We start from the raw sequence: 72,089 nt of genomic DNA, 5'->3' as shown, positions 1-72,089 counted from the left end.
TTATTGCGTGGACGTCGCTAACTAAATAAAAAAAAATAAAAAAAATTTGGCCACCACACGAAATTCCAATTTTCAGCTTGGCAATGAAAGTGTTAAACATATGCATTCCTTTTTCAACACAAAACACAACAATGCATTATGTCATATCATGGCAAGTGGGTCTTAGTTTGACACAGTTTGAACAAAGTGATGAGAAAAAACAACTGATTATCCTGCACGGAATCCTGATCCTAAGCCACTGTAACCTTCTTGGAAACTACTGGCACGTCTGGTGTGGATCTAATCAGTATATCCAACAACGGTATATGGACCAGAGGTCATAATGAAAGGGAAATGCATCAAAATACATCAAAATACAAAAAGACTCGTAATATGGCAAACTGGTGGGGAATATGACTATATGGATGGAGAATGTAATTAGTTTCACAACAGGGCCTGCACACAACTGGTGTTGTATAATTTATGTTTCTATGAAATATGGTATTATCCAAATAATTATAATGACACAGTGTCGATGTAAGTATACGAATGAAACTATATAAATATACGAATAAAATGGTGAGTTTTATATATAAAAATAATCATGATTCGTGCTACTTATAGGCTCTTAAGCAGGCCTACTCAGATGAGCTTTCGCAACCTTAATTTTAGAATAAGATTGTTAGTCATATTCCAAATAGCTATTCTTGTGTGTGTCTGGAGGGGGGGGGGGCTTCCACTACATAAGAGACCAGCTAACTTACCTTCAACTGAAAAGACCTGTTTCTTCTCATCCTATACGGAATTTGAACCCACGTCTTTCCAGCAACATGACTTTGTCGAAACCAACTGAGCAACGGAAACTCTCTGATAGGAATATCATGGTCATAAGCATAAACATAAGGATACTGTATATGGCAAAAAAAACTATTTATATTTATAATATGCATATATTTACTATTATTGATATTCATAATGTTGATATAAAATTAAAAGTTTTTCTAATATCTAAAGAATACACAAATATTGCAGATTAAAAGTAAATAGATGTTACTACTGGACTTACATAGTTTGTATCGAGTCCTTTGACATCACATTGAAATCTTTCTGTAAAAAAATATTCTATTAATTGAAGCATTTTAATATATCGTTTTAATAAGAAAACGGAACTATTTCTGTCTCTTTTTCATAAAATGACTGTATGAACGTTATTCAACATATATCAAGAAACTGCATCCATTTAAGCTGAAGATAGTCCAACGTTGAAAGTGAGCTTGACATTTTTGCTGACAAGTGAAATCATCCTCTCTTGTTCAGGCGGAAGTAGCGACATTATTTTTATTTAGTTTTCATTTCAGGAAAAAATTTCAGTAAAAATATTAATATGAAAAAATAAAGTTGTTTATATGAGCAATTTCTCTTATATATAAAAAGAGCCAAAATCGTATTGTAGGAGGGGATAATATCTGGGATTTATTCAATTCAGAGATTGGTTAAATCTCAGATTTCATGTGTCACTTGATAGAAATTGCCAGCGTTAATTAAATTTGCCTGACTTATTGAGTTATAATTTTACCTGTTCATATTTATCGACATTACACTCTATTATAGTGCTAATATATCAGCCTCAGATATTCTGATTGTGTGTGTGTGTGTGTATCAGTAATTTTTTCTGATATAAAAAGACTCGAAAATACTCGCTAAATTAATAGCTTTAACTTTCGCGACTTACACATGTAACAAAAATTACATAGAAATTTATTGAAAAAAAAACCTCCATTTTTTTCCATCCAACGTGGACATGTTTTTAGGATTTTAATTTTAATACTCGGTAAAAACTCAAGCTTTATGAATGTAGGCGAAAGTTAATTTTATTAAAGCATGTCTATGATACATAATGATCCAATTCGTGATTTTTTTACAAAAGAAGAGAATAAAAATCATAGATCTAACTACTTACTGTTGAGTAAAGGAGTTCCTATATCAATGGAAATAATAACTACGAAAAAAATTAAACACTTCCTCATCATCTTTGTAAAAAATGCTTACTTACAACCACAAGGACATAATTATTTTTTTTATCCTCCGTTAGTAACAAGACGCAAGGCTGAGAACCAACACGTGTTCTGATCTCGAAATCTTTTATCGAATTGATAAAAATTCCTTTCTTTATCATTTTACTCATAAGAAAAAGTTGCTTTAAAAGTATGTAGTTTGAGATATTATTTTTATCAAAAGGAGAGATGGGGGGAAGGATAATGAGTAATCTGGTGTCGCTTCTCAACAGTCGAATGTTTTATAATTGAAAAAATAAAAAAATAAAAAAAATTAGCTAATACATCATGAATAAACAAAGCACACACACACAATCAGAATATCTGAGGCTGATATATTAGCACTATAATAGAGTGTAATGTCGATAAATATGCGCAGGTAAAATTATAACTCAATAAGTTAGGCAAATTTAATTAACGCTGGCAATTTCTATCAAGTGACACATGAAATTTGAGATTTAACCAATCTCTGAATTGAATAAATCCCAGATATTATCCCCTCCTTCAATACGATTTTGGCTCTTTTTATATATAAGAGAAATTGCTCATATAAACAACTTTATTTTTTCATATTAATATTTTTACTGAGATTTTGGTGGAATGCTTTAAAGATGTATAGTTTTAAGTTTTTTTTTATTATTATTATCACGGTGGATCTTTATGGATTAAAACACTGAAAAGCAAAGCTTGTGTGCTGTACTACTAAGTGAACAAATCCACATATACACACGGACTGGCTTGCTGAGCATAGTTCTCCACTCTTCAACCAACCGGTGGTAGGTTCGCACCCTACTGCGTCATCGATGTTTGCAAATGCCGCGATGATGTTCAGTGCCTTGTGTGAACCCGTTCTCTTCTTCCTGTATATTGGGTGGTCTGAAATGGCTTGAAAAACTTTGATATCTTTTAGTTTTATCTTAGTCCTCCTTCCTAGTATACTAATTTGTTGCACGAGATTCATCCTTGTGGGCGGGATGAGAGAGAGAGAGAGAGAGAGACGAGTATATCAGATCTTTATCAAGAAGAATATCAAACAAAAAAACCTGAAAATATTTAAAATACTATCCAAATAATATTTAAACCAATTAACATTTTATTGATGTGCCGTCCCCTATCTAGGAGATTAACTACCATGATTTGACTCATTGTTAACTACGGGCGTAACGACATGTGATGAGGACCCCATCTCTTCCATATATTGTCGTAAGTATCCATGACTGTAATCCGTGTGTGTTCAAGGGGGTCGGTTTGCCTGTTCTGAGGGACGAAAAACCCGAGTTTCTGGGTGAAAAACCCCTCTACTTCCGTATGGCTAAGTCACCTTTAGTCGAAAGAGATAAAGGTTCTTGTCGTCATAGACGGGAATCGAACCCAGGTCTTTCCGACCAAAGAGGCTTCATCTATACCGACTGAGCTACGGAGGCTCACCTTATACGATGCTAGTTGAATTTCAACCTTAGAGCTGTTTTTATGCACTCTATCTTCAGATTTCAATTGAAGATTCTGTTAAAGTAATATATATACAACAATATCACAAGTTTGTTATTTGGCCACCGACTATGGAGAAAAACAAATTGGAAGAATTCGAACTTCATGGACTTGACGTCAAAATAAAGAACACGCTCTTGTTTCTACTTCAGTATGTGTTACTGGTTGAAGAAGAGTGGTCAAGAGGTTAATATTCCCTATTAGGATGAGACTATGTGTTGTACGGGGTTCAATGCCACCTAGCCATGATTCTAATTCATGCAGAAAGCTGAGTGGATTATTATCTGGGGGGGGGGTCTGTATATTATGTTAATTGTGTATTTGATGCTATGTTTGTCGCTATTTGTGATTTCCAAAATTAGTGTTTCCGCATGTTCGAAATGAGTTTGATATTTGGTCACACTGTATGTTTCTTTGATAAATGCCACGATGCCACCTCCTCTTTTGTTTGGTCTACATAAGTTGTAGGTTTGGTAATTATTAATGTTGTATGCGTTGATTTCTGTGTCGTTTATTGCAACTTCAGTCAGTGTTAGCACATGTATGTTTGTCAAGGTGTTGTTGAGCAGTGTTATCAATGTAAGCCAGTATTTCTCTATACTTCCTATGTTTGTGTGTATGATAGTGAAGACAGTATTGGTGGAAATGTTGTCTGTCCATTTCTTCAAAGACCTTGCAATAATATTGTCTGTCTAGATATGTTCACCTAGATTTGAGATCTCCATTATATAATTTTTAAGGTGATTTTAAATCTTGTTCTTAAGGATGCGATGAGTTAGTGTTTTATATTGGTAGACTGTGTAGGTTGGATTCTCTTGCAATTAAATAAACTCAGTGTTTTCATTCTGTCTCATAAATATCTGTGAATCCTTAATCCACAGGAACTTGTAGTTTTTCTTTGTTTTTGTTTTCCTTGTTTGATATAAAAGATTTTTAATGTATGGAGTCCAGTGTTCAGATATATAGATTATTGATGGGAGTTTCTTGTCTGTTAGGATCGATGTCGTCGGCCTTGTTTTCTTGCTTGCTGCAAGAATTCGGTCTCTCAGACCTCTGCTGGTAAAACAAGCGATGATTGGTGGCAGTCTCTCTATTTTTATTTATTTATTTATTTATATTGTGGGCCTCGCTTAATATAAGCGATGTCTGTGGTTGTGACTGAAATGCCAATTTTGGTAGCGATCAGTTGCACTATGTTGCTTAAGTCTTCTGTCTTTTCTTTTGGTATTCCCTCAATTTGAAGTTCTTTTTTTCGTTCTTTTTTTAATATGTGTTTGATTTGGCATTTCAGAGTGTTTACCTCTTTCTGCAATTCTTCATTTTCGCGCTTGAGATTTTCTTGTGTTTCTATCGCTACAGTTAATTTTGACTTTGTGTCTCACACAGTTCCTAATATTTCTTCAACGTCACGTTATTGTACTGTATGTAATGCTCATCCTCCTCTAATTTTTTGTTAATTTGTTTCATGTGTGTACTTAGCAAGTCTTTAATCATGAGTTTGAATGAATCAAAGTTATCTGTAATTTTAGGATCAGGAAGGGACTTACTTTGATGTGCGTCGTTGCTTTTCTTTGATGTCTATTCTTTGTTCTTCATTTTCTCACGGCATTGTAGTAATACTTTTATTTCATTGTAATAATAATAATAGTAGTATTTTTTTATTGTTCTTTCAAATATTTACATGTGTACAATGATCATCTATTCAGTATATTATTTTACAAGGGTCAGCACTTTGTGCTACATATAATGAGATTTAAATAGTAATGATGATAACAGTTTTTTTTGATATAACAATCATAATAATATTTACACTTATATTGTTCAGAGTTACATAAGTTGTATAATATTACATGTTGTGGTTTAGTATTTTTTTTTCAAGTTTGAAAAGGTGTGATTATACAACAGTATTTACACATATGCAATCTAAATATTATATTTCCTTATTCTCACAAACATACAGTGTAAACTCATGATTTACATTTAAAAGAATTTTTTTTCATTGCATACATTTGTTACTGTTATTATATACATTACTTACATTTGTTTACATGTGATATTAACATTACATACATTGGTTTACATATAATACATACATTACTTACATTGGTTTTCATGTGATACGAACATTACATGCATTTGATTACATATGATACATCTTGGATGAAAACTGATTTCTTTGCTTTCATCCTCGAAGCTTATATGTAAACTTATCTGAGGATGACACCAGTTGGTTATTATGTATTGGATTTTTTTTTTTTTTTCTGTGTTGGGAAGCTACGAATTCTATGATTGAGAAATTCGCGCGCGCGCACTCACACGCACGCACGCACGCACGCACGCACGCACACACACACGCACGCACGCACACGCACGCACGCACGCACGCACGCACGCACGCGCGCACACACACACACACACACGCACGCACGCACGCACGCACGCGCGCACACACACACACACACACACACACACACACACACACACACACACACACACACACACACACACACACACACACACACACACACACACACACACACACACACACACACACACACACACACACACACACACACAATAACTTGGAATGTATTGATGCGTCGCTGAACTGGAAGCCTGAACGAACATAATATCTTTCATTAAGTTTGTATGGTGTTTTGGGTGCATGTTTCTTGTTCATAGTATGTCCTTAGAGCTCTTTTCAGGCTATTGTAGTTTGTAAGGTTTCTGCATTCAAAACGTAATTTGTTTATCATGTCTGGGATGTAGAAGTTTCGTCGCGTGGCCTTTCCGTAGTGATTATTGTATTTATATGCGATATAATTAGTTGTCTGAGGTCTTGTTATACGGTATGTTTCTAACTGTCCTGTAGTTGGCATCGAAATAATGTTTTAGCAAGGCTGCATAGTGACATAAATGTTTTGTTGTCAGTATTTCGTGTTCTGACATTGCAATGTTTATAAGGTAGTGATTTTCTCGTTGTTCCCAAAAGATCAGTTTTGTCATTTTGTACTGTAGCGACATTAATCTATTTAATTTGTAGGGTGCACAGAAAGCATACGTTGTTATAGTGTATCTTAGTATATTTTGGCATAGTGCTTTGTATATTAGTGTTTTTAGGCGTATGGGAACTATGTCTTTTAACCTGTAGAGTTTGTAGTTTTCATATCTGCATCGAAGTAAATTCCAAGGTATCGTATCGTTTCAACCTGAGTGATTGTACTGGTTTTGCTGTTCTGTGTGTTTTTTATGTTGGAAATGGATGTTGGATGGTTATATATTTGTTATAAACTGGTCGAGTCAGTGGATTTCTGAATATCATTATTTTTATCTTTTCTAAGTTTAGGTGTATGGAGTTTTTCGTGAGCCAGTTTATGATCAGAATTATATCATGTTGCATATTTGTTTGGGCTATGCTTGCGTTATTATGGATGGATATTATTGCTGTATCGAATGCGTATTGGAATATCTTACCTTTGAGTGGTAACTGATTAATATCGTGCGTGTAAATGTTGAATAGAGTTGGGGAGAGTACAGCTCCCTGTGGCACTCCACTGGTTACTGGTAGCTCTCTGCTTCGGTTTGACCCAATACGTGTTATATGCTTTCTATTTTGGAGGTAGTTTGTAAACGACCTGAGAAGAGGCCCGTCTATTCCAGCATGCCTCAACTTTTCTAACAAGGTTTGATGTGTAAGTATATCGAAGGTTTTAGTTAGATCGATAAAGACTACCATGGCAATTTTGTTTTTGTCTAAGGCGGTATTATTTACGTCTGTAAAGTCTTCCAAGAGCGATGTTGTTCCCTTATTTTTCTGAAAACCATATTGTGCTTTAGTGATAATATGGAAGATATCAGTATATGCTGTGAGTTTCTTCAGTATGATCCGCTCCATAGTTTGATTGATAATTGGTAATGTTGCTATGGGTCTGTAATTGCTGATTAAATTTCTTTTTCCTTGTTTGTATATGGGTATGATTATGGCAGTCTTTAGCATACTTGGTATCTGTCCTGTTTTTAATATTTTATTTATTAGTTTTAGTAGGATAGGACTTAAACTTGTTGCATGTTGCTTTATATCTTTAGGTCTGATACCATCTATTCCTGGGCCTATGTTTGGTTTGATTTGATGTACTGCTGAGAGAAGTTCTGCTTCTTTTATCGTTGGGAACCATAATGTCTGTTTTCATTGTGGTCCAAGTGGAGAGTCTCGTTTTGTGATTGGGAGAATATTTCTGTGCAGTTCTTGGACGGAGTCTGCAAAGTATTCGTTAAAGTCATTTGCTAGTTGTTGGATAGGTTTTACCTCTTTCATGAAGCTGTGTTTTATGGTTTCTGAGGCGGTGGTGTTGGGAACAAAATCTAGCATCTCATTGATCAGATGCCAGGTTTGTTTCATGTTGTTTTGTGCGGAGGTTAGTTTGACTCTGTAGTAGCTTCTTTTTGCATTTCTGATTTGTGTTGCAAGGCGATTCCTTATTATCTTATATTCAGTTTTTGAAGCTGTATTATTTGAATATCGCTTTAATTCTTTCCATAAAGCGTGCTTTCTGCGTATTTCTAGGATTAAGTTTTGTGTTATCCAAGGATTTTGTGTTGTTTTTGAACGAATTCTGACTTTCTTTGCAGCTTTCTTATATATTTCCTCCATTGTGAGTTTAATGTTGTTGTTGTATAAGATATCTGCTGAATCTGATGCCATTTGTTCCCATTCGGTTTTTCTTATTTCGTGGTTGAATATTTCTTCGTCTATTATTGTTTTCTGTAGCTTTTCTTCTGTGGGACATTGCGTGGATATTGTCTTGGTGTGCAGGTTTAGAGCAGTAAAGTAATGGTCTGCTACTTTGCACTTCATGACTGATGCAGTGTGACTGTTTGGTGGTGCTCGGACGTTTATATGATCTAGACAGGAGGCAGTGATAGTATTTCCGAATATTTCTTCTCTAGTACATGATGTTATTGTTGGTATTAGATTATACATGGATAGTGTGTCTAGGTATTGTACAGTGTTGTTCTGGTTTTCATTTGCAATATTTATGTTTATGTCGCCAATTATCATTAGGTGTTCGGTTGAGCATATTTCTTGGCTTGAAAGCCAGCAATTGAGTTCGTGCAAGAATTTTATCATGTTTTGGTTTGGTGGCCTGTAAATAGCATTTAGTATTATGGGATTCTGTGTATTCGCGGAATAAATGATTTCGAGGCAGAGGGTTTGAACATGCTGAAACTGATAGACCGTTTCTTTTGCTATTAATTTTTGTTTGATAAATATTAATATTCCACCCCCTCTTTTTGTTTGGCGGCATGATTTATGTTGTTGGAAGCCTGGAATTTGGAAAGCAGTCGCTTCGTCATTAGTTATGGATACTTCTGTAAGAATTAATATATCAATAATATCAGTGTAATTCCTCAGATAAGCCTGTAATAATAACCAATGTTTTCGGATGCTTCTGATGTTAATATGCAAGATTGAGAGACCTCTCGTTTGTACTGTGCGTTGTTTCCATGCATCAAGCGATTCGAAAGTACAATTACGGATGTATTCTGGTGTAATTACATCTATCTGATGGTTCACATTCATTTTTGTTGTGTTGAGATCTTCTTATTGAACTAAGTTGGAGTCTTTTGTTTCACTCTGGAAACCTGTCTATATCTTCCGAGCATTTTATTTGTATAGACTTTGAAGTCTGTGATTTTCCCAAGAATATTTTGCCGTCTTTGATCCATAAAAATGGATTCCTTTGTTCTGTTTTTTTTCTTTTCTTGCTTGGTACAAAAGATTCTGATTGAAAGGTGTTAAATACTCAGATAGAAAGATTGGCGTATTGTCTTGTGATGCATTTAAATCCTTGACTGTTGGTTTTTTCAGTCTGCTGGCTTTTATGAGATTGTCTTTTGTAGCCTTGCTTGTCAGACGAACTATGATTGGTGCGGGTCGTGGCGAGCCTTGTTTTCTGTTCTTCCTGGGAAACCGATTTATGGTCTGAATATCATTATGCTGTAGGGGGATGTCAATTGCATGGCCTAACTTTAAAACTACGTCTCTGAGATTTTCTGTGGATTCGGTTTCTGGAAGACTGTTTATGACAAGGTCTTCTTTATGTTGTTGTTGTTGGTTTAAAACTTCGTATTGTAGTTTCAGGGAATTAAATTCTTGACGGAGTTCCGATGTTTCTTTTATCAATTTGTGCTGCCTGTCAGTTAATGCGTTAATGCTGGTTTTAATGTCTTTTACCGTTTGTAACACTTCTTCGACTTTTGAGTTATTAAATTGAACAAACTCTTCATATTCGCTAATTTTTTTTGTTATTTCTTTATTCTGTTTAACAAATAGTTCTTGGACAAGATCTACCAAGCTGGCTTTTATATTTTCTAAACCTTTTTCTAGTAATAAATTTACGGAACTCAAATTATAAGACTACCGGTATTTTGTTGTCTGTTCAGTTCATCGTCCGATTCTGCCTCGGGCGTAATCAGTTGCGTCCTGTTCTCTCTACAGTTTAGGCACTTCCATTCTTCTCGTTTGGCATTGGATTTGCGTTGCCAGGTTGTTTCTGAAAGTCTGGAACATGTAAAGTGAAGATTCCTATGGCATTTCCTGCAAGTTATATAACATCCTTCGGACGCTAATTCCTTCTGACACTTGTTGCACTTCATGACTCACCTTTCTTCCTTTGGACAGCTGCAAAGATGGCGACGTCCTTTGTTCTGTACTCGTTAGCAACCGCGGTGTACGCTTCAATTTTTAGCACACTCAGATTTTGGATTCCACTTGGCTGATTTCGATGAATTATATGTCACTGTCTTCAGCGTGACAGGTAGAGTTACTTTATGACACTTTTAATTTAAAAACAGGAGTTAGAACCACATTAAACTATAAAAACGGGACCAGCGATACAACCATGCAACCGTTCGTGTGCCAAGGAACACGGCCTTGTCGTGTGTATATATATATATATATATATATATATATATATAGCAATTTGTAGTATTAACTCGGTACTAGGATATGTTCATATTTATATATACTGACTATAACCGAGACTAGAATAACAATTAAATTTATTCAAAACGCAACATGTTTCATCGGATTGTCCGACTTCTTAAGGCGTGGGAACATAGACTATTAGAAACATCGTATCACCATAAAACGACTATTGTCGTAAACATCGTATCACTATAAAACGACTATTGTAGTTTTATAGTGATACGATGTTTCTTATAGTGTTTACTTGCTTTCTATGTTCACACCTGAAGAAGTCGGACAATCCGATGAAACATGTTGCGTTTTGAATAAATTTAATTGTTATTCTAGTCTCGGTTATAGTCAGTATATATAAATATGAATATATATATATATTATTATTTATTAAAATTAAAATGAATATATATATTCATTTTAATTTTTAATATAAACTGACTAAAAATCTGAGAGTTATAACAAATTGAGATTATTTGAAAACGCAACATGTTTCGTCCGGATTGACTTCATCAGGCGTTAAGAACTTAGAAAGCTATTAAAAGACACTGAAAAAAAATTGAGACACTCTAAAGTTATACAATTATAAAGCTATAATATTCGACTGTGAATTACAGTTATTATGAACTTGAGCTATAGTCCGTGTTGAAGTTCTATTGTTGTACACTTGTGCGTGTTTGGAACTACGCCATCTCCAGTATCTGATAGTAGAGCTGAAAGAGTCAGGCAAATTATAGCTGAGATTATTGTTCATATGAAGAGGGTTCAAGGTGATTTCTTTTGACTCGACAATGTCGCGTTCTACCTCATCCTGGCAAATGTGTAGGTTTGATAGGTTTCAAGTTGTTGTCCAATTTACTTCATGTTGGCGGCTTTCGTTGTTCGTGTTTATTGAAAACAGGACATGGCCTGATAGGGCAGTAGCTCTGGTTCTCTTGTAAGAAATGTCTCTCTGGTGTTCCTCTAGACGTAGGAGGATAGATTTCTCCGTTTGACCATAGTAAGGTTTTCCGCACTCATATGTGACTTTCTATTCACTTGGGAATTGTAGAAGGTTGTGAAATTGTTTGTAGTTGCTGAAACATGATCGTATTTTTGGAAGAGTCGAGAAGCATGTTTGTATGTTAAATTTCTTTAAGATTCTACTCAGTTTTTTGGATAGTGTGCTGATATATGGCAAGGAGATATAATCCTTGGAGTCGTTCTGTGTCTCTACGTTGACGGTGGGATAATTGTTTGTTGATACTTTTTAAAGAGTAGCCATTTCTTTTAAAGGTTTTTAAAGGTCCATTTCAAATGTTGTAGTTCTTTTTTTAGGTTCTTCTTCTTCTTCATCTGAAGAAGTACACATCTTGCACGATTCGCAAGAGTTGATATAATACCCAACTTTTGCGCTGGATGGTGATGTGAGGACACATGCAAATATCTGTCTGTGTGTGTTGGCTTTCTAAATATAGAGACTTTTATTGATTCAGGCGTCTTGGTGAGTGTAACATCTAGAAAACAGAGGGAACTATTTTCTTGAATCTCCATGGTCAATTTGATATCCTGATGGAGGTTGTTTAAGTGGTTGAGAAACCTGTGAAGATTCTCAATAATATGCTCCCGTATGAGGAATATATCGTCCACATATCTAAGCCAAATTCTAGGTTTTAAACTAAAAGAGGAGATCGCCTTTTGTTCAAAATCCTCGAAAAAAAATGTTGGCTAATATAGGAGAGAGGGGCTTCCCATAGCTAATCCTTTGACCTATTTATAAAGTTTACGTTCGAATTCAAAATAGCCAGAGTTTACACAGCAAGATAGTAGAGAGAATAATTTATTTGAAATCTTGTTCTTTAAAATAAAATATGGAGAACCTCCTGTGTCAGAATATTGGTAAAGAGTGCTACCACGTCAAAGCTCACCATGATGTCAGAAGAATTTGAGTTTTAAATCGTTGATTTTAGAGACAAAATCTGTTGAGTTTTTAATATAAGAAGAAGATTTTCCCGCATAAGCTTTTAACGATGATGCCATATATTTGGATAACCTGTATGTGGGTGAGTCAATGCTGTCTACTATAGGTCTCCGTGGATAGTTTTCTTTGTGTACCTTAGGGAGACCTATATATATATATACATGTAGAAAGTATTTTACCTTGGGTATAATAAATGTTAAAGATACCAAGCAATTTTAAACCTGGTTTTTTCTCCATTTTCCCAAGTAATCAAACAGACAAACAAGTCAAGTTTGCGCCTGCCCATAATGGAAGTCTAGCTGACCCTTAAAGTAGTGTAAGTCAAGGCAACTCGTGGTAAAGGTGGAATAAGCTCTGATCACTTTACCCTTAATGCACAGCCTATCTCCTTGAGGAGATGTATGATGCTATGTATTAAAGGCAAGGGTCCACCACCCAGACCGGTTTCGACCTTTATTCAGGTCTCATCAGTGGAAGCCAGGCTTGAAATACCAGTTACCATAATGCGTTTTAACCTTATTAAATAAAAACCCAAGGAAAAATACTTTCTACATTTATATCGCATACAGAGATTTTTATTTAATAAGGTTAAAACACCTTATGTGTTTTAACCTTAATAAGTTTATCCTTATAAGGACTGGCTTAAAGGGGCGAAGCAAGAATGCTTTTCATCTTCCCCGTTATCTGTAGAGGACAGTGTAGGGATAAGGTGTTATTGAGCTATTAAAGCTCTGATCATGGCAGGAGGGTAACAGCAATAGCCGAGCCTCAGTTAGAACTTCATTAGCTACAGCATTGCCATCCATTACCCTCCAAGGGTACTGGCGCCGGTCGATCCTTAATAAGTTTATCCTTATAGTCCTTATAAGGACTGGCTTAAAGGGGCGAAGCAAGAATGCTTTTCATCTTCCCCGTTATCTGTAGAGGGCAGTGTAGGGATAAGGTGTTATTGAGCTATTAAAGCTCTGATCATGGCAGGAGGGTAACAGCAATAGCCGAGCCTCAGTTAGAACTTCATTAGCTACAGCATTGCCATCCATTACCCACCAAGGGTATTGAATTGAATGAATCAATCACCGCATCTCACGGTCGATTAGAAATCCTGATTCTCCCTCCTTAATAAGTTTCAGTCATACGGAGCCTTATCAACTTTACCTATAGAAGTTGCTGCAAGGTGTTTTTATTTTTAATAAGAATCTCTGGGGAAGATATAGGTGTAATTCATTTTTTAACTTGGGGATATTGTATATTAGGGTTACCAAATAATTTTATAAGCTTGGTTATTTAACTCCTAATCCCAAGTATGCAAACAATTAAGTTTGCGCCTGAAACATAGTTCAAGGCTGAAGATGGTACAACACCAGGGCAACTCATTGTAAAGGTGGGTAAAGCTCTGATCATATTCTTAATATTTTCCCATAATGTAAAGCACATCTCACTAAAAGATGTATATTGCATTGCAATATACATCTTTTAGTAATACAGAGGTTTTATGCAAACAATTAAGTTTGGGTCTGAAATATAGTTCAAGTCTAAAGATTGTACAACACCAGGGCAACTCATTGTAAAGGTGGATAAAGCTCTGGTCACTATTCTTAATATGCAAACTTAATTGTTTGCAAACTTGGGATTAGGAGTTAAATAACCAAGCTTATAAATTACTTGGTAACCCTAATATACAATATTCCCAAGTTAAAAAATGAATTATATATATATATATATATATAGTTAAGCAGTTTTATTTTCTCTTAGAGAAATAATATTAGTGTTCCATAAAAAAAATAATAAAAAAAGTTTAAATAATAAAATCTATTTTGTCTTTTCTCACTGCTCTTCGTAAAAGATTACAAAGCCCTGTTTAAACAATCCACAGTACAATGAAACTCTGTGATTGTTATTACAGTTGGAACAATCATATCACATTGCATTGTTTCATTGCCATCAATAAGCAGACCTTCAAGCGACACTCCAAGACTTTTACCTCATGTGCAAGACTCATATCTATCTAGACCAAAGAAAACAGAGATTCATAAGAATTCTTTCTTGCTAACTTATCTACGGTACGTTAAACGTCAATATTTTATTTCTGAAGTCTTTGTTGACGATAACGAATTTGTTTGAATTAGTAATTTGAGAGTGGATAATCTGAAGTTATTATTGCATCAGTGCTGAAGGCTGTGAACATTACGGGAAAAACAAACAATTAATTTTGCAATAATGCAGCTAGTCACTTAATTGGAACAGTTGAAGTAATGTTTGATCTATAAAAATAAATGTTAATCTTAAATCTATTATAAAATAATGACGACATTATAATAGATTTAAGAAAATTAATTTTATATAATAGGATGTTATTGTACTAATTATACTGTAATAATCATGCTTATAGTTTGCATTTCTATTTCCATCACTAACTAAAATAACTCGGCGATTTCCGTGTTTTCTCGTCGCTAGATGGCGAGACTGTAAATCGTTACTGCAATTTGTGATTGTCCACAGCTCTGCAAAAACAATAGACTTTTAATTTTCTTTTTATAATTAAATCACTTCCTGCACTATTTCGGGCATGGCAGCACTTTTTTGCCAATCGGTTGCCGTTTAAAATTACTTCCAGTATTGAGACAGCTATATCTGATTAGCTTTCCGAAATGCATAAATGCAATTATATTTTATTTTATATTTTTATATAATGTAATTTTATTTTATTTTGAATGTATATGTAGTGGTGCAGTTATATTTTGTTTTATATATCCTATCCGGATATATAAAACAAAATTTCACAGTGAGTGCATTCGGAACCGAAATCTTACCGAATAGGTTGGTTACTTCTTATTCCTGGAGATGTCCTCTATCCGTAGAAGGGTGTGTTCACGGGGCCGGGTTGTCTGTTCTGGGAACGAAAAAAAATAAATATATTATTGAAAAGTAGAATGAGTTTAGGTCTTTTGTGTTTGTAGGGGATCATGTTCGTTGTAGTCTGCAGCTTGTTGGATCAGCTGATTAGGGTGCGTAGCCGCTGCTAGAGAGCGAAGGGATGAGGAGATACATGGAGTATTGGTATCACGATGGACCTGTTCGTTTCCGATTCAACCACGGAGCATCTAGTATCATCCGTAAGTACTTGTTTTGCACTCATTGTAATTTTGGTATGTTGACTTGATCGGTGTGGCTCCAAGCTGGAGAGGCGTAAGTAATTATGGGCTCAATGGGCCAAATCACCATCTGGTAGAGTAATAGTCAAATCACCATCTGGTAGAGTAATAGTTTGTTCCTTGTGTTTAGTTTCCTCTGTGGATTAATCAAGGGATAGAGTTGAGCGAGAGTTTTGGGTACTTTCACACAGATTTCCCTAATACGGTTGTCGAAGCACAATCTTTTGTCTAGTAGTAACCGGAGATATTTTGGTTTCTATTTGCCATGGAACCAAATAGAATAATGTCCCCTTTCGGAGATGCTATTCTTCTGATGAAGAGTATGGTTACGCTTTTTTGAGGGTTTACTTGCAGTCTCCAGTCTAAGAACCAGTTTTTTATTTAGATTCTGTCTTGAAGTTTGCAAGCTGTCTTTTGGTTACAAGGTGAGGACGGAGTGATCTAGCTAGTTCTGCAGTGACGTTTGCATATAACGCAGAGATTGACGCCCTGGTGGGTCTGTGGGATGTCTACCATCTAGATTACAAACAGAAGCGGGCCAGAAAGTATCCTTGTGGAACTCCAACCAAACCTCTACGTTGGGTAGAGCTTGTTCCATTAATTTGACTTGCAATGTTTTCTCGCAGTAAGCTATTACTTGATTAAAGGAATCATATTCATAGAACTGTTGGCGGTGATAGGTTTGTAAAGCAAATCATAGTGCCAGATTTATATCAAAAACCTTGTCAAGGAATACAGAACCGGTATGTTGCTTCCAATTATAACTCGTAGTAATATACTCTACTAGAATCTAATGTACTCTACTAGCGGCAATTAGAAAGGAGTTTGGCAGAAATTATTTCTAATAATAAGTGAGTGCTTTTAGGATAGAGTAAATTTCTTGAAGGCATATTTTTGTAGAAGTTAGTGTTGAGTTTGATTTACTGAAATCTTGAAGCATGGTAGCGAGAGAGGCGGTAATGACCGCAGTCAGTTTAGGATGTGTTTTATCCTGGCATGTTGCTTCCATGGGGCGCGCCGCTTCGGCGTACGTTTTGTTCATTTGATGTATGTCTTCTTGATTTTTTCCTTAAGATGCGTGCGAGGTTGAGAGAATGTTTCATTATTATTTTTTTTTTTTACTGGCAGTATGCTTTTTGGACAGCAGGTGTACTCTTTGTAATTTGGAGGATAAGGGTCATTGTATAATAGTTGGTACATCTGGCCAGTGTGGTTCTAGGCTTGGTACAGGCGTTAGTGGGGGTTGTTCTCTCCACATTTCAAACACCTTTAATCAGCTCTACATAATTTCTGCCATCTGTGACATTGCCCTTCCGATGTTCTTATTCTTAAAGGTTCAGGCGTTATCCTGAATCCACAGATCGATGTTAAGTCATAAATATTTCTGGGAGTTTTCAATATCTTCGGTAACACCTCTCAAAACTACTTTTAGATTTTTTTTCCCTTGCTGAGGGAGAATGTGTGTGGTATTGAACGTTGAGGTTGTCCATTACTTTGGTTAGATGACGATAGTCTCCTACTGTGGTAGGCTGAATCTATATGCCCTCGTCTGAATTTTTAGCCCATGAGTAGGCAATATTTTGATCCTTCATGATAGATTTGAGCATTGTCCATTTGCTTTTGACTCAAATTTTATTACCTTCTGGGTCACTATTTGTCACTGAATATAGATTTAAGTATCCCAGCTACTCGACTTCAAATTTCTTTAATAGTTTTTTAAGGAAATCGAGTGCTAGGGTTTTGTCCAACGTTCGGATTAAGTCATCAGTATCGACATTTTCCATAGTTTAAGTAAGCTACTTATCTGCCGAACAACTACTACGCACTCGTACTTCCCACAAACACTAGAGTAAATAAATATGACCCGAATAATTCCAGACTGACGATACAATACAATTCGGTAAGTTCACACCATAATCACAATTCATCGCGTACAAGCATCCCTGAAATCCACTCTCCATCCTTCGGTCCTTTCGGAAGTTCTTAAAAGAACTGGGAGATGGACTGAGTCCTTGACTCTTTATCCCGTCATCTGAATGGAGAAAATCTGTGTGGATGGAGTGTTATTGAGCTAAAAAGCTCTAGTCATGGCTGGGTAACGGCAATAGCCGAGCCTCAGTTAAAACTTCATGAGCTACAGCATTGCAATTTGTTACCCTGGATAGTTATAAAATATCTATTGACTTTCTAAATAGGTGTATTATATCTATGACTAAATTTTAATAAAAATTTCAATTATTAAAATTATTTAAATTTAAAAAAAATCTTATTTTAAATTTATTCACGATTTGGTTTAAAATTTCTTGAAAAATATTTAAAAAGAAGTTTGTTTTGTGCAAAATGGAAGCTGAAGTGCTGCTAGCCAATGACGTCAACTATCAAATACAATCAGAAAATATAGGAGCCGGAACATGCGCATTACGTTTGTGATTATGTCATTATAGTTGCTATTAAAACTGTTATTCTCTTGAAAATTTCGCTTTACATCATTGGCGTTACATTATTCGTATATAGTGTTTCGCCATATTTCTTTCTCTAAATATGTCAATGACTTAGGTTTTTTCATTATTATTATTTTATTATTATTATGAGTAAGAAATTAATAACCTAAGTATTATTATTATTGTTATTTTTTTTTATCCTGTACATTTTCTCCGAAGTGTATTTATATTTTCTCTCTTTATATGTGAAATTTCACTCTTCTGTATTTCCCAACTCTGTTCAGTCAAAACGGGCTCTTTTAAGAACGCATTTTATTCTTTAACAGACTTCTGATATTTCGCCTTCCTGAATGGTTCCAATCACCTTAAAGAAGTTCTAGAAAATGCAAGCCATCCACCTTATCGAAATCCTTCCATCAAATTCACTTACTCAGATTATATTTTCAAAAAAGAAAATTGAATATTTTACTTTTATACGTTTCAGACAATACTTTTGTTTTTTTTACACAAAGTTTACACCATTTCTCATACACAATCTGCCGTCTAGTTTAGCCTCTATCATACCATATCAACAGACGCACAATTTCTTCACCCTCTCCTCAAACACTCCTTTTATTAATCAATCGCTATACAAAATCCGATCCTAACTCTCGCACTTTTCACTCATTCACTATATATATCGAAATTTGTAGTATTAACTCGGTACTGGGATATGTTCATATTTATATATACTGACTATAACCGAGACTAGAATAACAATTAAATTTATTCAAAACGCAACATGTTTCGTCGGATTGTCCGACTTCTTCAGGCGTGGGAACATAGAAAGCAAGTAAACACTATAAGAAACATCGTATCACTATAAAACGACTATTATAAAATCAGTTAGCTTTGAACTGTAGCTACAGTCCGTGTTGAAGTTCTATTGTTAAGTAGATGCGTGCGTCTGATTTCACGCGTGTGCCAATATCGGATAGCAGAGCTGAAAGAGTCCGGTAGATTATAGCTGAGGTTATTATTTATGTGATGAGGGTCCATAACAATTTCCTTAGACTCGACTATGCGTCGTTCCACCTCGTCACGGCATATATGAAGATTTGAGGTTGTTGTCCAGTTTATCTCATGTTGACGGCCTTCATCATTTGTGTTTACTGAAAACAGTACATGGCTTGACAGGGCACTGTTTATATATATATATATTTATATATATATATAAACTGTTTATATATATATATATATATATATATATATATATATATATATATATATATATATATATATATATATATATATATATATATATATATATATATATATATATATATATATATATATATATATATATATATGTTAAAGATATCAAGCTATTTTAAACCTGGTTTTACTCCATTTCCCAAGTAAACAGACAAACAAGTCAAATTTGCGCCTGCAAGTGTTGCAAATGCAGGGTCAGCTAGACTTGCAACACTTGCAGGCGCAAACTAAACTTGTTTGTCTGTTTGCTTACTTGGGAAATGGAGTAAAACCAGGTTTAAAATTGCTTGGTATCTTTAACATATATATATATTTTCAAAATTCATTTTTACTCGGTTGGAATATTATAAAAAAAGGTTTAATGACTGTTACCGAGAGATAAAAAGATGACAAGATATATTTAAAAAAGATACTACTAGTTTACTAGTTTCGTTACATGAACATCCTCAGGTATCACAATCAAAGAAGTATATAAAAAATTACAGAGACTTAAAATTGTACTAACAGAACAAGTATAAAAAGACAGTAGCGTGTTTGAAAAAAATGCAAGTATGAGTTCCAAAAAAAAAAAAATATATATATATATATATATATATATATGTTAAAGATACACACACACACACACACACACACACACACACACACACACATATATATATATATTTGATCTCAAATCCATTCAAATGCAAACCGCCCACTTTTTCGAAATCCTTCCTTCCATCAAATTCTTTCCACATATCCACAAAGTACAGACCATTCTTCATGCCTATGACTTTCAAAGTGAGGTCGACTCCACAAATTTAAAACAACTTCTTCCTGATTAAAAAAAATGTTGTCTGAACATATAACAGTAAAACACTTATTTTGTTGAAAATATATAATCTGAGCATAGCCTAGATATTGCTAGACATATTTGGTTAAGAAACAATCACCAATCACTAGTCCTTATAAGGACTGGCTTCAAGGGGCGAAGCAAGAATGCTTTTCATCTTCTCCGTTATCTGTAGAGGACAGTGCAGGGATAAGGTGTTATTGAGCTATTAAAGCTCTGATCATGGCAGGAGAGTAACAGCAATAGCCGAGCCTCAGTTAGAACTTCATTGGCTACAGCATTGCCATCCATTACCCTCCCAGGGTTTCATCCTTCTCGCGTTCCACCAATCACTATTAAATTAACATTTCTGGCTAGATGGGTGAAGCAAAATTGCTTTTCAAATTCCCCTTTGTCTTGTAATGAAAGAACTTTGAATGGAGTGTTTATGAGCTATATGCTCGCCCATTGAGGGCAGTGAGGTTAACTGTGTTCAGCTGAACTTAAGATACACTTTGGTCTTTTATATTTGAATCTTTCTGCTTCATTATATTCCGAAGCTTCGTTGATTAACGGGTTTGGATGGTTACTTGTCTTGGTAAAGAACTTTTCAGCTAGATTTAGGAGAAGGGAAGAGATATAGGGGATATTAATTTCTCTATGGATCTGGGTGTTTCTTATAAACCAAGGGGCATTCCGAATCATCCTCAGGCACTTATTCTGTAATCTCGGAAGTTTTAGAATGTTTGAATTCGCGGTGTGGCTCCACGCTGGAGATGCGTAAGTGATGACCGGTCGAATTACCATCTTGTAAATTGTTAATTTTGCTTGCGTGTCCATTTTACTTTGTCTGTTGATCATAGGGTAGAGCCGTGCTAAGACTTTGGATGTCTTTGAGGTAATGTAACTAATATGTTTGCTGAATAGGAGTTTACTATCAAGAATCACTCCAAGATATTTAACTTCAGTCTGCCATGGAATTTTTACTCCCAATAAATAAATGTCCTCCATGGTATGGATTTTCTTTCTAGTAAACAATATAGCTAAGCTTTTCTGGGGGTTAACTTCGATCCTCCAGTCTACCATCCACTTTTCTAAAATGTGTATGCTGGTTTGGAGTCTTTTATTTGCCAGTTTTGGGCTCAGTGATCTTTCCATCAGTGCGATATCATCTGCATATAATGCAGTGAATGTTGTTCTTGGGTTCAGAGGGATGACCGCTACGTAGATTGAGAACAGGAGAGGTGCCAGAAGAGATCCCTGTGGTACGCCTGCCGAGATCCTGCGTCTGGTCTAAACCGTTTCACCGACCCTGACCTGCATATATCTGTCTTTCAGGTAAGAATGTATTATTTTTATTAACTTGACTGGCAAGTTAAATTTTATCAGTTTGTAGAGAATGCCTTGATACCATACTTTGTCAAATGCCTTCTCTGCGTCGATGAAGATGGCAGCTGTATTGAGTTTCCAGTTAAAACCTTTAGTAATGATTTCTACCAGCCGGTGCACTTGTTGAGCTGTACTATGGGCCTTACGGAAACCGAGTTGTTCATTATGCAAAATTCCTAACTTATCTGTTTCTGCTTGGAATCTTGAGAGGATTACTTTCTCTGTCACCTTTCCGAGGCTGGACAATAGGCTTATGGGTCTGTAGCTTTCGGGAAGGTGAGGATATTTTCCTGGCTCCTTCAATGGCATGATGGTGGCTGTTTTCCATGTAGTAGGGAAATGCTGGAATCTAAAGATGGCATTTGTAATGTTGACGAGATGGACTATAGCCTTTCTTGGAAGTAGGTTTATTATTCTGTTAGTTATGCCATCCGGTCATGGAGCTTTTTTACTGTTTAGATGGGAGAAGATATTTATCATTTCTGCCGGATTTGTAGGAGTGATATGTTCGGAGTTAACAGTATTCTGTCTTAAGGTTGTCCTAACATGACGATGAATCTTGTACATGAGGTTGATATTTAGATTTGTATAAGATGGATTGCACTGAGATTCTAACTAATCACTATCCTTATAAGGACTGGCTTAAAGGGGCGAAGCAAGAATGCTCTTCCCCATTATTTGTAGAGGACAGTGTAGGGATGAGGTTTTATCGAGCTATTAAAGCTCTGATCATGGCATGAGGGTAACAGCAATAGCCGAGCCTCAGACTTCATTCGCTACAGCATTGCCATTCATTACCCTCCAAGGGTATTAAATACCGATGTTTAACTAAAGGCGAACTCTAAAAATTCGGACGATTCCTAGACCAGTCCATAGTGGCCAAAAGACCATCCGTATCTCAGCGTTTGTTCCACTCAGTGACGGGCTTCCCCACCACCGAGCCGAACCGCTCATATTCCGAAGAAAAACATTCACCGACAAAGCCTCTCACCAGACCGTGCCAGAAAACATCTACCCCGGAGACTCAAATTGCTCCCTTAAGGCAAAAACCTTAAGAGAGCGAACTCAAACTCTCGAATTTTTGCATCCCAGGGTGGGCAACAGCAACAGCCGAGCCTCAGTTAAACTTCATTGGCTACAGCATTGCCATCCATTACCCTCCAAGGGTATTAATCACCGCATCTTACCGTCGATGTCTGATAACCTAACCAATCACTAGTTCTTATAAGGACTGGCTTAAAGGGGTGAAGCAAGAATACTTTTCATCTTCCCCGTTATCTGTAGAGGACAGTGTAGGGATAAGGTGTTATTGAGCGATTTAGGCTCTGATCATGGCAAGAGGGTAACAGCAATAGCCGATCCTCAGTTAGAACTTCATTGGCTACAGCACTGCCATCCATTACCCTCCAAGAGTCTGACCAATCACTAATTTCAACTTTCAACTTTACTGACATAGGGGTGAAGCAAAAGCTTTTCATATTCCCACCTATCCTTGAGAGAAACTGTGAGTGTAGAAAGTTTATGAGCTAACTGTTCGCCCTGAGTGGGCTAGGAGATTAGTATTCAGTGTTGAAGTTTAGGATGGCTTTAGGTCTTTTATGTTTGAAATAATCCATTGCGTCATAGTCTGCAGCCAGTTGGATCAGTTTGTTAGGGTGCACAGATGCTTTTGAGAAGAATTTGATTGCTATAGTCTGCATGAAAGTATAAACATAGGGGACCTCCGTGTCCCGGTGCAGCTGGACAGTTCGGATGAACCATGGGGCGCCCAGGATCATTCTGAGACATTTATTCTGGATACGTTGCAATTTGAGAATATTAGAATTTAAAGTATGACTCCAGGCCGGTGAAGCATAGGTGTGTATTGGACGAATGATCAGTTTGTATATGAGCAGTTTGATTCTGGTGCTCTGCTTACTGTTTCTGTTAATTAGCGGATAGATCTGGGCTATGGATTTTGATGTGTTTGCACAAAGAGTCTTGATATGGGAGCTGAAAGTCAGTTTTCTGTCCAGCACCACACCAAGATATTTGATCTCATTTTTCCACGGAATCTTAGTGTTGAAAAGGAGAATATCTTCTTTAGGAAGCAGTGATCTTCTGGAGAATAGGACGGCTACGCAGTTCAGGGGATTCACTTGAAGTCGCGATTTGGAAAAATATTGTTCGATTAGTAGTAGGTTTTCTTGCAGTTTCTTGCTGGCTAGGTGAGGCTTTAAAGATCTGGCTAATATTGCACTGTCATCAGCGTATAGGGCTTTAATTGAAGATAATGGGTTGTGTGGTATATCATACAAGTATAAGGAGAATAGGATTAGTGCTAGTAGGGATCCTTGTAGAACTCCAGCTAAGATGCGTTTTTGTGTCGAGACTACCCAACACATCCTGACTTGCATGCGCCTATCGTAGAGGTATGCCTTTATAAGATGAATGATTCCGATTGGTACACCAGATGATATCAGTTTGTATAGCAAACCATAATGCCAAACCTTGTCAAATGCACTGGCTATGTCAAGGAAAACAGCCCCAGTGCATTGACGCCAGTTAAAACCCGTGATGATGTGTTCCACCAATCTGTATATTTGCTGCGTGGTGCTATGCGACTGTCGGAAGCCAAACTGTTCCTCAGGCAGGATATTTAATCGGAGTACTGAATCTCTGAATCTTGAAGTCTGGAAAGAATTACCTTCTCGGCAATTTTGCCGAGATTTGAGACGAGGCTGATTGGTCTGTAATTTTGAGGCAATCTGGGATCATTACCAGGTTTATGGATCGGTATTATGTCCGCCAGTTTCCAGTAGGAAGGGAAATATTTGTAGTGAAGGATGGAGTTAATTATATTTGTAAGATGGACAATAGCTCTAGGTGGGAGAAGCTTTATGACTTTGTTAGAGATACCATCAGGTCCAGGAGCCTTTTTGTTCTTAAACTTCTTAATAATAGCATATATTTCAGCAGGTGAGGTGGGTGCAATTTGAGTGGAATATGTGACAGCAGAATTGAGTGAATATCTGACATTAGGGTGGATGTTGTATATATGGTTAAAATCGAGGTGATCGTATGCAGGTTTACATTGTTTTTCAAGATGATTTGCTGTTGCTTCAGCTTTATCAGCATCCGTGTGGATGAGACCTGAATCTGTTTGGAGGGGGGGGGGGGTAAGAGGTTTATTTCTGTTTTTAATCTTTCGGATGAGATCCATATGGAGTGATTATCAGTAGAGATGGAGGTTAGTTTTTCTTCCTAGAGTTGAGTTCTATAGGCTGCAAGGGCATCTCTCACTGCAGAGTTGAACCTGTTCAAGATCTGTTTGTCTTGTGGCGCCCTGGTATTGTGATATCTTTTTCTTGCCTTATTTTTTTCTCTAATTAGATTCATAATATCTTCTGGCAAGTGGTTCGACTTGCGGGTAGTTACAGGGGTAGTAACTGCTGCACAGGCTGCTTTAATCTGTTCTGTTAAATTTTTAACAGCTGTTTCAATTTACTCTTTTGATTTAATGATGGGAACAGGAATTTTAACTGTATTGGGTTATGGTCTGAAGACAGATCATTAATCATTAAATTGTATTGGCGTCTGACGTGCTGCAATATGGCTATGTCCAACACATCAGCCCGACCATAAGTGTTGTGATGGGTGGGGTCAGCAGGACCTATTACATGAAGGTTGTTGAAACCAGCATAGTTTTGTAATATCTGTCCTTTTTTGTTGGTGGAACGGCTATTCCAGGTTGAATTCCTGGCATTTAAATCACCTGCCACAATGATAGGCTCTCTGGTATCAAATAAGGCGTTCAAATCCGAGCACAATAATGATTTTTGTGGAGGATGATATGCTACAAAGATTTTTAATTTGCCGACAGAACTCGTGAGAATCTCAATGCCGGCGACCTCAAGGTTGGTGGTAGGAGGGATGTTTATGGAGTGATGAGAGATGAAATTTTTAATGAAAATTGCTGTGCCTCCACCTCTATGGGATAGTCTATCAGCTCCGTACAATTGGTATCCACAAATTTTGGGATTGTCTGAAGATCTTAGGTACGTTTCATTTATTAAAAGGACATCTGTCTGATGTCTTTGGACAAAATTTTGAAGTTCTAGAATCTTACTCCTCAGGCCGTTCGCATTCCACGCAATGATCTCTAGAGATTCTGGTTTTAGTTTGTTACTGTTCATTAGTGAGCGCTGAAATGATGGCTTGGGTATCCTTTAGAAATCTGTTAGTAGAACTTTGTGAAGGGTTGGATCTGCTAAAATCCAACAGCATATTTGCCAAGGAAGAGGTAATGATAGCTGTCAGATTTGAATGTGATGTTGACTGTTCCAGAGATGTCTGTTTAGGGCGAGTTACATCCGCATATGTCCTAGACTGTTGTTTTTGGGTTGTTCTTTTAGGGCACTCAGATTTCAGCAGATGGGTTTCTAATTTTTCGTGTTGAACTATAGGAAGCTGTGAAGTAGTCTCTGATGTAAGTGTGCTAAGAGAGGAAGAGTATGTTCCTTCTTCTGGTTTTCAATTTCGTGGATTGTGCACGCATCCTCTATAGTTGGCAGTGTGAGGACCGCCACAGTTGGCACATTTAGCCGGGGTGGATTTTGGCTTAGAGCATGTGTTTGTTGGGTGACCGACCCCACACTTCAAGCATTTAAACTCAGCCCTACACATTTTTTGGGCATGACCAAACTTCTGACATCTATGGCATTGCCCTGTTGAAGCCCTTTTTCTTAATGGTTCTATAGTGATTTTCAGTCCACAGATGGTCGTCAGATCATATATGTGCTTGTAGGTTTGACTGATCTCAATTAACATCAGTGGCATTGGAGTCTTGTCTCTCCTGATCATTCTGCTGACCTTTACGGGTGGTAAGTCTTTCTGGTGTAGATCTGCAGTGATTTCTTCTGTGGAAACATCTTCAGATACACCTCTAATCACTACCTTGAGATTTTTTTCTGATTCGAGTGAGAAAGTGTGATACTGAATACCTTTGGTATTCAATTCAGAGGTTAATCGACGATAGTCCATGACTGACCTGGGTTGGATTTTGATACCGTCTGTGACATTCTTTGTTTGGCTGTATGAGATCTGTAAGTACTGCATCGTAGTCCTTAGCGACATCCATTTATTCTTTTCACGCAGAATAATCGGGGGTATCGTTTTCCTTGAAGAGGTAGGAGAGTCTGGGACAGGGCCATCTTCTTCCATTTCATCTGAATTTGGTAGTACAGAGGCTGAGTTTTTCGTTTTTTGCGAGCGCGAACCTCCTGATAATCAGAGTGGTCTGTTAGGGGATTATCATCAGCAGTTGTTGCTGTTTCGCTAGCGCTGTCTTGAAGAAGTTCTAAGTGTTGAGAGTCATCTGTATCGACTTCCTTTATTTCATGAACTACAATCTTTCCTGGCCATTTCGTGCGAAGCAAATTGCCTACATGTTTGAATATTGCCAGAAGCTGCTTAAAATTAAGTTATTCATACGGTGCATCCATGGTTAGACTTAAGCCTTGTTCTGTAGCGCAGGACATGACTTTTCCTTTCCGCAATAATGAGTAGATAGTTTCTAATGAAGTAAATGAAGCAACGAAACAATGGCGATACTAATGGCAGTAGGCCTAGCGTATCGCCCTTGTTTTGAAAATTTGTTGACTTACCTACTTAGCTGATTATTTGGACCTGTTTGAAAACCAAACCGATTGACTACACCAGTAAAACTATTTACTGCTAGTAAATATACTCGTTAAAATTCCTTGAATCACATTTTATATCAAATGTCGAAATCACGGATCATATATATAAACACTTGACAACCGCCATTTCAAACTCTCACCAATCACTACGCAAGACGCAAGACGTTGCTGACTATAAGGGTGAAGCAAAATGCTTTTATAATCCCTGCTATTTGATAAGGTTGCTGTGTGAGGAAAAGTTTATGAGCTAAGTGCTCTGCCTGAGTGGGTGCGATTTAAAGATCTTCATTTGGAAGTAGGATGGCCTTGGGTTCCCTATATTTTGAGAAGTCTGTTTCATCATAATTTGCTACTTGTTGCACTAATTCATTTAGATGTGAAGAGGGTGCTGAGAAGAGCTTTATTGCTGAAGACTGCAGGAAAGAGTAGATGTAGGAGATATTTGTATCCCGGTGGAGTGGAACATTTCTGATATACCATGGTGCGTTTAAGATCATGCGGAGACATTTGTTTTGCACTCTCTGTAATTTGAGGATATTTGTACTTGAGGTGTGGCTCCAGGCTGGGGACGCATAAGTAATAATGGGTCGAATCATCAAGTGATAAAGGAGCAGTTTTATTTTGGTATCCAGCTTGCTATTCTTATTGATAGGAGGGTAAAGCGTGCAATGACTCTTGATGCTTTTGTACATGAGGCTTTTATATATGAACTGAAGGTTAGTTTTCTGTCCAGCAGTACACCCAGATATTTGGCTTCTGCTTTCCAGGGAATCTTGGTATTAAATAGGAAGATGTCATCTTTGGGAGATATTGAGTTTTTAATGAAGAGCATGGCGATACTCTTCTGAGGGTTTACTTGCAATCTCCATTCCGAGAACCAGTGCTCTAATCTCTGCAGGTTTTCTTGCAGTTTCTTGGTGACAAGGTGCGGGCAATGATGGATGACATTGGATTGTGAGGAATGTTCCCATGTAAATCGTGAAACGTATCGGTGCCAGTAGGGACCCTTGAGGAACTCCTGCCAAGATGCGTCGCTGGGTAGATAATATATCATTTAGTTTGACTTGCATTCGTCTGTTACTAAGAAATGGCTTTATAATTTGGACTAGATCTAATGGAATGCCAGCTAAAATCAACTTGTATAGTAGTCCAAAGTGCCACAATTTGTCGAACGCCTTTTCTAAGTTAAGAAAAACTGCTCCGGTGTATTGGTGCCAATTGTAGCTTGTGATAATGAATTCTATTAGTCTATGAATTTGTTGGGTGGTACTGTGAAATTGGCGAAAACCAAACTGCTCTGAATGAAGGGTGTTTAATTTTTTTACTGAAAGTTGAATTCTGGAAAGGATAGCTTTTTCTGCTATTTTGCCCAAATTAGAAATCAGACTTATGAGACGATAACTTTGAGGTTGCTGAGGATCCTTGCCAGGCTTGAATATAGGAACTACGTCTGCCAACTTCCATGCAGAGGGAAAGTACTTAAACATGAACATAGCATTTATTATTGTTGTAAGATATACGATGGCCTTTCGGGATAGCAGTTTAATAACTTTGTTGGATATGCCGTCAGGCCCTGGAGCTTTTTTATTCTTTAAGTTCTTTATAATGTCATAAATTTCAGCTAGGGAAGAAGTAGGTGTGAATTGGCTGGTACAGGTATCAGGCCGTTTTAACACGTCTCTAACGTGGCGGTGGACTTTGTAAATATGATTGAAATTTAGATTATTGTATGAAGGGCTACACTGTTTTTCTAAATTTTTAGCTATAGTTTCAGCTTTTTCTGCATCTGTGTAAACAATGTTCAGGTCAGATTTGAGAGGAGGAAGAGATTTGTTTTGTTTTTGATGTTTCTCAGGAACTTCCAAACGGTTTGATCACCAGGTGATATGGAGGCTAATTTGTCTTCCTATAGTTTGTTTCTGTGGACTTTAAGTGCATCTCTCACTGCACTGTTCATTTTGTTGAGATATTTTTTGTCTTGGGGTGCTCTGGTGTATCTTTATCTTGCTTTATATTTTTCCCTGATTAAGTTCATTATGTCATCTGGTAGTCGTTTAAGCTTGAAAGCAATTGAATTTGAGGTGATAGATGCTATGGCTGTGTTGATTTGATCAGTAAGTTTATTGACTGCAGAATCAAGTTCTTCCTTAGAATTAATATGGGGGATGGGATCAATGTAGTTTGGAAGCATTTTGGATAGTTTTTCCCAGGGAATGAAGATGTGAGGCGAAGGGTGAAGTCCCCTCTGATAACCCAGTTGGAGCAGACTAGGATCGTGGTCTGATGATAATTCATTCAATGATTCCAGGGTGTACTGTAGGTTGACATTCTGAAGGACAGCTATATCCAAGACGTCGGATGAGCCAATGGGACTGTGGTGAGTTGGCACTGAGGGGCCAGCCACAGTTGTGCAATTTGAACTTGTGTAGTTAAAGAGGATACGGCCATTCCTATTTATAGACCTACTGCTCCAGGCGTGATGTTTTGTGTTAAAATCTCCAGCAATAATAACTGGCAGTTTAACGCCGAGGATAGCATCCAGATGGTCAGCAATGTTTTTGATGGTGGGATATAAGCAGCATAGATTTTGTATGTTTCCGACAGAGTTTGTGATGACATTGATACCTGTGACTTCGAGATTAGTAGTTGTAGGAATGGCTACAGTGATGGTTGATGTGATTTTTGATGAGGATGGCAGTACTACCTCTGTATCACCTCTGTAATCCAGTCTATCATTCCTATGGAGTTGATATCCTTTGAATTTAGGATTGTCAGCAGGTCTCAGATGAGTCTCATTAATTAATAATATATCCGGATTATATCTGTCATTGAATTCCTGCACTTCTAGTATTTTATTTTTAAGGCCGTTGGTATTCCATGCAATAATCATTAGAGAATATGGGATAAAATTTTTCCTATGCATTGGAGAGTGCAGATAAAATGGACTGTGTTTGCTGCAATAAACTTTTTGTAGTGCTTAGTGATGGATTTGCGTTACTGAAATCCTGTAACATATTTACAAGAGAAGAGGTGATGATGGCTGTTATATTTGAATGTGCATTTGGCATATTCTGGTCATGGATTGCTTTTTTGTGGGGGCGGGCCACGTCAGCATATGTTCTTGTTTGGTGTTGAAGATTTGTTTTCTTGGGGGACTCAGTCGATGGTGGGTGAACACCTGCCATCTTGTTCAAACTAATAGGAGCCTGATGAACTTGAGCTTCTGGGGCTCTCGTTTCTGACAGTGAGGTAGATTGACTGATTAACTCAGTTTGCCTGTTTTTTGGGTGGCAAATGCACCCTCTGTAATTTGCAGGGTGGGGGCCATCACAATTAGCGCACTTAGCAGGGGTGGTTTTTGGCTTGGAGCAGGTATGTGTGGAGTGGGTGTCACCACATTTTAAACATCTGTATTGAGCTTTGCACAATTTCTGGGCATGACCAAATTTTTGGCATCTATGGCACTGCCCAGAAGAGGCCCTCTTCCTAAGTGGTTCCAGTGAGACCTTAAGCCCACAGATTGTCTTCAAGTTATAAATATTTTTATAGATATTGTGTAAATCCACCAATACCAGAGGCATAGGGGTCTTGTTTGATCTGTACATTCTGCTGACTTTTATGGGAGGCAGATCTTGCATGTTGAAGTTAGCAGCTATTTCAGCTGTTTCAATGTCTTCAGATACTCCTCGGAGTACCACTTTTAAATATTCCTCCGATGTAAGTGTGAAGGTATGGTATTGTATACCTCTTACATCCAACTCCTTGGTTAAATTTCTATAGTCAGTCACTGTAGTGGGCTGAATTTTGATGCCCTCCTCTGTGTTCTTGGCAGTGGAGTAATTTATCTGCAGGTTGGCCATGGTGGTTCTTAAGGCTGTCCATCTCTGCTTTTCCCTAAGAATAACTGGAGGCACCTTTTCATTGGTGGAGGCAGAGGAATCTGTGTTGGGGACATCGTCATCCATGCCATTTTCGTTTGCTGACTCCGAGACGAGAGTTTTGCTTTTTTTGCGCGCGTACCTCTCTTCTTGATCTGAATGAGTAGAGTCAGAGATTACTAGATTTAATTTTTCCTCCATTTGAGGAGCGTCTTCATTTTGATCTTCATCAGTCTCGGGTAAAGAGTAAAAATTTAGAAAGCCGGGCCATTCAAGCTCGAACTTCTTAAGGAATTTCTTTATGAAGCTGAAAGCCAGTCCTTTATCTAGAGAGTCTATAATGATGTCAGGATCTATCATGTTTGATGGCCATTTGAGCTTAAGCTTCCTTTGAAGTTTATTTACAAGAATAAGCGCTGGCTCTTCATCCAGAGAATCTGTGAGGGCGTCCAAATCTAACTCATTCATCATTAATGATTTGCGTATAAACGCAAGTAAATCCTGCAAGTATATGGATCTGAAATAGATATGCTAACAATGGCTATTCTAACGGCTGTTAGGCCTAACGAATCTCCCTCGTTGCAATTACAGTCCACTTACCTTTGCTGCTGTTCTTAAATACAGTATGATCCGTAATTTAATAACTTTCATCACGTCTCTGCTAGTTAATCTAGCTGCTACACTACAAAACCAAAGTTTCTCATATTAGATTAGCACTTTCTACTGAGAAGAACATCCACAACCGTATAAACGTAAACTCCAGTCAACCTCCAATACATAATGAGAAGGGTGTTACGTCTATAAGTAGCTACCAATCACTAGTCCTTATAAGGACTGGCTTAAAGGGGCGAAGCAAGAATGCTTTTCATATTCCCCGTTATCTGTAGAGGACAGTGCAGGGATAAGGCGTTATTGAGCTATTAAAGCTCTGATCATGGCAGGAGGGTAACAGCAATAGTCGAGCCTCAGTTAGAACTTCACTGGCTACAGCATTGCCATCCATTACCCTCCAAGAGTATTGGATTAAATGAATCAATCACCGCATCTCACGGTCGATTGATTCTTCCCCTCCACCCTAAAATAAAATCCTAATCCTACCAATCACTACTCTTCTAGGAAATTATTTCAAGAAAGGTTTTGTAAAACTAAAACTGGTGTGAAGTAAGTATTATTATTTTTTATAAAACTTTTTAAAGAAATTTCTAAATATCTAAAATAGTTTAGTCCTACAAATAATTTAATAATAGTTTTATAAACAGTTTTTTTAAGAAAATTGAATTTAGACTTTTATCTCATTAAAGTACTTACATAAACGAAAATACCCTAAAAGTTTAACGATAGTAAGCAATAATAGAAAAGGAGAAATATTATAAAAACATAGAATATAAAAAGTATAAAATTATAAAAACCAGTACAACGAAAAATAAAAATCTGTAAACGCTAATACACGAATAAAAGAATAAAAACAAGGAAACAAATCTGGACTAGACTGTTATCGAAGCTTCCTACAGGAGAGACTGCATACACAGCGCACTTAAAGTGATTTTAGCTAAAGGAGAAAAAAAATGGAAGATTTCATTTGGATACTATTTGGGATGGTATAATGGAGCGAATATATCCACAAACTCCACCTCAGAGACGAAAGGAGTCAAAGGTGTGTGGATGACTAGTGTTTTGAGAGTGTTAAGATATAAGTTTCTGTAAAGAAATAAGGAGCATACCGGATGCGGAAGTGAACATCTTTAGAACTGAAACTGCGTATATTCTCAATGCGCAGTCTCAGTACGTCTACGTGTAATTCTGGTATGAGTAAACACTTTGTCTAATGATAAATACGGTATGAGCGATGATATGAAATGACTACTCGAAGAAACGAGAGTGAAATTAGTTAATATAATACTTAGATATGATAACACGGAATTAAGATGAAGAGTTGTTATTTATAACAAACGATTCGTTGGTCGATTGGTAGAGCCTCTGCTACTAATGGCTCACGCAAAAGGTTAAGCAAGTTTGAGCGCGGTTAGTAGTTGGAAGAGAATCAATCGTTCGATGCTGTTGGCACACTCTCCCTCGATGAGTCCTTGGAATCCCTGGAGGCGTAACATAATAATAATAATAATAATAATAATAATAATAATAATAATAATAATAATAATAATAATAATAATAATAATAATTTATGTAGGAAAAAGGGTTGCGAGTTGGATGTGTGGAGTGAGTTTAAAGGAAGAAGGGATTTATATAAGAGGGATGGTCTGTACATGTGCATTTGGTATCAGGAACTTCAGGAAAATATTTATTGCAATAAGACCAGAGAGATAGAGAGAGGTGAAACCAGATTATGTGATGAGGAAATGGAAAGAATCTATATGTAAGAATGACTAAGATGCGCACCTCTATTAATGATATAAATATGATCAACGACTGAGGTTATTATGATGAAAAGATGAATGCGTATTGGTCAGGTTCGGACTTGACAAATATATTCAAGAATATTTGAGAAAAGAAGTATTATATATGAACAGGAATATGAAAGGTGCCTTACTTGGTCATACAGACTACAGAAGGAAAGTACACAAAAAAGAAAGAAAAAAACGTGGATGTTCCATGTTTATTATCTTATCATAGCCACGCACAAATGCCTGGAGTATCAGGAACAAAAGGATAGAGGTTGTTACCTAATACGGTGGGCTTAACATTGTTAGCATTAATCAGACATGGCTGACAAATGCAGATATATTAACTGGTATTGAGTGTAAATGGATACAACATCTTATTAAGGGAGAAATTCTTGGGAAATAAAGATATTGTGGAAACAATACCCTAGGCATAGGATGATGTCAGCTGTGAAAATTATAAGGCTCAGACCTAAAGAGTGACAACTATTGAAATTTTATTTATGAAATAAAACTGGCTCTGCAAGCTTAAACACTCCAAAAGAATTCTATCCTTAAGTTACAAGTAATAAAAAATGAATGTGAAAGAATAACTTCCCTCAATTCGAATGGTGCGCAGATGTTGAATACAGAAAAAATTGCTCAGCTAACGAGTGTAATTTTGATAAATGGTTTCAAGCTGGTGTGTGCAATATTGACCTCACAGCTAGCTCTACACTGAAGGAAGTACTTCAGATACACGAGGAGGACGTACTTGAGCTTTTGTATAAATGGAATACGAATTCGGCAATAGGGATTGATGGAATATATGAGCACCTTGCTGCATAATTTGAATCTCAGCACAAGGGAATATATCATAATCCCGTTGTGTCAGGGATTGAAAGAATGTATATAATAATGTAGGATTCTTTATATGGACTTTTACAATTGAAGATGAGTTGGCCGATCGGATAAGGAAGTTGCATGGTTTTATTTTCTCAGAAATAGTTTTTGATCGCGCGTACAGGCAAATCGACCATGAAGACACGCAATTTGCTAGGAAAAATACTGTTGTTGTTTGTGGTGGTGATGGACGGTAGATGTGGTGATGGTGGTAGGAGTGTCGTTGTGTTTAGTTGGAGAATTACGCAGTAAGGAAGATGGTGAGATGCGCGGGTAGCACAGTAGAGTGCCCTCATCGCGTGAGTCCTTTGACTCCTTGGAGGTATCCCGTAATAATAATAATGACAATCCAATTGCACAAGACATGTTTCATGGCAAAGAGAAAAAAAAAAGAAAGGCCACACTGTCCAAAGCTGAAAAGGACATTTACCGATTTTGACAAATTTCTCCCAGGCGAATGAAGATGCGAACTCAAACCCCCGAAGTTTGAGTTCGCACCCATCTTCATTCTGCATCTGATAAAAGAACTGTGACAACCATCAGGAAAACTTCTACTAAAACTATAACTAAATCTACTACTCAAATGTATACATTAAAAATCGCTTCATTGAATGACCGTACATTACAGAGGACAGATTACTAGAAGTAAAAGAAACCCTGACGAAAATCAACTGGGTCATCATTGGACTTTCAGAGGTGAGACATGACACCGAAAAAATTATCGAAAGAGACAATGGCTTTCTATTTTACCATATAAAAGGCGAAAACTGACTTAATGGAGGCAATTTCATAATTAAGAGCAAATGGAAAAAGCATATCGTAGAATTTAAATGTTATACAAGCAGAATTGTCTCCTTAAAATTAGAATTAGGAAAAAACAAATCACTAACAATAATACAGGTTTATGCTCCAATCACAACTGTGATTAGGGAAAAAAAAATAGAGGAGTTCTATGATGAACTTACACTAGCAATAACACTCCATAACTCCCAGGTCGTTATAATGGGAAATTTTAATGCCCAAGTAGGCACTAAGCAACAAAAGGCAGAACATTTAGTTGTTGGAAACCAAGGCAGCCAGAAAAGGAACGACAGAGGAAGGCGACTCCTACAGTTCGCCTTTAACCACCAGCTGAAAATTGGAAATTCCTTCTTTAGTAAAAGAAAAAAAAGAAAAAACTATGTATTATTAAAAGATTCACTTCATCTATATAACTATGAAGTTCTCAACAAGTTCAACTTTGATTCATATCATAGATTAATAAGAGGAACCTTCTGGTTCCGAAACAACCAAAAACTGGAATAATTTTCAAAAACGGACAACCAGGAGTTCAAGATCTATAAAGAAACCATAAGAAATTTAGAGATGACTTAAGGCAAATATTAACAACTAAAAAATCAACCAGGTTAAATAATACTCAGAAGCTTTGCGATATTATAGAAGAAGTAATGAAGCAAGCATACCAACCGGCGAGTAGCAACAAGACAACTAAAGAGCAAAAATAACTAATAACAACGAAAACGTAAAAAAAACAAAGATAACTGCTGAAGAAAAAAAGGGGTCAATCAATACAAAACAAAATAGAGTTTGTTGAACTAAACAAATCAGTCAAAAGAGAAATTAGAAAAATGGCAAATTATGGATTGGTCATAAAACAAATAACAGATAGAAATTCTCAAAATAGCAACAAAATTCTACCAAGAATTATGTTCGAGTAATCAAGCAAATATTCTACCAGACAGCCAGACAAATACATGTGATGATCCTGTCTTGGAAATCACCTAAGAAGAAATAGAAAAAACAGTCAAACAAATGAAAAATGGTAAAGCACAGAACGGTGATCAAATTCCAAATTTTTCAAAATAGGACTCGTGGAACTATTACCTGAACTTCTCAAACTATTCGATGGCATCCTACATACAGAAACAGTACCAAAGCACTGGCTAAATTCAGAAATAATACTACTTCATAAGAAGGGTGATAGATCAAACATAAGCAACTACAGACCCATAAGTCTCATTTCAAATAATTATAAAATATTTATTTGAATAAAATATTGGATAAAAGAATGCCTCTGTGACAGATATCAAAAAGAGGTGCAGGGGGAATGTGAGTCTCCAAGATTTAAGGTGACCACCGGGTATTCCAGGGATCTGTCCTGATTATTTTTTCTTGATGTGAAAAATGATATTCAACTCTTTTCTCCCAATTTTATATTTATCAAGTCGTGGATTAGGCCTAATGGGGATACCACGTTAAAAAAAGCGCGCCTGGTACTCTACCCCTGAGGTGGCGTGGAAAAGAGTACGCTTTTTCACGAGTTTTCTGTTTTGTCAATATATGTCAGTATAGCCTAGTGGAAATGACTTTTTTTTTTTTTTTGCAACCAGAATTTTAATTCTACACCTCAAAGGAAAAAAAATACAATAACAATTTCAAAGGTTTGAAATTCATTCACACGTGGCACCATCAATAAAACATGTATTCAAAATTATCATCTTCCTATTAGAGAATTGAGCTTCCACATCAGAAGAGAATATTCTTCCGTGTTGTGAAGCTATAGGAATTCGAACGCTTTACACATGAAGTGCATCAATTCAATAACAGTCGAACACTTGAACATTTTTATTTTCAAATTCCAATACTGTAATGATAGAAAGTGTATTAATAAAAGTAACCTTACAGTTCTTAAAAGAACTGGGCGATGGGCTGAGTCCTTGACTCTTTATCCCGTCATCTGAATGAAGAAAATCTGTGTGGATGGAGTGTTATTGAGCTAAAAAAGCTCTAGTCATGGCTGGGTAACGGCAATAGCCGAGCCTCAGTTAAAACTTCATTAGCCACAGCAATGCCATTTGTTACCCCTGGAAGTCCTAAAAGGACTTTTGGCTTGTCTTCAGTCTCCTTAAATATATATATATTATATATATATTATATTAAATATATATTTATATATTTAAGGAGACTTAAATATATGTTTAACATTTTATAAATATATATATAAATATATATATATATATTTATTAAATATTAAATATATTAAATATATATTTATTAAATATTAAATATATATATATATATATATAATAAATCAAGAAAAATGATCTCATCTTTGCAACATTGCTTTTAACTAAATTTATGTTAATTTTTAAAAGGTGTATTAAATATTTTTGCAATTGCTTAAAGTTTTTTAAATATTTCTATTATTTTTATACACTTTTGAAATTATACTAATTAATTATAATTTTTTTTAAGATTTAAGAAATTTCAAACATAAATCTGAAAGTTCATCCGAATGGCAATTTGAAATCGATATTCAAAACAGAACCGGAAGCGTGAATTTGCTAGGATCCGACCAAGTAATAATAAACGTGGCGCTGCCTTAAACACTGAGGTTCGCATATACCTGTATTACAGATATTAAGATATATATATATATACTTTTTTTTTACTTTTTTATATATACTTTTTTAAAGTATATATATATATATAACATACTTTTTTGTTGATTTCTGAAATATTTACACAATTACAATAATCGTCTATAGTGACATTCCAAGTTGTAATTTTTAGAAAATTCAGCAATAAGTGCTGCATATGTGATTAATTTTCTACTTGCATTTCAATTAAAATTTTGATATAATACTTTTTTGCATCTATATTTACAACATGTATTCTTCTAATATTAACAATTAAGATTACACAGAATATTTGAATTTTTTATTATTATTGAGCTCTCAAATGTTTACATATATACAATAATCATCTTGAGTAACATTCAGTATATTATTTCACAAGGTTCAGCACTGAGTGCTACATATAATGAGATTTCAATAATAATGATGATAAAATAGATTTTTTTGCTATTTTTAAAATAACAATCACAGTAATAATTTACAGTTATATAGTTTAGAGTTACACAAGTTATATAACATTACATGTTGTAGTCTACTATTTTTTTTTTCAAAGTTTGAGAAAGTGTGATTAAATGCAATTAAAATGTTATATGTCCTAATTCTCGAAAACATACAATGTAAGCTCATTATTTACATAACTTTTTTAATAATAAGAATAATTTATTACATTAGTTTTTCATGTTACATACATACATAAATACATCTTCAAGGCCCACCTTTCCTAATTGGTTTGTGGAGGCAACAGCTGTAAGAGGAACTTCCAATGGTCACGATCCTCTGCCACCAAGCTCAGGTGTATTTTTTCATGTTACATAGTAATATTATATTAATGATATTATCACATAATATTCATTATCTTCAGTATCTTCTTTATTGTTATATATATTTACTGATTGTTTTGTTACACAATCTGCATTCTTAGATTATAAGGATTACGTGTAGATGAGTGAGGTATTTTAATCCCACTTACTTCGAAGCTTGTGTTAGCTTTTATGAAGAGAGTGGGATTTAGCCTTCACTATTTATGTTATTCTTACTGTTTATGCATGGGATGTAGGCATTGGATGCTAATGATTTGTGATGTGTATATTAGAGAGTTGTAGGTTGTGTTATACGATATGTGTCTGTTGTTTCGATAGGTGATGTTGAAGTAATTCCTTGTTAAAGCTATGTAGTGTTTCAGGTTTTTAATGCTCAGGATTCTGCATGCCGCCATGTGCTGGTCGGATATTAGTTGTTGAGTGTAAGGTGTCCAAATCACTTTTGACACAATTTTCTGTGTAATGTTTCTAATTTTGTTAGGTGGCTGATATATGCAGCACTTAGTTCTGAATTTTTTTAAAAATTTGTTTTAATAGTAATAGTAATTTATTGATTGCTAAAATATTTACACATACAATAGATATCTTTAGTGACATTGCAACTTATAATTTTACAGAATTCAGCTCTAAGTGCTGTTTTCTACATTGATTTTGTATAATAATTTTTTTTTCTTTATATAATAATTTGATTATAAGAATAATTTATTACATTATTTTTTCATGTTACATAAGAATATTATATTAATGATATTATCACATAATAATCAGTATCTTCAGTATCTTCTTTATTGTTGTATACTTTACTGTTTTATTATATGATCTGCTTTTTGGTTAAGGATTACGTGATTGAGGCGAGTTAATCTCACCTGCTTCGAAGCTTGGGTTAGTTTTTATGAAAAGAGTGGGATTTAGGCTTCACTATTTATGTGTGCTACTGTTTATTAATGGGATGTAGGCATTGGATGCTAGTGATTTATGATGTGTATATTAGTGTTAATGGTATATTAACTTTGTTGGTATATTTTCCAGAGTTCGTGTTTTAATGTTCTATAGTTATCTATGTGTTTTAAATTTCTTGGTAGGTTGTTGAATTGCGTAAGTATCTGATGTGATCTCACAAAAGAATCGTATGAATTGTTGAAGGGTGTAGGGATGTAGAGAGTTGTTGTGGGTCGTGTTATACGATGTGTGTCTCTGTTGTTTCGATAGGTGATGTTGAAGTAATTCCTTGTTAATATCATGTAGTGTTTCAGGTTTTTAATGCTCAGAATTCTGTGTATCGCCATGTGGTTGTCGGATATTGGTTGTTGCGTGTAAGGTGTCCAGATCACTGTTGACACGATTTTCCTGTGTAATGTTTCCAATTTTGTTAGGTGGCTGTTTGATGTATTTGCATAGACTGTTATTCCGTATCTGAGTAGGGATTCGCAGATACCGTGATATAGGAGTTTTTTTTTATGTTGGATGGAATAATGTCTTTAACTTGGAAGAGTTTTGCTGCGATGATCTGGAGTTTGGTGTGTAGGTATTCTATATGTTTTGTCCATTTAAGGTGGGAATCTATATAGAGACCGAGGTATTTTATATGTGTTACAGGTTTGATTTCGGAACATTGATAGATATTTTTGTTGTTAAAGCAGCGGTATGTGCGACAGTGTATCGACAGTGATGCGGGGCGTATGATTTTTGGGTAGTTTATTATCAACATCTGTGTTTCGATGCCATTGATTAGAATTGCGTTTTAGTGGAAGTATGTTGTGATTTCATTTAAGCCTTGTTGTGCTGTGCAGAGAGCCGTGTTGATGTCTGTATGGATTGCTAATAGTGCAGTGTGATCTGCGTACTGAAATATCTGACTTCTTATGGATATGTTATGAACATCGTTAATGTATATGTTAAATAGCGTGGGTGATAATATGGCACCTTGAGATACACCGTGTTTTATTTGTATACCCCGACTGTGACATGTACCTATTTTTGTTACTTGTGTTCTGTTTGAGAGGTAGTTCTTGAACCATGTATGCAGTGCTCCTCTTATACCTATTGAGTATAGTTTGGTGAGTAGTATGTCGTGTTCAAGTGTGAAATGCTTTGGTTAGGTCCAGCAGTATAAGGACGGCGTACTTGTTTTTGTGGAGAGCTTTGTTTATTGTGTCGGCGATGTCTTCTAATAAAGTGATGGTGCTTTTTATTTTCTGAAAGCCGTATTGGTTTTGTGAGATGATGTTGTGCTTCTGTAAATAGTTCTGTAGTCTGGTGTGTGTTATTTTTTCTAGAATTTTTGAGATGACTGGTAAGGTAGCTATTGGTCTGTAGTTCTGAGTATCGTTTCTTTTGCCGTGTTTGTATATTGGCGTAATTACTGCAGTTTTTAGTTGTCGTGGAATAATGCCTGTGTCGAATATTATGTTCACGAGTTTCAAACGTTTTGGATTTATTTGTTCAAAGTATGTTATAAGGTCTGTGAGTCTTATTTTGTCTATTCCTGGAGTGGTCTTTAGTTTTAGTTTTAGGAGTGCTTCTTTCAGTTCCTGTTTTGTTATGGGTGGAAAATACATCGTTTGTTGTTGTTGACTTTGTGTTGGTAGTTTGTCTTTTTTGAATTGTGTGATGTTGTTTGTGAAAGCATGGTTGAATGAGTCTGCAAGTTCCTCTTGGTTTGTGTCCTGACCGAAGCTTTTTGCAATAAAATCTTGTGATGAAGTTTTCTTTTTTTCGGGTTACTAATTCTTTGAGTGTAGCCCATGTTTGCTTAATGTTGTCGTTATATTCCATGAATTTTTGGAAGTAGTAGGGTCTTTTTGCCCTACGAATTTTTGTTGTTAGTTTATTTCTTGTGTTTTTGTATAAGGTTTGTAAATGTGTGTTACTGGGTGACTTTTTAAGTTTTTTCCATAGATTTTTTTTCCAGTAATAGTATTTAGTATGTCGTCATTTATCCATGATTGTTGTCTGTTTGTCGCCTCGTTTGTGTAGGTTTTGTTGCATTTTTGTATATTTCTGTGACCTTTAGTTGAAAATTCTCGTATAATGTTACAGGATCGTTTATTTTAAGTAGGGAATTCCAGTCTGTATTTTTTTCTTGGTTATCGACAATACTCTTTAGTATGATCGAGTTTTGTCGACTTTTGTGGTGGTGGGAGGGGGGATAGGAAACGTAATAAAACGAAGTTGAGACAAAGTAGTGATCGGCAATTTTTACTTTAATTACTGATGATGTATATTTATGGATGGGAGCCCGTATATTAATATGATCAATGCATGATTGTGTTAGTGAGTTATTGAGTATTTCTTCTCTTGTTGGGGAGTTAATGGTAGGGTTTATGTTGTACTGACTTAGAATATCAAGATATGTGTTAGTGGTTGAAGAAGCGTGGTCAAGAGTATTTATGTTAATGTCTCCTATTAGGATGAGCCTGTGTGTTGTACGCGGTTCGATGCCACTTAGCCATGTTTCTAACTCGTGAAGAAAACTGAGTGGATTATTATCTGGGGGTCTGTATATTGTGTTTATTGTGTATTTGATATTATTGTAGCTATTTGTGAGTTCCAAAATGAGTGTTTCCGCATGTTCGAAGTGAGTTTGTTTTTCTGTCACATTGTATTTTTCTTTGATAAATGCCACAATGCCACCTCCTCTTTTGTTTGGTCTGCATAAGTTGTAGGTTTGATAATTATTTATGTTGTATGCGTAAATTTCTGTGTCGTTTATTGCAACTCCTGTCAGTGTTAGCACATGTATGTTTGTCAAGGTGTTGTTGAGCAGTGTTATCAATGTAAGCCAGTGTTTTTTTATACTTCTTATGTTTGTGTGTATGATTGTGAAATTGGTGTTGGTGGAAATGTTGTCTGACTATTTCTTCGAAGAGTCAAAGACCTTGAAGTTTATGTTGTCTGACCATTTCTTCGAATAGTCAAAGACCTTGAAATTTATGTTGTCTGACTGGATATGTTCCCCTATGTTTGAGATCTCCATTATATAGTTTTAAAATGAGTTCTAATCTTATTCTTAAGGATGTAAAGAGTTAGTGTTTTATATTGGTAGGCTGTGTAAGTCGGATTCACTTGTAATTATGTATACTCGAGTGTTTTCATTCTTTCTCAAAAATATCTGGGAATTCTTTGTACACAGGAACTTGTAGTTTTTCTCTGTTTTTGTCTTCCTTGCCTGGTATAGAAGATTTTTGAAGTATGGAATCCAGTGTTCCGTTATATAGATTGGTGTTGGGAGTTTCTTATCAGTTAGGATCGTTGTTGTCGGCCTTGTTTTCTTGCTTGCTGTAAGAATGGAGTCTCTCAGATGTCTGTTGGTAAAACGAGAGATGATTGGTGGCGGTCTCTCTTTATTTTTTTGTGGGCCTCGGTTGATATAGGTGATATCTGTGGTTGCGATTTGAATTCCAATTTTGCTGCCGATCAGTTGCATTATGTTGCTTAAGTCGTCAGTATTTTCTTTCGTTATTCCCTCAATTTGAAGTTCTTTTTTTCTTTCTTATTGTAGCATGTTCCATTTGACTCTTGAGTGTGTTTACTTCTTTCCGCAATTCTTGATTTTCGCGTTGGAGTGTTTCTTGCGTTTCTATCGCTACCGTTAATTTCGTCTTTATTTCTCGCACGGTTCCTAACATTTCTTCAGAGGTCTCGTTATTGAACTGTATGTAATGTTCGTACTCCTCGAATTTTTTGTTAATTTGTTCCATGTGTGCATTTAATAAGTCTTTCACCATGAGTTTAAATGAATCAAAGTTATCTATAATTTTAGGATCCGGAAGCGGTTTACCTTGATGTGCGTCGTTATTTTTCTTTGGTGTCTGGTCTTTGTTCTTCGTTTTCTCACGGCACTGCTGACATCGCCATTCGGTCCGTTTCACAGCTCCTTTTGCTTTCCACGTGCTTTCTGAGATCCCTGAACAGTGGAAGTGTTGTTTTTTGTTACATCCGGAACACTGCGGCCCGTTCCCTTCATCGCTTAATCGCTTATTGCATTTGTTGCAGCTCATTTTGCTTGAACTTTGCTGTCTCGGTGACCTTTAGCCTTTCCTCCCGTTAGCGACTATACTGCGACTTTTAAAATGGCGACGTCCTTTGTTCTTCGTTGGCTGGTGCCGGCAGTACACTCTATGAACTTCCAACACTGAAAATTTGAATCTCACTTATCCGAATTTGGTAATTTGAACGTCCCTGTCTTCAGCGTGACTGTTATTGGTAAGCCGTAATGTTCGATTTTCATTTCCCGTATTCAATGAAGGTGATGTAAAGATCTTGCAGGATGACTTAAATATGCTGGCATGTGGGCAAAGTAGTTTTATGTAGCTAAGTGTAAGATGATGCACATTGTGAGAATGATATCGCATGCTGTGTATTATATTGATCAGGGGCGGCTCTTGCACAGACACTGCGGAACTGCAGTACCCCTAATTTTTAGTGTGTATGTATATTTCGAAAGTTGTAACACCTCCACGATTTCAAGCCACTGTGTGCTTATTTGTGCACACAAATAATAATTTGTGTGCTGAATAATAATAATAATATTTTTTTAAATAATAATAATAATAATTTATTACATATGATACATATTCTACATAGTTTTGATTACGTATGATACAACATTACATACATTTGTTTACATATGAAACAACATTATATTCATTTCTTTACATTTGATAGATTCATGTATTCTGATAATAATAATAATATTTTTTTCGCAATAATAATTATAATAATTTATGACGTATGATACATACATTACATACTTATCATTACATATGATACAACATTACATACATTTGTTTACATGTGATACGTACATTTCATGCATTTGATTAAATATCATACATTTATTATTTTTATTTATTTATTCATGTATTTTTTATCTTGGATGAGATGAGATGTAATTTCTCAGCTTTCATCCCCGAAGCTTATTTGTGACCTTATCTGAGGATGACACCAGTTATTATTTATTGGTTTATTTGCTGTATTGGGAAGCTATGAAATCAAATCTATGTTAAATTGGCTTGATTTCCACTGCAGCCGTTGATTGAGAAATTCTCACGCGCACGCACACACCCCTACACACGACAACTTGGAATGTATTGATGCGTCGCTGAACTGGAAGCCTGAACGAATATATTGTGTTTCATTAAGTTTGTATATTATTTCGGGTGCGTGTTTCCTGTTCATAGTATGTCCTTAGAGCTCTTTTCAGGCTATTGTAGTTTGTAAGGTTTCTGTATTCAAAAGGTAATTTGTTTATCATGTCTGGGATGTAGAAGTTTCGCGTGGCCTTTCCGTAGTGATTATTGTATTTATATGTGATATAATTAGTAGACTGAGGTCTTGTTATACGGTAAGTATTTCTAACTGTCCTGTAGTTGGCATCGAAATAATGTTTTAGCAAGGCTGCATAGTGACATAAATGTTTTGCTGTCACTATTTTTTGTTCTGACATTGCAATGTTTATATGGTCGTGATTTTCTCTTTGTTCCAAACAGATCAGTTTTATCATTTTTTACTGTAGCGACATTAATCTATTTAGTTTGTAGGGTGCACAGAAAGCATACGTTGTTATAGCGTATCTTAGTATATTTTGGCATAGTGCTTTGTATATTAGTGTTTTCAGGCTTATGGAACTATGTTTTTTAACCTGTAGAGTTTGCCACTTATTGTTCGGAGTTTGTTGTGTAGATGGTTTATGTGGCTATTCCAGTTCATATCTGCATCGAAGTAAATTCCAATGCATCGTATCGTTTCAACCTGAGTGATTGTAGTGGTTTTGCTGTTCTGTGTGATTTTTATGTTGTAAAGTGGATGTTGGATGGTTATATATTTGCTATCAACTGGTCGATTCAGTGGGATTTCTGAATATCATTAATTTTGTCTTTTCTGAGTTTAGGTGTATGAAGTTTTTCGTGAGCCAGTCTATGATCAGATTTATGTCATGTTGCATATTTGTTTGGACTATGCTTGCGTTATTATGGATGGATATTATTGCTGTATCATCTGCGTATTGGAATATCTTACCTTTGGATGGTAGCTGATTAATATCGTGTGTGTAAATGTTGAACAGAGTTGGGGAAGAGTACAGCTCCCTGTGGTACTCTACAGGTTACTGGTAGCTCTCTGCTTCGGTTTGACCCGATACGTGTGATATGCTTTCTATTTTGAAGGTAGTTTGTAAACCACCTGTTAAGAGGCCCGTCTATTCCAACATACCTCAGCTTTTCTAACAAGGTATGATGCTGTGAGTGTATCGAATGCTTTAGTTAGATGAATAAAGACTACCATGGCAGTTTTGTTTTTGTCTAAGGCGGTATTAATTACGTCTGTAAAGTCTTCCAAGAGAGATGTTGTTCCCTTATTTTTCTGAAAACCATATTGCGTTTTGAGGATAATATGAAAGGTCTCTGTGTATGCTGCGAGTTTCTTCGGTATGAACCGCTCCATAATTTGATTGATAATTGGTAATGTTGCTATGGGTCTGTAATTGCTGATTAAATTTCTTTTTCCTTGTTTGTATATGGGTATGATTATGGCGGTCTTTAGCATACTTGGTATCTGTCCTGTTTTTAATATTTTATTTATTAGTTTTAGTAGAATAGAACCTAAGCTAATTGCTGTTGCTTGATATCCTTAGGTCTTATACCATCAATTCCTGGGCCTTTATTTGATTTGATTTGATGTATTGCAGAGAGAAGTTCTGCTTCTTTTATGGTTGGGAACCATAATGTCTGTTTTGATTGTGGTCCAAGTGGAGAGTCTCGTTTTGTGATTGGGGGAATATTTCTGTGCAGTTCTTAGATAGAGTCTGCAAAGTATTGGTTAAACTCATTTGCTAGTTGATGGTTTCGGAGGCGGTGGTGTTGGGGACACAATCTAGCATATCATTGATCAGATGCCAGGTTTATTTCATGTGGTTTTATGCAAAGGTTAGTTTGTCTCTGTAGTAGCTTCTTTTTGCATTTCTGATTTGTGTTGTAAGGCGATTCCTTGTTATCTTATATTCAGTTTTTAAAGCTGTGTTATTTGGATATCGCTTTAATTTTTTCCATAAAGCGTCCTTTCTGTGTATTTCTAGGATTACGTTTTGTGTTATCCAAGGATTTTGTGTTGTTTTTGAACGAATTCTGACTTTCTTTGCAGCTTTCTTATATATTTCCTCCAGTGTGATTTTAATGTTGTTAAATAAGATATTTGCTGAATCTGATGCCAGTGTTCCCAGTCTGCTTTTCTTATTTCGTGGTTGACTGGTTCTTCGTCTATTATTATTTTATGTCTCTTTTCTTCTGTGGGACATTTCATGGTTATTGTCTTGGTGTGCAGGTTTAGAGCGGTGAAGTAATGGTCTGCTACTTTGCACTTTATGACTGATGCAGTGTAACTGTTTGGTGGTGCTCGGACGTTTATATGATCTAGACAGGAGGCAGTGATAGTATTTCTGAATATTTCTTCTCTAGTACATTATGTTATTGTTGGTATTAGATTATACATGGATAGTGTGTCTAGATATTGTATAGTGTTGTTCTGGTTTTCATTTGCAATATTTATGTTTATGTCGCTAATTATCATTAGGTATTCGGTTGAGCATACTTCTTGGCATGAAAGCCAGCAATTGAGTTCGTGCAAGAATTTTATCATGTTTAGGTTTGGTGGCCTGTAAATAGCATTTAGTATTATGGGATGCAGTCTATTGGTGGTATTGGTGATTTCGAGGCAAAGGGTTTCAGCATGCTCAAACTGATAGGCAGTTTCTTTTGCTATTAATTTTTGTTCGATAAATATTAATATTCCACCCCCTCTTTTGTTTGGCGGCATGATCTATGTTGTTGGAAGCCTGGAATTTGGAAAGTAGTCGCTTCGTCATTAGTTATGGATACTTCTGTTAGAATCAATATATCAGTAATATCAGTGTAATTCCTCAGATAAGCCTGTAATAATAACCAATGCTTTCGGATGTTTCTGATGTTAATATGCAAGATTGAGAGACCTCTCGCTTGTACTGTGTGTTGTTTCCATGCATCAAGCGATTCGAAAGTACAATTACTAATGTATTCCGGTGTAATTACATCCATCTGATGGTTCGTATTCATTTTTGTTGTGTTGGTAATAATAATAATAATAATAATAATAATAATAATAATAATAATAATAATAATAATAATAATAATAATAATAATAATAATAATAATAATAGATAGATAGATAGATATAGATAGATAGATGGATATTTATTTTTATTTTTATTTTTTTATTTAACTTGTTAAAATAAACATTACACGATAGGTAACAAGGACTATTTACATATTATATATTATAAGTTTTTAAGTATATATATTTCAGAGAAAGAAAACATTTTCCTTTCGGGTGTACAATACAGAATGCAACAAATGAATTAAAAATTTACAGTTCAGTTTCAGTCTGAGTTATCTTTCAGATGAAGCACATTGTCGTCGTCAATCTAGAAGAGGGTACCAGTCGGATTCCACGCCTCTATGAATTTCGCGACAGTTCTTGTTTCTTTGAAGTGCTCAAGTTCCAATATCAGCCTACTTTTTAGTTTCCGACGGAGGATATACATGAGGGTTTGTGCAGTTTCAGTGATGGATGGGTGCTGGTTACTTCTTGTCTGTTTTAGGTAGAAGCTGTAGATGTCGGCCTTAGCGCAGATGAAGATGAAATTGCATGTTCTGTGTCTGTTTTCTTCTGTGTGGACTAAATTCCAGTAGTCTTCTTGGCTGTGTGCGTAGTTACAGGTGCTCGAGGCAGTATTCAGGGCATAGGTGATTATCATTTTGTTTGCGGGACAGGTCAGATATGTGTGTTCCAAGGTACCTGAAACGTCACAGAATAGACACAGATCCGTTTCTCTTAGCTGAAATTTGTAGAGCTTAGAAGGAGTTGGCAAGATGTTGTGCCATAGTCTCCACTGTATATCGGAATCTGGTTTGGCACATTTTGATTTATATGGCAGATCCCAATGAAAACTGTGGTATATGCAGCCTTGTAGATGAGAGTGTTAAGGCTGAGTATAAGAAGGGCGAGGATGGGGACACTGACATGAGGAAGTGGTATATTTTCTTGTAGTTGGAGGGAAGAATTGGAAGTGAGGCTTCAGTTGTACAAGATGAGATTCTTCCTATTAACACGAGTAAATAAATGATTCCAGATAACTTTAATCTCTTTGAAAAAAAGAGTACTTTTTATTTATTTGTTTAGTTTGAATATCTTTGCAAAGTATCAAGGAAAAAAATGTGTTTTCCTTGATGAATGAGAACAGATTTTTCCGCAGGCTAAGGAATCCAAACCTTACAGGCGAACATTAGCTCGGAATGAATTATTTACTTTATTTTTTGAGGTAAATTAAATCGTAGATAGATGGATAGATATTTTTTTTTTATTGTGAACATAACAATCTTATTTACAGGATTAACCGGTTTTTGGTTCTCTGCAGTCAGGCAGAGAGGTTACATGCTCATATTCTTGTTGAGGTATGTTACATCGAAGTCACTTAAAAGACAAATTACATTTTTTTTTTTTTTTAGATTAAAGCCACTAAGAGTTACTCTAACATGATACTGTATAAGATCATAAAAGTGGAAGAACATAGGAGTTTCTATTGCACAAAATTGCCTATTTACATGAGAGTGCCAGCTGATTAATTTTCGCACTGTTAAGCACAACAATCTTTCTTTTTTCCCCTTTCTATGGGGGGGGATGGTGTCACTTCTATGCTGGAAAGTGAATTATAATGCAGTCGCCCTGCTCAGCCAGGAGTTGATTCCGTGGATTCCAGTCTTGGTGGAAAAGATCTAAGGTGTTGTATTGCCTATGGTGGTGATACTCGTGTAGAATCCGACTTCTCACCTTTTGTTGGAAGGCTGCAGTGAGTTGGTCAGTTGCCTCTCTCTGTGAAGTTGCTGTGCTGTCTGGTCTTGTATGTCTGAGGTAGAAGTTGTATATTACCGCTTTCGCGGTGATGAAAAGGTAGTTGCAGAATGAATGGTTATTTGACCCCGCATGGACGAGATTGAAATATTCCTCTTCTGTATGAAGACTACCACAGGTGAGAGCTGCCGTTTCCCGAGACAAACTGATTAATTTAGTGTTGACTGGGCATTCCAAGTAGATATGCCGGACTGTTCCTAATTGGTAGCAGAACAGACAGTTATCTGAGACGTTTGAGTTAAATTTTCGTAATATAGTAGGAGTGGGTAATATATTGTGCCACATTCTCCACTGAATATCTGCGTCAGGTTTGATGGCTCTTGTGCGATATGGTAGATCCCATTGAAATAGTGTTTGATCCGATGATGCAGGATTTTCCAATAAAGTGCTTTGGTTCGGCTGTTGTGTTAGAGTGCTGTAGATCTTGTTGGTGTTGCTGGGTGTAAGTTTCTCCCATGAGTTATTGGTTTTTATCAGAAAGATAGGCGCCAGATCTTCTGAGTTGGGAGGGCTAAGCCCCTCTTCTGTTACTACCAGGCATAGCGGCTTGAAAAGCGGCCTTTACGTTGTCTATCTGCTCAGACTGATTCACATATTCCAGGTTTTCGAGAGAATTTGGAAAGCGCCAGGTGAGGCTTGGAGAAAGAATGTCACCCAAGATCCTCACGCTTCGCCAGCTCCATGGAGGAAAGAAAAACTCTTTCTGAGTGATCGGGCTTTTTACCATCGTGTTGTGAAAGATGGGTTCCATGAGGATTTCAGGTAGGGATGCTGTCTTCACTGTGTGCTGGAGGTTTAGCTTCTTCCATCGTCGAAGGGCATCTTTGTAGAAGTTTGTTAAATTTACTGGCGCTTGAGCTGTTGTCATTCTTAAGGTTGTGGAGAGAGAGAGACCTCTGGTGGCAGAAGTGAAAATATATTCAGTGGTGCATTTGTGTGATATGTCCTTTGGTTGTATGGTATTCAGGAGAAATCGAGCGCGGAACGTTGTTATCCTATTGTCAATGGAGACCTACTTTTGTCCTCCATCTTTGAGAGAAGTACATAGCTTGGAGTATGAAAGCCAGTTTGTTTTGTTCCATATGAATCGATATATGGTTGACTTTATTTGTTTGATGAATTGCTCTGGTGGCGTAAGAATCTTTAGTGTATGCCAAAGGACACTGGTGGCTATTTGGTTAACGATTATTGCTCTCCCTCTTGTGGAGGCAGAGGTTCGTATTGCTGCCCACTTTCCTAGTACTTGCTTGAAACGCTTGTTCAGTGCATCCCAGTTCTTATCCATATAAGAGGGTGTGTTTCCGAGGTAAATCCCCAGGTATTTGTTTCCCTCTGTGGACCAGGATAGATAGATAGATATCGATAGCATATTAAATACTAAAATAAGTATCGAAAGCCACTTGAATGACTACTGGTTTTAATATTAATGAAGTCACTATAAAAATATATTTCATTGATTCTTCCTATTAACACGAGTAAATAAATGATTCCAGATAACTTTAATCTCTTTGAAAAAAAGAGTACTACTTTTTATTTATTTGTTTAGTTTGAATATCTTTGCAAAGTATCAAGGAAAAAAATGTGTTTTCCTTGATGAATGAGAACAGATTTTTCCACAGGCTAAGGAATCCAAACCTTACAGGCGAACATTAGCTCGGAATGAATTATTTACTTTATTTTATGAGGTAAATTAAATCGTAGAGTACTTTAAATAGCACACTTAGCCATGTATTGAACAAAAAGCATAATAATATGGCAGATAAAGGTGATGTTAATAAATGTCTCAAGAGACTGAAGGCGTATCCTTAATGTTAGGAAATGAAAAGCCAGGCACAAAGTGGACTGTTAAAAACCTCGTTATTATATCTTCCCATTGCGATCTAACAAGACCTCGACATTGCAGAGATAATAACCTCCAACCATAACTGGTCTTGCGTATTAGACCAGTTTAATTCACCATTTGATTGAAAACACCTAATGAATGTTCCTCACCTCATAGACGGGATTGTTTCTAACCAAAGAGCTCGTCTATACCAACTGAGCTACGGAAGCTCATTAGTGCAATACCATACTGCAAAACTATCTATTCATAAGTAACCGTATGAATAATATTTAATGTATTCTCATCATTGACAAGTTAGACTCAATTTCTTGCCATGGCCAAATAACCTGAATTAATAAAATTAAATTAATGTTAGGAAAGAGCGATTAATCCTATCTATGTAGTCTTTTATATGTGCAAATCGCCAGTTTTCTTGATGGTTTATGTGTTTTTTTGGATGGAACAACAAAAAAAAGTTTCAGGGAAGAAAAATCCTGCTGCATTTTAGTATACGTCATGCTTTCAACACCTGTTTTGTTTGCTTTTTTACTAATATTCTTTAATATATCGTGTGAATATCTCCAAATGTTCTTGTTATGACAAAAACAGAATGATAATCTAATCCATGTTCGTACGTATATCGAAATGTTCACTTTCGCATATTTTTCTGTAACCATCTGTTTGCCATTATCTCTATGGGAAATGAGGAGTGGATAAAAAATGGTTCTGGTGAGCTCATTTTACTAAATAGAAATACAAAAGAGTAAACCAACATTTTCAGAATCTAACGGTAACCAATGGAAACAGATTGCATGAGATTCTGCATATTTTAGTATTCAGTTCACTTCCGTGGCACTAATATTAAATCAAAGGAAATCATGTTATTATTATTATTACGGACAACCCCAAGGAGGTCCTTAGACTCATTGAAGGAGAGCCTGAACATCATGTCAAGAACTATCCAACATTTTCGCAGTAACTCTCATACTTTGCTTTGAACTCATTCACAGTCATGGCAACCCATTCCACTCATTCACTGCTCTCCAAGCAAAAACCTAGTTCTAACACCCTTGCTATCAGTTTCCATGGATGGTCCCTAGTTCTCTCACTACCAAACCTGTTCTGAAAAATTTCCTCTGAATTAATCTTGTAAAAACCCTTCAGTAATTTATATGTCACAATCACATCACCCCTTTTCCGCCTACCAGCCAGTGTCTGTAACCTCCAAATCTTCAACCTGTACTCGTAAGGTTCATTCCGTAGACCTGCTACCATCTTGGTCACTCTCCTCTGGATCTTCTCTACCTCCTCCTCATTACCCCTGGCTTTCAGAGTTGCACGCATCAGTCAAGATCAGGTCTTATCAAGACTCGATAAAGAGGAACAATAACTTGCTTGTCACTGCTGATCAAAGTATTCTTCAGTAACCAAATGATCTAATGAGCTGCTTTAGCCACTTTTGCTATGTGACCCCTAAACTTTAACTCCCTATACACTAACACTCCCAAATCTCTGGCTTCATAAATTTCCTGGAGTACAGTTGCATCAATGTGATATACTGCTGCTAATCTTTTCACCCCAAAATGCATAACCTTACACTTCGCTACATTAAACTGATATCCATTCTCCTTAGCCCAGTCTGCCAATCTATCCAAATCATCCTGCAAAAAAATGATGACATCATCTGTTTAATTTGTATATTAACGATATAGAAAAGGATCTGAGAGGAACTATTCAGTTATTTGCCTATGATGCAAAGTTCGGAAGAGCAATACAGATGATGTCATAATTTTGTTGCAGGATGATTTAATCTATATTCTGTAAACCCACTGTAAACCCATTAATTTTATCCAACTCAGCTGTCACTGTATTATAAAACGTGAGCAAATTACTGAGATATGACATACCTTTCACAAAACCATGATGCCCCCCCCATACAGTATATCATTTCCATCTATCCATTCCTGTATTTTGCATTTGACCAACTTCTCCAATACTTTGACAACAGCTCCTGATATGCCGATCGTTCGGTAATTTGCTACACCAGTCTTGGAGCCTCCTTTATGCAATGGATATATTTCCCTCTTTCCCCCTTGGGACTAAACCAGAGCTCAGACTTAGATTAAACAATATGGTCAAGGGCACTGACAATTGTCTGGCCGCTTCACGTAAAACGCTATCTGGTATACCATCCAATCACCCAGCTGTATTCACATTAAGGCTCTGTAATATGGATGCACTTCCATTTCATTTACCTCGTTTCCCGTATAAGCTTCAGGCTCTCTCGTTCCTGCAATATTGGCACCTGGATGATATACTCTTGCAAAGTATTGCTTAGTAATTCTGCTGTTTAGACTGATTCAGTTACCTCCGTACCATCGGTTTTCATTAAAATCATTCTGCTTTATACATTCTTTCTTTTACTTACAGCATGTCGAAAGAACTGTTTGGAATTCTTCTTAGCCTGCATTGCAAACTTCCTTTCATAATCTACTTTTGCCTTTCTTATCACATTAGTTACCTTTCTGGCTTCTGCCTTGGACTGTTCACGTGCCTGCATTCCTTCGCAGACCCTGCAGTTTTACATGGTATGGCACAGATCCAAGCAATCTACTAAGCTTGTCATACTTACCAGCCCTGTAATTCTACATATACCCCATCTTAACTGAAAATTCCACTTATTTAGCCACTTCTCTGGTCAAGACCATATGATCACCCTCCAATTGGTGGCAGCGTGGTCATATTCGTTATTGACAAATTCTCAGATGCAAGTACTAGATCGAGCACTCTCAAACCCCTAGTATACTGTATTTCATCACATGCTGTTTCAGATAATTATTCCTTAGTAACTGCATAAATAAAATTTCCTCCTTCCTCCCATGCGTCCTCTCATCCTTCCAATCTGTTCCCATAGTTAAAATCCCCCATAATAATTACCTGACCTGCACTCATTGAGTCTGTTTGCTGATGCATACTATCTCCATCATTTTTTCCATCCCTTGGCCCATAGCAGCATCCAACTGTTTATTAAGCAATACAAATTTTAACTTGCCTGAAAAATTGTTAAAAGTTAAAAAAAGAAAAAAGAAAAGAAGAATAAATAAAGGTTATATATGAAAAATTTCTCCTTCTCAGATGTACTTTACACACACCACTTTTATCTACCTCCCTTCTTTCTTTTTCTTCTACTTCTATTAATATTTTTATTCTATTATAAACTTCTCTTTTTTTTATCCATTCTTTTATGGGTCATGACTGACACCCATAAATCTTTTCATTTTTTTATTCTATCAAATTTTGTTTTGTTCGCTATTTTTCTTAATGTTTTCATTTCATATGTAGCATTTATCTGTTGTATTTTTGATGTTTCTATTGTTGTTTCACATGCATAGATTAACATCCATTGGACTACCCATTTATATATTTTCACTTTTACTTCTTTTGTTAGATCTTTACTTTTCCATATAGTTGAACCTAAACATGTTAGTATTTTATTAGCCTTTTAAGGATTGTTCTTTTACTTCATCTTGCGTTATATTTCTCCCCCTGCATGTTTGACATAATGGCTGTTACGATAACAGAGACTCTTTGTCTCTCTTCGAACATCAATTACGTCAGTTATGTCAGACTTAAATTACCTAATAGAAATTCATCTATTCGTTCGCTATCAATAGTTCACATTCCGTAAATTACACAGCCTTGATATTTTCTCCTTAATTTTGTAAAATTAATTCTCTTTCTCTCTCTCTCTCTCTTTCTCTATCTCTCCATTTTGAGACTTTATTCAGTTCAACCTTCGTCTGTCATCCTAATGAAGTTTGATGTTCACAACAACAGGCAGAAATTCCGAAAAATTTCTCTCACCATTGATTGCACAGAAATTTGGACATGACTATCTGAATTTCAAATAATTAATCTTTCCACCCCTTGATGTTGTTTGTATATTTTAGATATTTCATAACAATAACTTGTATTTGGTGTCTTCACTGATCTTAAAGTCAGTCCATTTCGCTAGCATTTTAAGTATGCAAAAGGTGATTTTCTCTGCGTTTTCTACTTTGGATTCTTATTTTGAATCTTCTGGTCCAAGAATACGAGCTGTGTGGATTTGAACATTCCTACAGAATTGAAATCAGAATTGGTTCTTATAGGTAAGGAAATACTTGCAGGTCTTGGAGAACCAAATCGAAGAAACGTATAATGCTGGAATAGATAAGAATTACTTATATTATACCTGGATTTCTTCAAAGAAAACTCTTCAACTCCTTTTGTGTTTGGACCAAAGCTCATAATATTTACAAAAATAAATAAATAAAATAAAATACATAAAAAACTGTTTTTTGAAATGACAATCGCGCTAATCCTATACATATATCATCAGAGTCGAATAATGCATAGAAGTGATTGAGTCAAATAAGAGAAGACATTGCAGAGCATGTCAGCAAACGTGCTGGCCAATCCTGAGAATGAGTGTTCACTATTTGAGATGAAATAATATAATATAATCACCTTAATGTAAATGAATCTAACTCTATTAAAACATAATTGTTGTGTTAACTAAATTACTTGAGGTTCAAGGTTCAAAGAATTGAATGAAGAAGATATGAAGCAATGAACACAAAAGAGACAGATTGTAGAGAAGGTATCCAAAAAAAAGTAGTTCTGAACATTGACTAAGGTTCACCTTATCAATAATAATTACAGTCTTAATTTCTAATAACACCTTATCATACCCGAAAAATAAATGAGCGGTATCGAAAGAAATAATAATAAGTCATCATAATTTATAATGAAATAGGCAAACTATTTATTGCCTATTGAAACTTGTAAAGTTTCCAAAGTGATAATCTGCTCTTGTAAGCTCAAATGGGCAGCCTGATATTTAATTACTTAAAACATAAATACGCGAACTACATCCAAAAGTCTTTATATTCGTCTTTTCATTAAGGGTTAACAATTGGGATAGTCTTTTGAAGATAAAGACTCAATGTTCAAAGTCTCTATTAGCGTCAGAAAAACCCTAGTAGACAGGGTCGACATTACTTGAACCTCAAGCCTCCTTAGTGCAGTGGTGATGACTTGCAACATTTGTACTTCTATTAGAAAGAAAACTGAATTATAGTTCCTTCTGAGATGCTAAGAAACCTTAAACCGTTTTAAGCGAAGGTGAGCTATCCGGTGTGTTACGAAGATACCAGGATTTTTTATCGCAGAGGAGTTTTCATCATTGCGCGATGCAAAATCCCTACCGATAGCAAAACACAATGCAGTTAACTGACATATTATATTGGCTTCATTATATTGGCTTCATTATATTGGCTTCATTGTCATTGTTCTTCTGCAATTCCACGGACCCGCAAACTCATACCCAGTAAAGTTTTTCAAGTAAGATCAGGAAAACCTAAAGGAGTTGAACTCATATTGGAAAGATATAGTTTTTCTACATTTAATGGTGGAAAAAAGAGCGAATATCGTTGTGACGTGAAACTAAACGTCATTGGAAGGACATATAATAAATAACAGTTATTATTTACGTGATGACATGCTAGTCAGAATACAATCTTCGGTATGGATTGAATATACATTGAGTAAAAATGAGTATGCAGGATTGTGAGAAGAGACTGTATCCCACTTAAGGACACAACCTAGATTGTTATTATTATTTTTAAATTATTAATGCTATTAAATAAGAATTAACTGACTGGTCTGATAATGTAGTAATGTTTTTTTTATCATTTTTAAAACAATTTTTAATATGAAATTGGGACCTTTTGGGCTCATTTGTTATTAATTAAAAACGCGGCAATTTTGATTTAAATTTAAATGGTGGAGTGGGAATTCATTAATAAGATGACTTAGCAGTATTATGAGCTTTCTGAAAAGAAATCTTTTGCTTTTTGGTTTGAATATGATGTGTCAACATTTTCATTAAAAATTATTCTCAGTATACAGACAAACAACTTCAAAATTTGTCCCATACTAAGTAGAAATTTGTTTCTTAGTTTCAGCGAATATATTGTCGAAAGAAGTGTAGTTTCTTCTCCTTCATTTTGCTTAAAATGGCAAAATGCGTTTTAAATATTACCAGTAATCATTTATAAAATCGGGTTAGAAATTTTATACTAATTTGATGTTTTCTTAATTATTAGCATACTAAGAAACCAATACTTCAATGAGCCTCGGTATACGATGCACCTTGAAGAAAAACTATCAGTGATATTTCCCATAAAAGATTCCGGATGTTTGAAGAGTACTGAATGCTGTTTATTTTCCGAATAGTTTAACATATTCTGGAAGAAGTTTAAAATTCCTCGTGTTTTTAACTTATACGAGGAATTAACATGCATTTATTTTTAGTTCCTAAAATATGCTGAACATGCTGCAAAGTATACTGTAATGTAGTTTTTCTTTCCAGTGTTTCTCGACGTTTTTTGGATCATTCCCCACCTCAACGTCTCAAAGATTTTGATGCTCCCCATCTAGCATAATAGTCAGCCAAGTTCTGAAAAAGTATAATATAAATATGTATAAATATGGACATGTATATTTTCTAATTGCTCCCCAAAATATTCAAATTGTCTCCCTGTGAGGCGTACGGCCCACGTTGAAAAACACTTCAGTTTTGGTTGGCATTTTAGGTCATTTTGAGTGAAAAAAAAAAAAAAAACAGCAAAACGATTCTTAGAATTGATAATAAATGAATTTGCACAATATTAGCGGAGAACAGTTCTATATTTAACTGATATTACATAACTTTAAAAAATAGTGTTGTAAGTATATTTTTTATGTCTCAAATCCTTCCCATACTTGTTTTTAAACACTATATTAATTAGTATAAAATATGGTTCAATAGCCCTCATTTCAAGATACAACGAACTCGTACTCCTATTCAAAATCGTTATTCTTATTTGCATTTTTCACAGTGCAAAAACGAACGTTGAAGTTATTCTTTACAAAAAAAAAAAAAAAAGGAAACGAAAGGATATACATGACGCACTGTGCTGAGAATACCGCTTGTCTGCTGCACTCATTTATAGAAGTTGATACTCAAGTGCATTCTTCTGTCTGCTTCGTAGTTCTTTGGATCACCACTTGTATGTAGTAGCGCCACTTGTGTCATATCCTCGATCTCTTATATGACACAGAAATAGTGAAACTCGCTTTCGAGGTTTTATTCTTTTTAAAAATATTCCGTTTTACATAATTGTATCAAAATTGACGATAAGAATGATGCATAGAACAAATTTTGTTTTATTATGACCAGAAAATGAGAATTTTCTGGCAAATTGTGACTTTAGTGTACTTTCATCATAATTTTGTAGAATGGAGAGCCAAAACGGAATCGAAGGCCAACAATGTATATGCGCAGTGCCGTAGATTACACAATGCTGCACCGGAAGTGCCTTTTTTTTGTTTAAGCATGAATTAATTTAGTAGTAACATCAAGGGCTAACTTTTTTTTAAATTATTTTCTTGATATAATAAAATTATAAATAAATAAATAAAGTTATTCCAGTATAGTTTATTTTTCATTTACAATCATTGCTTAACAACTTAAAAAAAAAAAAATTCGAGTCGCAAATTAGTGATCGGAAGTTTTTCTGGAAATGATTTCTGAAGCACAAGAAAATCCACAAATCTCGATTTTTATATTCATTAGTAATATATTTGCAATCGGGAGCTACAAAGCATGATATTCAGCATTGCTCCATTTGAATTCATGTAAGTAATGAAACTATCATGCGATTATTTACAAAGCAGATTTGGTTCTGCACATTTCGTTGGGTATTTATAAATTTCTCTTGTTTTGACTTTTCATTACTCCAACATCGAATGTTATTCTTTGGATTTTTTCGCTGTCTTTGGAGTAAGATCCGGATTCCTTTTAACATGCGTTTGGTTTCAGCGTGAAGTCATCAATAGCTACTTCTCCTGATCCTGGACCGGTTACAGATGCAGATACAGCAAACTGTAAGGGAAACAAAATAAAGAATACAATTATTTGGGTGATCTAGATAATGAAATTTAAATGCGTAGTTAAATGTAAATTAAATTTCCATAACTTAAATTCAATCTGTCTGTTATCCATTCTACAAATTTCAGGATATTCCGTGAACTCAAGAGTTATATTACAAAAAGTGCTCCTCTGTTTTTTTTTTTTTTTTTTAATTTTTATTTTGAAAGATACCGCACTTCTTGATACCTTCAAAAACTTCCAGTTTTAATAGGAGCCTGTCAAAAATACTTTTCACTTATAAACACACGCACACACACAAATATAAAAGACTAATATTCCAGCAGATGCAGCCGCGCGCGTGCGCGCGCGCGCGTGTGTGTGTTAAATAATCGTAACATTTCACTTTGATAATACACCTTGGGCAAACATTCTTCAATGACTCTCCGATAATCAGAGAAGAACAATCTAGAAATATCAGGCGTGCCGATGTTATCCCCATTTAGAATACTGACATCATTAGTTTGTTTAAAATTGTTTGTCTGATCTTTAAAAACTCACTTTAAATCAGAATAACCACATTGATCCCTTTATCCCTGCATTTTTTAATTAATTGCTCTCTCTCTCTCTCTCTCTCTCTCATCCAATTAACAACAGCGGAGCCCTTTCTTCTTTCATTAATTCTCACATCTATCAGAACTACATAGCAAAAGGATTCCGTAACATTGATTGATAATTAAGAAGTTGAGTTCGAAAATTCGAACTTAAGTTCGAATTATGACCACACATTGAGGGTGTTCGATTGCAGAAGTTGGATGATAGGAGAAAAAGAGGGGATATGATTAAAAACAGTTAAGTTGCTTAAAGGATTTCATAGGATAGATGCATGGAAATGTTTCAGCACTCGTCTAGAGGGACCAGAACAACGGGACATCCCTGGAAGTTCAATAAAGGTGTAGTTAGTAAGGGTGTGAGGACTAGATTTTCTTTGCTTGGAGAGTGGTGAATCAGTGGAATGGGTTGCAGAGTCAGTTGTGAATGCTCTGTCTGTTAATGGATTCAAAGAAATGTATAATTTTAGCATTTTCACCTAATATAACTTATTCCCTTATCCTAAATCTCTCTCTCTCTCTCGCTCTAAAAAAACATCTTGTTTGCTATCATCCAATTTCGCCATCCAGTATTATGAGCCATTCATTCCCTATTAAGTCTGCTACGCTTAGATAGCCAATCTAGCTTTTCAACCAATAGAATTTGAGTTTGAATTTCACTGATCCTAAGATTTTGACGAGGAATGTTTGTAATAGTCTTTTAGGTAGTAGATTATTTTCCTTGCACGGTGTGAGATCGCCATCCTACATGTTTAAGATCAAAAGTGGCTTAAAAAATTCAATGCCCAAGCACTAACTTAGGGCTAGGACTTATAACTCTAAAATAATAAGCAATGCTATTATATTTACGGCTATATTGGCTGTTTCTGTTTAGGAGTGCCCCTCCTAAACAGAAACAGGCAAAATAGCTGTAAATATAATAGTTTGTTAAGAGGAGTAACATGGGAGTTTTCCCAGAAATAATATCCATAAGCAATACTTACTTTAAAGAAATAATTTTCGTTAATAACAGAAATATCTCCATCCGATCCATCTTTCTTTGAGTGTTAAGCTCAATGGCCTGTCACAGCCAAGTATCTTGGCTTAATTTGAACCTAATTAATGCTCTGATGTTAACGCGAGGAATGAAAAAACCTTCCCCCTTCGTATGAGACTGCTAAGTCGAAAATCCCTGCTAAAAGTTCTTAGCATGCAGGACGGGATTCGAACCTAGGTCATTCAAACCTAGGTTCGAAAAGGGCATCGTAGAAACTGACTAAGCTACGAAGACTCTCTGTAGGCTCAATTACAGAACTTAACAGAAATATACTTACGCTTATCTCATCGAATCTAGCATCGAATGGTGCTTGAACAGTCTTCCAAGTTCCTCCTGTTTGCTGCGTTGGGATAATTTCGCGACCATCCCTGTCGTAAACGTGGACAGAAATATTCCATGGGTCAGTTGTGTATATTCGAAGAGATACGCACATCTTCCTTGGCTTTTGTATTTTGAATGTGGGACTCCACAACCATCCTCGACCGTTACGAGCGGACCAGCTACGCAGAGACATAAAGTATCCTGGAAGGAAAAAACAACAACAACAACAACAACAAAAAAGGTTACATTCAAAAGTTGGGTACTAGTAAAAACAGCTTACTTCTATTTTGCATAATCAAGTTACGGTAAAACACTCACAGAACACACATCTGCATAATACTATTTAGGATTAGGAACACGAGATTGCAGCAGTTGTCTGCAATACACCGACTTCCAAATTCTTTGTATATTTCCAAATCTTTGCGAATTTGGAAAGATTAAAAAATACTCGTGGCAGAACACTGCGTCACAAGGTTTCAAAATGCCTATTAAATTGTCCTCAAGTTGTCGCTTATGGTGTGACTGCAATGCCACGTGCTACAGACAGACGTAAATATCTATGCAACAATGCATTTTGCAATTGACATTGAACACATCAATAAATGTGTTCAATGTCAATAAATTTGTTATCTTCAGCCAATCCTGCATAATGCCGTATTTATTGGTATTATGTTCAGATGTACATTTTTGTACATCTGAAGAGGTCCTTCTTAACAAGGACGAAACCGGTTGTGTCTATATTAAAATAATACGACATACTTTGTACTGGTCACATCCGGCTGTAATTAAATAAAATATTTTTCATATTTGTACTTCGGCAAAGTTATATTCTGAAAAACAATGTAACTGCCTTGACATCAAGCACGTATAATTAGACAGCATCTGACGTACTTCTGCGAGTGTTACGGAAACTGCATGCCTACTGATGTCCAAGTACAGGATCTACAGTGTATTAAGAACAAAAGATATCAAGCTAACAATCCTATAACCAGAGAGAGTTTGTTGATGCAACAGCGTGATTATAAGAATTGTGTGGCCTGACTCATGGGCCATAGTCACTTAAATGGCAAATGGCTAGCAATATAAGAGTTGTCTAAGAGCAGGCAATTTCACTGAATTCCACTTTTCTCAGTTAAAAACAAGAAGGTACAGTACAGAGATCACAGGAGCACCAACAGCTGACAGTTAAGAAGTCCAAAAAAGGTCGCCTGATTCCAGGAATCTTCTCAGCAAATTGATCAAATTGATGAATCAATCTCGCCAGGTAGCAAAATTGCAAGCTGTTAGTAGTATGATAGCTTACGGAATGTTTTCATTGCACACACTACTCTCCTTATAACGGGAGAGTGAGATTTCAACATCTTGGTCTAATTCAAAGCTGTTGCTAGCCCGAACATTCTTATATTTATCCATCAGATAAGAGTTACTTCCAAAGTAACATTACAAGAGTTACATTAAAAGGAACTGCTCGTTCGAAAATGGTATCAGGAGTATAAAGGAGTTTTATCTTAGTTCATTAGGGCTCTTAGTCATCGAACCCAAGTTCAAGAATCAATTAGGCATTCTTGGGATGAGGTGGAACAAACTGCTTGCAACAGGAAGTTGTGGAATTGCATCTGATCATAGGAAACTGGCGGATTCAATTCGATTCTCAAGAAATGGAATTCGATCGTCTACATTGCCCTCATCCATTGAATCTCATATACAGTGAGAGTTTCAAAAACTTCCGGTTTCTTAAAAATTTTATGGAAAATAATAATTTTTCGTTTTTCATTACTTACCTGTTCGTCCACCCACAGTTTGTTTCATTCTTGTCCACTGATCGAATCTGTAGTCTTTAGCACTAATAAATCCACAGTGATCGTCTTCGAAGTCACATGTGTATGGTCCCACAGGAGCTGGCGTAGGTCGTTTCTGTCCTGCAGTACTAAAACTTGATTAGTTGACATGTTGCAAGGAAGATATATATTTATAGTATTAGTTGAGAATGAATAAAATAATGAATTTAATATTAAATCCCACATTATTTCAAAGCCGAATATGAAACTTAAAGATAGAAATCAAAGAGTTTCATGCCGAATTTATAGCAAACTATAAAAGTTTCGGCGAATCCAAGAGTAAGTAAACACATGGCTCAATACTTATCCTCAGTATTTCCCATAATGTAAAACACATCTCCTAGAAGATGTGTCTTACATTACGGGAAATACTAAGGATAGTGATCAGAACTTTACTCACCTTTGCTACGAGTTGCCCTAGTATTGAACCATGTGTTTAGCTTACGCTAGGATTCGCCGAAACTTTTATAGTTTACTATATTCGGCATGCAACTCTTAGATTGCTATCTGTGAGTTTCTTATTCGGCTTTGAAATAACATGGGATTTAATATCCCCTTAATTTAAATAATTTTACATCGACGAAGTGAAGCCTTTTGGCTCTTTATTTCAGTCATGAATTTAATATCTTAGATTTTTGTCGTTTTCTATAGAACACATTTCACTTATGGGTAACCCAGAAGCGAGAAATTTCATATAACAGCTGTATTTTAAATAGTTGACGCCATGTATTCTTATGGAAATTACAGAATCATCAGGAAAAGAAATGTGTGAGTAGCGCTTAAAAATGTTACGCTACTGTTTTTATTTAGAAAATAAAATTGCTTGGTAGATCCATTAACCGACAAATTTAGCAGTATTTACGCACCCCCCAAGTTAGCATTTTTATGCACGGCCTAATTTTGTGATGTGGAAAGGACTCTTTTTTTGCAAAATAAAACGTCAATCCCTTCTAAGATTTTTGAACGAACTTAATTCGACTGGATTGTCCAATTTTAGGGAAGATTCTGCATTAGGGAGTTGTTTGTAGTTATTTTATTAATGTTTTCGTTTGTTTGTGCATACGAGTTAAGAGTGTAATCATTGAGAAAGCTATAAAGATTCTCTGCATGCAGTCATCGAGAGATTACATTCCTTGTACATAAGAAAAAGAGTGGGTGAAAGATCGGTGCGAGCGTGAGTGTGTTATCCAATATTATTTATGAACTGCATGACAATTACAAGCTTCAAATAATATCACCATAACAACGCTTATGGTTTGAACTACAAATTGCATGCGAGTAATGGTATTGTCGAAATACTCACCATTACACTGGTACAATTTGTTGATGCGTCTGATGTCGCTTGCTGTCATGTTCGTATTGTTTGCAATTGAAGGTAATTTTATTCCAGGCTTCTTTGGGAGCATTGTCTTGGAAACTCCATCTTTGGAGAAGGAAAGTTCGTCATAGATCATGATGGATTCGTAGTCAAATGGCTCACCAAGCAGATTGTTTTCCCATGGCAGAAACCTGTCAAAGTTGAACTTCATATCTGCGGGGAGGAAATAAAATCTGATTAATACAAATAAAATTACTCAATGTCAAATTTTCTGCAGATACAGTGGTTCTCGGTTATAACGCCTTCGGATAAAATCTTTAGTATAGGGATGTTCCCTTCCGTTGATTATGGGAAAATCAACGGAAGTAGAAATAGCAAACCTTTTGTAATTTGCATAATTAAAAAGGGGAAAAATCATGCTCATGTTGAGGGTGGAAGGGTTTTTCAAATAGCAACCCAAGCCAACCGGAGATCAAAGAACATCAACTGCATACATACAGGCAGTTCTCTCTCTTTACGAGTTCCCAAGCTTACGAGTTCATCTTTTCAAGTATCAGCTATCAACAAAATAAAAAAGTAAGAGAATTAACTGCAATAAATATATCGTAAACATTTATAAATACGGCATTTCAAACCACACACCTATAGATATACAATACAGTACTATTGTGCGTGCGTTTGTTTGTCTGGGCAAGCGAGAACGTCTCGCTGACTCACATTAACTTAAAGCACTTGTCACGCTGATCTTACAGAGTGGTTGCTCTTCATTTTCGCTGTCTTGTCTTATTTCAAATTTATCCCCCTTATTTATACCGCACAGTATGAGGTAATACAATGGGAAGGGATGATAATAAAAAGAAAAAAAACGAAGACGAATAATATTGGAAACAAAATATGAGATCACATGCGAACGTGGGCAGGAAAGTATTTCAATACGTTAGAAAAGACTATATATATATTATATTATATATATATTTATTAACAAGCAGATTGACTCGGTTTCTATACATGTTAACTATTATCTAATGACTGAACTCTGAGATTATAAAGAAACAAGTAGCTTTAATATATCCACACAGCTAGTTTTATCGGGATGCAGACTTGAACACGTTCGCATGTGCATATTTACTTTTATGTTATCACACCTGAAGAAGTCGGCATCCCGACGAAACTAGTTGTGTGAATATATTAAAGTTACTTGATTCCTTATAATCTCTTTGAGTTGAGTCATTAGATAATAGTTAACATTATATGGTGTAGAACAATCAAATAAAATGTTTGACTGTTCGTCTTCTCTTTTTACTAGTAATCATCGTCCCATTCTCCTCCAATAACAAATTCAATTTTGACAAAGAATATGATTCAATATTAAAATGAACTCGTCCAGCCTTTTGCCAAGAGTAGCCCATACCATTCGTTGAACCGAACAGAGTACTGTTGCTGTTTTTGTTTTCCCTTTCACCAAATGGTTGGTGGTGTAGCAACGTTACTCTACTAGGGAATTATTATAGAACAAGGTGGTTTCCAGTTACCAAACGAATCCGTCGAAACCAAATGAACTACAGAGGCTCTCATAATAACATGATATCATAAATTATGTTATATTAATTAATTAAATTTAAAATGCTCACTATTCTAATTATTATTTCAATGTAGAGAAAGATGGCGACGCTAATGGTAATACCAAGAGTTGCATTTAGGCGCCATATCCATAAAGCTCGTGCTGACAGGGTCACCAAACTCGTGTAATAAATATTGGTTTACTCAATTGCACTAATACTATTGCATGACTAATAGATGGTACACGGAGTAGAAGTTCCCCCTTCCCCTTAAATAATAGACATCTAAATACACAGAAGGACATTAGAGGAAATAGAAACCTTGGTAAAAAATCAAACGTATTTCACCTTGTTGAATATTGTCCCAAAAGATATCTAAGTATTGATCCCTGTCCGAACGGTTCTGCTCGTGGTAGAAACCGACAGAATGAAGAATCTCGTGCAATGCGGTCCCCTTTTGCTCACAGAAAGGATCTAGAGAAATCACCTGTTCGCCACCGAACATCCCCACAGCCGAACTACATCTGAAAAACGCCATTTTGTAAGGATTAATTATTTCTTACTACAAATAAAATTATTGAACACGTTTTCATGTATTATTAAGATTTTTTTTATTATTTTGTAAAGTTTTTCTGCATTCCTATGAATAGCTCGAGAAATTCGTTAATGCTTAATGTTTTCAAAAGTTCGTTTTTTGAAACTTACCCTTGCACGGATTTTATATGAATGTAGTTGGCGTGCATAGCTGGGTCACGTGGAATAAATCTTACGCATGAGCTCTCCTCGATTTCGTGCATCGCCTGCATTATGATGTGCTTGATGTTCACTGGGGATATTTCGAGAAAAAAAAAATCAGAAATCACATATAAAAGATATCGAAAATGCGCATTATACAGAAGTATATTAATATAAGTATATTCTTTACACGTTTTTTTTTTAATTTTTATTTTCTGTACAATTTGATTAGTTCAAATGCAAGTATCTTTATGTTACGAAGTCGAAATATTAAGTCAATTATTCAAATATAAAGAATTTCCACCCCACCCCCCCAAAAAAAACCTTCTCATTTTTATAAATATCAATGGGCTGTGAATATTCAGAGAGAACTTCATTAGTATCAGCAGTATATAAAGCGTGTCAAGAACACACTCCAACAGCTCTTTGACTTCCTTAAATCCCATGAATGAATGATGAGGAAGATGGCGTACTCAATAAAGAAGCCACTCAGGTGTTTAAAAAAGCATAATTATCTGTTATTTCGCAATTATATTTATTTATTAATTAGATAGACCTCTCAAAGAATTTAAAAATAATTTGCTTACTTCGTCCGGAATGAATGACGTATGGAATTTCTCCATTCGGCCACAGTAGGCGCTCAGTAGCAACAGCATTTCTGTCCTGAAAATGAGATAAGATTGGTTAGGATCGGTTTAAAGCAATCAGGAAATAAAATGTATTTAAATCATTTTATATTATGGATGCTTGTAAAGCCATCTCTGAATAAGCTGTTATAACTCCTTGAGTTTATACATCTTATAAATTAAAAAAAAAAATAAGTCCCTTACGTCACAATGTGTTCTAGAAAACTATTTGAGAATGTTGTCGGTTAGAACTCGTCAATAGTGTTGATCACAATGGGGAAAACCGAGGATCTTTCGGAGTTCGATCAAATACATTGTGGGTGCCTGTTTGGCTGGAGTCGCGATTTAAAAAACAGCCGAGTTGACTGGTTTCCTATAAAGTGAGATATCCCGAGTGTTTAATCAGTGGAAAAATAACCCACATTGCTTTGCTTGTCTAAGAAGTGTAACCGTGATCCTAAGACAGTCTTTTAGGAACAAGATCGTCTTCATCTCAATAATTCAATTAATTGAATCAATATTTAATACTTTAATTTAAATATTAAATATTTAAATATTTATATTTAAATTAAAATTAATTTAATTTTTATGAATTTACGGATAAGTTCTTCATGATTTTTCTTATGCCAGAATTTACGATTTTCTAATTGAAATAAAAAGTTGAATTTTAAAAAGTATACAGAATATACAACGCGAAATATTCATTCGTCGCTTTTTTTCATTACTGAAATATTTCTCAGAAAACTTACCTGATCCCATTCAATTCCCACCATGTCACCTCCAAATAAATCTGAAAAAAAAATAAAAAATAAATAAAATAAATTACAATGATAAATGAAAAATGTGCCGGAGTGTTAAGTGGAATTTTATCAGTGTCAAATTAATATCTTCGGTATTGTGAAGGGCTGGGGATTGTGTTTCATCACGTGGATGACTGTATTATAAATGATCCCAAATTACTCTTGATTTTGAAATATTTTTCATTATAAAGTAATAAATTTGATACTGTAGGAAATATGAAGAATTTTATTATGAAGTTATTACAATGAACTGCTGACTAAGTTACAAACAGAGATTTATCAACAAACTCGAACAAAATCACAATAATACTTACGTGGGTTTTCCATTGCAAGTCGCTGTGGAGATTCTGAAAGAGAAAAAAGCTCATTAATGTATCGAAGAATTCCCCAAATTTAACTGAAAAAAAAATGGAATATTGTTATATGAAATTAGTGTGTAAATAGGCTTAATGAATCCGTTTTATATTTTTTGATTTTTTTAAAAAACAACCAAGGATATAATATATAAACGGGATCGTTTTAATATTTTTAAAATATACAATTCTTGTTACGAATATGAGAATTGTCAAAACTAATCGTTATGTAAATTCTAAGTCATATTATAAATATAAAATTTTCATTTAGGAGGGAAAACAAAAAAATCTCTTTCGCACTTTTGCTCCAGTAGAGGGTGTAACCATTTTAATTATTTTAATTTTAAATACGCAAAAATTTCTAATCAATTTCTAACTAAAATAATAAATTTACTTCGTTTTACTGACTCAGAAACGTCTCTGCAGAAACAGGAAAAAAGATAGTAAATTTGCATATAAATTAATTTTAAACTATTAATGAAAATACAAAAAGAATATACAAATAATAAAGACGATGTAGGATACCGACTCCATGTTGTACTCGCAGCAGCGAAGCCCACGAGACACACCAACAAAAGTATTCTTGCCATTTTGAGAATTGGCAATGAGCATACAACATTCGCCATTTTATAACACACGAAACAGAGGGTGGTTCTCACATTACCGTGCGAATGGAGCTGATTATGTGATAACAAAAATGATGGGAAGGTCTTTGGTAAAACTGTTTTTCTTTCATCTGTTTAATTCCATGCTGATATCCTTGATCATCTAAAACACAATCGACCTCACTTACGTTTTTTTTAGCATTTTTTTCTGTAATTGAAATTCACTCATGAATACGCCTCTTGAAATTTAACACTAAATCATAAGATAAATCTTCCTTACGTAAATTATTATAAGACAACCTAAAAAAATGTAAGTGAAGCAGAACAGTTATAGTTAGTCATTAAATTCATAATTAAAAATAAACAAACATCCATTTAGTGAATGAAATATCATAGCGGAAAACTAGATTGTTATGGCCATGATTTCTATGCTCATTCCTTTTTTTTTTTGGATTTGGATTTTTAATATTCTGATCCATACCTGTATTACTGGAAACTTTGTTATAGTTATGGAACAGTTATCCGCTATTCTACTTTTGGGCGTCTTAGGAAACAACCCAAGTTAACGCTGTCCAAGATAAACATCTGCCTTTCATTGTAATCTTCAGATTCCTTCATTTTTACAAAAACTCATAACCTTTTCCATTTTTGATAATATAATAATATGTATTTTATTCACCTTGAACATTGGCAGACATAATATTAAGAATATAGCAATCTTCTTCTTCTTCTGCAGCTTCTCCCACTTAAGTGGGGTCACTGTTTCTTATGAGTCTCCTCCACACCTTCCTGTCTTGGGCTGTCACCACATCCAAGTTCTTCATCTTCAAGTCCTCTTCTACCAGCTCCCTCCATCTCTTCTTTGGCCGCCCACGCTTCCGCCTTCCTTGCACATCCATCTGCATGACCCTTCTTCCCACATATTCGTCCTCCCTCCTCATCACATGACCAAACCATCTCAACCTTGCCTCCTGTATTTTCGCTCCTAAGTTCGTAACTTTCACTGTTCCCCTGACATAGTCATTTCTCAGATGATCCTTTCTGGTCACACCGCACATCCACCTAAGCATTCTCATCTCTGCTACTTCCATCCTGCTAATGTTATTTTTCCTCAGGGACACAGTTTCTATAGCATATGTCATAGCTGGCCTCACTACTGTCCTATAAATTTTGCCTTTCAGATTGATCGGCACCCTCTTATCACATAACACTCCAGCCATCTCCCTCCAGTTCCTCCAACCTGCTTGTATCCTGCATCCCACTTCCTTCTCACCTCCTCCATCTTCTTCCACTGTCGAACCTAAGTATCTAAAGTCTCTCACCTTCCTGATGACATTTCCTTCCAGGTCCAGGTCTGACTCCTGGCCACCGCCCACTGCGCAACACATATACTCTGTCTTACTTCTGCTCAGTCTCATACCTCTCTCTTCCAGTACTTTTCTCCATCTTTCCAGTTTAGTTTCCGCTTCTTCTCTTGAATCTACACACAGCAAGATGTCATCTGCATACAACATTGTCCAAGGTGCATCTTCTCTCACCTCCTCTGTTACCACCTCCATCACAATATTAAACAGAAACGGACTTAATGCTGACCCTTGATGCAAGCCAACTGTTACTTGAAAACTTTCTGTCTGTCCCAAACAGGTCCGAACACTTGTCTTCACATTTCTGTACATTTCCTGCACCAACCTGACATATTTCTCCGGCACCTTCTTCTCCCTCAGACACCTCCAGACTTCTTGCCTTGGCACTCTATCGTATGCTTTCTCCAGATCAATAAATACCAGATGTAGCTCCCTTTGTTTCTCTCGATATTTTTCCATCATCTGTCGTAACCCAAAGATAGCATCTGTTGTTGATCTACCAGGCATGAAGCCAAATTGTTCCTTTGCAATCTCCACCTCCTCCCTCAATCTACCATCAAGAACCCTTTCTAGGATCTTCATTGTGTGGGACATCAACTTTATTCCTCTGTAATTTTTACAGTCTTGTGCATCCCCTTTACCCTTGTAGATGGGAACAAGAGTACTCTCCCTCCATTCCTCGGGTATATTTTCCTGTTGGCAAACTTTCATGAACAGGTCCCACAGCAGGTCAATTCCCTCTTCCCCCAGTGCCTTCCATGCCTCCACTGGAATTCTGTCAGGGCCCACCGCTTTTCCATTCCTCATCCTCTTCATGGCCTCCGTCACTTCCATTCTACTGATGTTCTGCACCATCCCCTCAGAAGGCTGCCCATCTCCTCTGTGAGTCCTTACATTTTCCTCATTCAGAAGTCCCTCAAAGTATATTTTCCATCTGTTTCTTATGTCCACATCCCTCCATAATACTCTACCTTCAGCATCTCTGATCTGCCTCACATGTAAGATGTCCTTAGCTGCTTTATTTCTACATTTCGCTAGTTGGTAAATTTTTCTCTGACCTTCCTTTGTTTCTAATTGATCATACAGATCTTGATATGCCATGGCCTTCGCCTGTGCCACAACTCTCTTGGCTTCTTGCTTTCTCTCTTTGTACACCTCTCTGTCCTCTTCCACTCTTGACTCATCCCACTTCTGCTTTGCCTTCCTCTTAGCTGTCACTGCCACTTGTACATCATTATTCCACCACCAACCCTCCTTCTGCTCTCTAATCTTTCCAGATGTCTCACCAAGCACCTCGATTGCACAGCTCAGGATTACTTTTGAATTATGTTTCCACCAATGTTGTACACTTTCCAGTCCATCCGAAATCCTCTCTAACACTCTCTCCCTAAAACGATTCCTCACACTCTCTTCTTTTAAGCGAAACCACTTAATTGTCTTCATCCCATGGCAACCAGAAGTTCTTATCTTCGATCTTAATTTAAAGTCTGCGCACAGCAGTCGGTGTTGTTGTGCTACTTGATCTGTTGGAATTACCTTACAATTTGTCACAACCTTAAGATGTTTTCTTCTAGTCAAAATGTAGTCAATTTGTGAGCTGTTGTTACCACTTCTAAATGTTA

General features: G+C 35.9%; 1 protein-coding gene across 1 annotated transcript; it reads right to left on the bottom strand.

Annotated features, from left to right (window-relative positions):
- Nucleotides 1-59,023: 59,023 nt before the first annotated feature.
- LOC150095341 (astacin-like metalloprotease toxin 1) lies at nucleotides 59,024-69,070 on the bottom strand. Its single transcript, XM_090410550.1, has 10 exons — nucleotides 69,028-69,070; nucleotides 68,460-68,492; nucleotides 68,095-68,135; nucleotides 67,307-67,382; nucleotides 66,690-66,810; nucleotides 66,333-66,508; nucleotides 64,411-64,638; nucleotides 63,051-63,188; nucleotides 61,226-61,470; nucleotides 59,024-59,316 (listed from the first exon to the last, which is right to left on the bottom strand). Exons 2-10 carry the CDS (start codon nucleotides 68,470-68,472, stop codon nucleotides 59,233-59,235), a joined length of 1,122 nt encoding a protein of 373 aa, XP_090266676.1. The 5' UTR covers nucleotides 68,473-68,492; nucleotides 69,028-69,070; the 3' UTR covers nucleotides 59,024-59,232.
- Between the last annotated feature and the right edge of the window lie 3,019 nt (nucleotides 69,071-72,089).

This window comes from Typopeltis vanoorti, chromosome 20 (assembly GCF_054136105.1).
Source record: "Typopeltis vanoorti isolate ZY-2024b chromosome 20, IOZ_Tvanoo_1.0, whole genome shotgun sequence".
Lineage (NCBI taxonomy): Eukaryota > Metazoa > Arthropoda > Arachnida > Uropygi > Thelyphonidae > Typopeltis > Typopeltis vanoorti.
This window is presented reverse-complemented; position numbering and strand designations above follow the sequence as displayed.

Coding starts and splice junctions, on each gene's coding strand:
- LOC150095341 (XM_090410550.1), bottom strand. Junction 66,811..67,306: donor CGTCATTCATTCCGGACGAA/GTAAGCAAATTA, acceptor AAATATCCCCAG/TGAACATCAAGCACATCATA. Junction 63,189..64,410: donor CAAATTGTACCAGTGTAATG/GTGAGTATTTCG, acceptor TTAGTACTGCAG/GACAGAAACGACCTACGCCA.